General features: G+C 38.8%; 5 protein-coding genes and 1 long non-coding RNA gene across 7 annotated transcripts in view; 2 read left to right on the forward strand and 4 right to left on the reverse strand.

Annotated features, from left to right (window-relative positions):
- Positions 1–4,323: 4,323 nt before the first annotated feature.
- LOC107665865 (E3 ubiquitin-protein ligase TRIM39-like) lies at positions 4,324–9,710 on the reverse strand. Of its 2 annotated transcripts, XM_016456921.1 has the most exons (11): positions 9,414–9,710; positions 8,967–9,008; positions 8,659–8,786; positions 8,454–8,552; positions 7,113–7,244; positions 6,872–7,009; positions 6,503–6,631; positions 5,697–5,748; positions 5,559–5,585; positions 5,078–5,104; positions 4,324–4,982 (listed from the first exon to the last, which is right to left on the reverse strand). In XM_016456921.1, the coding sequence occupies exons 1-11, from the start codon at positions 9,415–9,417 to the stop codon at positions 4,450–4,452; spliced, it is 1,311 nt and encodes a 436-aa protein (XP_016312407.1). In that variant the 5' UTR covers positions 9,418–9,710; the 3' UTR covers positions 4,324–4,449. The 2 variants fall into 2 exon arrangements, with proteins under 2 accessions (XP_016312407.1, XP_016312408.1); XM_016456922.1 differs by lacking the exon at positions 7,113–7,244.
- A 1,162-nt stretch (positions 9,711–10,872) lies between these two features.
- On the reverse strand, positions 10,873–21,986 carry LOC107665882 (macrophage-capping protein-like). Its single transcript, XM_016456945.1, has 9 exons — positions 21,893–21,986; positions 17,414–17,607; positions 15,070–15,224; positions 14,552–14,713; positions 13,910–14,059; positions 13,093–13,179; positions 12,501–12,633; positions 11,740–11,831; positions 10,873–11,397 (listed from the first exon to the last, which is right to left on the reverse strand). The coding sequence occupies exons 2-9, from the start codon at positions 17,604–17,606 to the stop codon at positions 11,332–11,334; spliced, it is 1,038 nt and encodes a 345-aa protein (XP_016312431.1). The 5' UTR covers position 17,607; positions 21,893–21,986; the 3' UTR covers positions 10,873–11,331.
- Positions 21,987–22,990: 1,004 nt separating this feature from the next.
- Positions 22,991–34,990, reverse strand: LOC107665858 (DNA-directed RNA polymerase II subunit RPB1-like). The gene is given in 27 exon segments (XM_016456915.1): positions 22,991–25,372; positions 25,374–25,795; positions 25,913–26,062; positions 26,177–26,290; positions 26,394–26,580; positions 26,668–26,871; positions 26,958–27,140; positions 27,367–27,471; positions 27,553–27,653; positions 27,771–28,242; positions 28,349–28,554; positions 29,038–29,143; positions 29,429–29,600; positions 29,840–30,023; positions 30,204–30,426; positions 30,608–30,811; positions 31,163–31,257; positions 31,339–31,507; positions 31,597–31,806; positions 31,900–32,110; positions 32,337–32,461; positions 32,552–32,661; positions 32,715–33,000; positions 33,112–33,285; positions 33,425–33,561; positions 33,657–33,789; positions 34,671–34,990. Coding segments are annotated over 27 exon segments (5,202 nt in total). The 5' UTR covers positions 34,758–34,990; the 3' UTR covers positions 22,991–24,940.
- A 5,720-nt stretch (positions 34,991–40,710) lies between these two features.
- LOC107665868 (uncharacterized) lies at positions 40,711–45,877 on the reverse strand. Its single transcript, XR_001631606.1, has 3 exons — positions 45,712–45,877; positions 45,516–45,642; positions 40,711–41,378 (listed from the first exon to the last, which is right to left on the reverse strand). It is a non-coding gene; the product is annotated as an uncharacterized LOC107665868 (long non-coding RNA).
- A 2,789-nt stretch (positions 45,878–48,666) lies between these two features.
- LOC107665872 (zinc finger and BTB domain-containing protein 38-like) lies at positions 48,667–61,100 on the forward strand. The gene is made up of 2 exons (XM_016456925.1): positions 48,667–49,008; positions 52,341–61,100. The coding sequence occupies exon 2, from the start codon at positions 52,735–52,737 to the stop codon at positions 57,448–57,450; it is 4,716 nt and encodes a 1,571-aa protein (XP_016312411.1). The 5' UTR covers positions 48,667–49,008; positions 52,341–52,734; the 3' UTR covers positions 57,451–61,100.
- A 1,415-nt stretch (positions 61,101–62,515) lies between these two features.
- Positions 62,516–63,766, forward strand: part of LOC107665891 (sex hormone-binding globulin-like) — a 5,800-nt gene continuing 4,549 nt past the window's right edge. The window contains exon 1 of the mRNA XM_016456954.1: positions 62,516–62,734. Coding sequence (XP_016312440.1) covers positions 62,654–62,734 — 81 coding nt within the window. The 5' untranslated portion in view covers positions 62,516–62,653. The remainder of the gene's footprint in view (positions 62,735–63,766) is intronic.

Consider the following 63,766-nt stretch of genomic DNA (forward strand, 5'->3'; position numbering starts at 1 on the left):
AAGTCTTAAAAAGTGAAAGGTGTGTAGATGTATGTAAGCACAACAGTAAATTATCTTTTCTTGTAAAACTTGACAACAAGATTGCAAATTCGAAAGTGAAAGCACGGCTTATAACATAGCAAAAGAGGAACTCCCGTTCACAAAACCCGTTCACAAAATTCAAATCACAAATAATACTACTGATGAAAATGAACGGGTTGATTAACCACTTTCGTTTCCATGTAACTATAAACTATGATAAAAGTTCATTAGCATGCATTGATTAATCCCATGCAAAAAACTAAAAATAAAATAAAAATAAAAATGCGTCCAACTGAGAAAGTTACTCGCAAAAGAGCGACCAGTGGGAAGAATGAGTCTACAGCCCTGGTAATGCTAAATTTCTCCAAATCTGTTCCAATGAGAAAAAAACTTCTTGGAAACAGCCAGTGCAAAATTCTGTTTGAAGAGTCCAAACAGGCGAAAGGAATGTGCTCTTTCCTTAGTGTTCTCAAAATTGCATGTCAAAAGCGGGTGCTCAATTTTTAGGGCTTGAGTTTGTCATGTTTTTGTCCTCTATATGCTCTATATGTTTTTACGGTGAGGCATTGCTGCCACATACATAATATTTTTTCCACTCAATTATGTCGTAATAATATATGTTGTAATGTTATGTCATTTATACAACATATTTTGTCGTAATAACAACATATGTCATAAAATCGTGTTTTCCATTATAGAAGATATTATATTGTTACATTATGTGAGCGAGGTGATTGTCCGTGCTGCTGGTTTCACCACAGTCTTGAGGAGGATCTGCACGCTGCTTAAGTTACTGCAGGAGGGATTATAGAAATACATTGTTTTAAATGTTTTTTAATGTTATTGTTTTTATTGTAGCAGCATGTTTATTATGATTAATCTCCAATCAGTCTACATTCGACGCCCATTTTTGTTATGATAAACGCACTTAAAAAATGTGAGTTTTCTGTGATTCCAAAGTACGCTTCAAGAACGTGCGTTTTTATAGCACATCACACATCAAGGACGTGCGTTAGGATACATAAAAACGCACGTTTCCAACACGCATTTTCCGTGACCCCAAAGTGCACATTAAGAACCCGCATTATGGCAAATCACATGTCGAGGACACACGTTTGCTGTCAAATCACACACTTTTGACGGGTCATTGTGCAATCAGATGCACGACCAGGCGTATATGAATCACTAGCGTAGCCAGGAAACACAATGTGGGTGGGCCCAGATAAAATCAGGTGGGCCTAGCCTAAAATACATCTGTTATCAAAATTAGCTAACACAACTACACCTGCTTCAATACACCACCATTTAATCAGAGCATAAGTCTGTAATTATGTCATCATAAGCAGTGTTAAGAACATAACGATAAGAAGAGCATCAGCACGGCGGCCACACCACACACACATGCATCTGACAGACGCCACACAACACCATCATCAATAGTCATAGTCTAGCTCAGCGGCCACATAAACCACATGAAATAAACAACAGTTACTAGGCGTAGTAGAAAAATGTATATTGGCTTACTTTTGACAGTAAACCAATGTTTCTGCTTTTTATTCAGCTCAGCTACCGCAAATACTGGATGCCTTTGTCCATATTAGGGTTTTCCTAACAAGTTACTTCTATGAGTCCGTTTTGTACTTTCTGTAGGACAGCGCCCTCTGGCTTTGAGTATGAATGAAACATATACTGCATGAGAGTGCTTAGCTCTCTGTAATGTTCACATCCCCTCATTTTGGATACGGATAAGTTTAAGTTTTATAAAAATTACGGGGGACACATCCCCCTCATATTCTATGCCCATGGGCACGCACTACTCACAAAACTAACTTATCTTCATCATTATATTGCAAACAAGCATCAAGAAACAATACAATTTATTTATAGGATAAGTGTTGTGATAATTGCAACAAAACTCACTCATTAGGCTACCTTGTGAGGCAACTGACTGGGTGGGCCTGACTGACAGCTACGCATCCCATAGCTACATGACTGATATGAATACTTTGGCTTGCCATATGCACACAAGGAAGCCGTCTCTCAGACAGCAAGCAAATACCAAATTGAGTTCTCTTTCGTGTCTTTGGCAAATAGGGACAAACAGTGACGTGCACACACACCTCCGGAGGGGCAGGGGAGAAGTGGTGTGATGAGGGCACAGTCGGAGCAGTGTAGACAGCTTCAGTGATAACTTTTTTTGAGAGTGCTTAAACTCACACTAAACTATAGTCAGTGATAATGTGATGTAAATGTTCTTTACTCACTTTCTCTATATAATTTACTCGCTGTTTGAATAACAGTGGAAATTAAATAAAATAATGAAATAATTAGTAGCTTACAATGTTTTTTTTATTAAACTGTGATCACGTTAAACACAATTTCAGTCGTATTAAAATATTTTATGACATCACCCCCATATCTGGTACTTGCCTAAAAAGACGGGATTATGATGCGCCTAGTTAATAGATTACACTCAGTGTTGGGAAGGTTACTTTGGAATCGTAATAGGTTACAGATTACAAGTTACCCTATTTAAAATGTAATAGTAGTGTAACTTTTTCAATTACTTTATAAAAGTAATGTAACTGATTACATTTGATTACTTTTTGGTTACTTTTATACATTTCGAATGAATGTTTATTTGCAACTGTTAATCATTTTCAAACATTTACACCATGCAGGGTTAACCTTACAGTAGTCATAAGGAATTCGCGTTAGGCTATAGGAATTCCGTTTTTATGATGTGTTTTCCGCATCGCGGATATTATATAGGGCCGTATGTCGTAGAGTAATTAGTGCAATTTGGGAAATAAATCAATTAAATCTGTATGTGGATGTGTGTAAATATTCAAATGTAATCCCCTTTGTAATCGTTAACATTTTCATAAGTAACTGTAATTTAATTACACATTTTTTATTAGTAATTGTAACTGATTACAGTTACATTTATTTTGTAATTAAATTACGTAACGCCGTTACATGTAACTAGTTACTCCCCAACACTGATTACACTAACATTAGGCTAACAGCCTTACCCTGGAGTTGGTTCACCCTCCACCTATGCTGAATCATCTGAAGCGGTTTCTCAGCCAGCAAAACAAACAAGAACACAGACCAAACTGTGCTGAATGAAGTGGGCAATCAACTACAAACAACTGAAACAAAAGACTACATTTTGAAAGTTACAAACTAAAAAAAATTCAGCTGAGTCCTGTGAATAAGCGACCATTCACACCGAAACGGTGTTTTTGTGTCCACCCGCGCTGTTTTTCAGTTGTTTTATAGCCTATGTGAACATGCGCTAGATGGATGACTTTTGACCATTCCGTTGCTTTTGCCGTTTAAAGGGTTAAAAGCGTTTTTAACGTGTCTAGAGACGCCTTCATTAAATAAATAATAAAAAAAATATATCTGCGTGTCTCTGTGCGTACCCTCAGATGAAATCCTGCAGGCGCCCCTGGTTTAAATGAGCACAGCTGCAACAAATTGGAAACGGTTCACGTTCGACTAAATGTCCCGCCCCCCGGCTGAAAGAGAGGATCTGATTGGTTACACCACTAGTCTGAATTTTTTAACAAATCAAACAAGCATTGCCTCAGTTTTTAAAAAAGTAAACCTGAAGCATAGCAAAAAGGATTATATATGGCTATATTTTAATCAACAGATTCCTCACAGCATTTTTACTCTGTCCAGCAGCCTTCTGTGGATAGATGTATATATATATATATATATATATATATACTGTATATATATATATATATAAAAAGGAGGCTTGCCCCGTTGCTCTTTAGTCTGAGGACAGGGCCACATAAAATTATTTTAAGAAAGACTACTTTTTAATAAAAGGTTATAATAAATTACAGGTGTGTTCTCTGTACAGTAGAACAATATGCAATACGACATATGGCGACCTGTATTTTGTTTTATTAACACACATGTATAATCATTCAGAGCTTATAAAAATAAAATGATTAACAATTGCATAGACATTACCTACACATAAACACTGATATAGCCTAATACATATCTTGTTGTAGTTATCTTATTTATGGTTACAGGATTAACAGACAACACTCAGATAAATAATTTGTGTCAAAACACATACTGCTACTTGCATACATGAAAGTAGACAAGCTTAGATACATTTTTATAATCATTGAGCCACATAAAATATGCATAGATAAATTATATAATTGAATAAAGAGAGACATAAGTGTAGCAATCATTTTGAGGGACTAATAGGAATCACTTAGTAGTTTTAATAGCTCTCACTAAGGGGTTCCAGCCCACAAAGGTGTTGATTCGTCTGAATGGAAAGGTCGCTATTAGAAGTAGCTTTTTATTGGGTTCCAATTAATCATTTGTTAAGGCATAAATGTTCAAACAGAAGCGCAAAATGAAAGATCATCTTTTAAACCTGCTCTGTTGTTAAAAGCGGCTATGCTGTTTAGGAGACCATATGGTTATAACTCCCCTGCCATCCAGCAGGGCAAAGAAAGGGTACAGCTTCTCACGAAAGTGTCCTGTGAAGGTGTAGATGTGTGATTTGTTCTCTGCATTGTAAAACGAAATCTGTCCCTCCTCGTAATCAGTGTATATTCCCATCTTTTGGGGCACCAGCAGCAGTGGCAGTGTTGTTTCGGGATTGGTGCATGCGAAAAACTGTCGTGTGCTGCGCCACAGGACCCAATAACCAGTAGAGGGATTCATTGGAAAGCGGCCATGCCTCTTTGACGAAGCAGTTGTCACTCCAACTTTCCAATAACCATTGTTTGCAAATTCCACTTCCCAGTAATGACGGCCACTCATGTATCCCTCCCAGCCTAGGACACAGGGCAAGCTATCAAATCGCTGAGGGCTGAAGGGCAGATTGGCCTCTGTTTGGCCCTCCTGGACTTTCTTGTGGTCATCAGAGAGCTGCAGCCAAGTTTGGTTGGTCATGGGATCAAGAGTTACATCAGCTATTTGAGAGAAAGATGTGAAGGCATTAGGACTAATGCATTTAACACTTTGTTAATGTTTTTGTGCATGTCATTTAAATATGATATAACCTTACCTTCTGCACTCACAATCCAGTTCCATACTGAAAAATAAGAGAAAAATATTGTAGTCTTGAGTTTAGACACCACATTTTAATACTCAACTGACTAGCTAAGAAACTAAATCATCATGACAGCTAGACCAATACACTCCCATGGCAAATTGTACCTATGGACCATTTTTACAGACTGATAACACATTCCCACAGTTATTAACATCGTAAATCTAGCAAAGTTTTTCATATTTAAATTTTTTTTTTTTAATTAATGTACATTTATAACACTGTACTTTGTTTTATTTTACCTTGCATTAAATTTCAACTATTCAACTCTTCATCTATTCAACTATTAAACTCTTCAAAAAATTTGACATCTTTCTTTCTTTCGAGCGTAATGAATCTCTCAATATTTTTTTCCTCCTTTGGCAAGTCATAGAAATGCTATCATTTTTTAATATCTCAAATGTGCTCCATGGGGTCTGATAAAAGTTATAGTTACCTGAATTAGGGATGTATCGTGGCATGCCTGTTTGAAAACAAAAAAGAACCAAGAAAAAAAAGTTACAAAATGAATATTAATATTCATTGGTGTACTTTTCAGCTTTATTCATTTAAGGTTAGATTTCAGATCCCTCACCAGCTTTCCAGGTGCGTTGCTTAGCTGCAAGCCATAGATGAGGAACCATGCCCTAAAATAAATATAAAACACATGAATTAGCAGCAAGCAATTTTAATAAAGGGATCCTAAGAGACACTCTACATCTCTTATCCTGTACATTAGGATTAAAATGACATGATATATGATGTATTTACAGACTTTGTTGTTTGAAGTTGCAAATCAAATAAGTGGACCTGTTGCCAAACGTTTATCACACAGATAACACACTGATCAAACCGTAATTCAGCTAATTTATGATTTTAAAATCATCATTCAATTTTTCATCACTTTTAAACAAACAATTTGATATGTTTTTCTGTCACTGTTTGTACAGTACATAATAAATTCTCTCAAATGCAAATGCTTAAACATCAAAGATGGTAATAACTGGTCAACCTGCTGTAAACCAATGCTGCTCACTTGCACTTTGCTCGTTAAACAACAAGAATTAATTCATTTTTTCAATTCCATACATTTATCAGCACAATCTCTAAAGCAATTTATTTTTATAGCCTCACACTTGCCCCTGATAAGAAAATATAACATATATTACATATTCTATCACAGGAACGGAACTATTGTTTATTTGTGAATCAGTGTTATTGTTTGTTTCCCTAATAAGATAAAGTGCTGCAATATTGACAAAATATTAGTCTCCAGTTTTTCATTTATATAATCGGCATTTCCTCATTAAAATGGCAGCACTTTCCAAAACAATCCCAATATTACACTACACCATGTCCCAAGCACAAATAGTGACAGAAGTGCATTCATAGCCATCCAACCTTGCTGTCTTCTTTCAGCAAACTCCAAGTGATGAACTCCAGCAGTGGCATGAGGGAAACCAGCTTCTTCTTCTTCAGTCCCAGGAGACGCAATAGCCGTGCCAGTTCATCTCCCAACATTCCAGAGCTCTGCATTTCGACAGAAAGAACAAATATAACATACTTTTGATAATCACTTCTGATTATCTTATCCATTAGGCTAGTTAAATGTACATGCACAGTATATTAAAGTGCCATTTTACAAGTGGACACTTTGAAAGATAAACTAATTCCACGAAAGCAGAAAACCATGACTGGACTTAGGACAACTTAATGTGTTTGTGACAATGGATAAGAGACCTGATAATATAGATATGCATGCTGTCCCACCTCTGACACACTCTGTATCTCTTTGGCCCACTGCGTGATCCTCTTCTGTACCACCTCACTCTGATCTTTATCCTTCTTTGTGTCCTCTTCCTCCTCTTGATCAATCCTCTCCTTTATCCACGGATGCTTTTCAGACAGCTGGGTTTCACACAGGCACAAAGAAAGCTTAGTTTGAGCAAGCCATGATTAACAGAACAGTATGATTGAGACGTTTGTCGTTTTTTAGTATAGTAAATTTCACCTTGTCTACACTTTGAAGTTCACTGGCCCACTGCACAATAAGCTTGCGACTCTCTTCAAGACTGCGCTCAGTTCTGGGGTCTGTCTGACGCTCTGCCTGCCTGCTGCACCCTTCACCAGGATCATCCTCATTCTGTAAATCACAGACACACATTTATGAATGTGTCATATATATAGATAGCAAATACGGTTATCAGATGATTTTAGATGTTTGTTATCAGTTGATTTTCATTTCCCGTATTTTTACATTTGCCGTCATCTAATGCTCACTTAATCTTTAAAAACACTGAAAATTTAATTACACTGTCAAATGTAATTTTTTAGCAAATTTTAAAATGAATATCCATTTTTCATACTGTACATTATAATGTTGTGATACCTAAATTTACTTGTAGCATTTAAAATGATTTTAGTTCTTAGTGATTTATCATTTGTTTATTTAAACAAAATAGTAAAGATATTGTTTTCATATTGTCTGTTTATCGGTTATTGACCATAACATGACTACAAACTTTGGCTTATCACTATCGGTCTAAAATCAGTGTAGCCCTAAAATCTTTCTTCCTTTACCATCTCCCTGATGCAATTTTTGTTCTTGATGTCAGAGACAAAATGTTTATCGAATTCTTCCAGTGCTCGTATCCAGCAATGCCCCTCTCTCTGATACTTAAAAACAGCCATATTCATGTAGACCCATTGAGACTGTATTTGAAAAAAATTAATAAATAAGTATGATATTACAGATGATATTAAATAACTTACTTTGATGTTGTTATATAAAATGGAAATAAATAACTGAAATATTATCTGAAAACTGTTCACCACATACATAGTGTGAGACAAGGCCCAGAATATCACATGCAGAATTGCTAGGTTATTGATATAGGTGTTATCGGTTACCCTGGGAAAACATAAACTAATCATCTAGCATCATAAATTTCTCACATGGCAACACTTATCATATCATAGCATGGATAATAAAAAGTCATTGATTGCCACTGAGTTTGCACGCGAAGAGGAGTTTCCAAGAAACTATTACTTAAGCTGTTAAACACATCTGTCTGTATATATACTGTATATATATATATATATATATATATATATATATACACACACACACACATACACACACAAACACAGTTTTTTAATATTATTTTAATGCTATTACAATTTTAAAATAATTATTTTAATACTATTTTATTGTTATTTGTTATTGTTATATTTCATTACTCTTTTTCTTGTCATTACTTGTTTTCTGTCATTTTTGGCAATAATGGACTTTTTATTTTTATTTTTGTAAGAATAGTATACTGGTAAAATAGTAAAATAATCCATGGTCTACCTTGCAGACTTGTGCCACCTGTTGCTTCCAGTGGTTTATGAATCTGATGCACTCATCCAAGCTCCGGAGATCTTTCAGACCTTGCTGACGTTGCCTTTGCTGGAAACAAACACAAAATAATAACCAAGAGTGTGGTGTACAAGTTATTGTGATCATAGCTGAACATTGATCTACCACATAACATCAGTGAGTGATTTAGTATTACCTGTGAACGGGTAGAAAATCCACTAATGTTCTTGAAGGGGCTGGTGGGGGCAGAACTGTGGACCTGAATATCTTTCTCTGATAGTGTCCAGCGCACGACCCCAACAGAGTTACTCTGCTTCTGGAGCACTGCGGGCAGAGGAAAAGAAAGATGGAAGGATTCAGACTTAATTAGTTTCGTATGACTGTGGTTCCAGTTTGAAATGAATGTAATGTGGTACAGTTAAACAGAAACACAAGCATGCACTACAGACAGCTCTACTTGTGTAATATTAAGAAATAGAAAGAGAACATGTATAAGAGCCATACTGTTGTCCTTCAGGATGCTCTTCACAGTCTTTGCCTGTTCACCTATAAAAGAGATATTTTAAAAAAGTTATAACTTTTTTTAGAGGGATGTATTTATATTATCAATGCAAATTAACTTAATAATAGTGTTATTATGTTTTACTAAAAATCAGTAAATCTGGATGATGATGAAAAGCATAATAATAATAATAATACAATAACAATAATCATTATTATAATTACTCCTGTTGATAACATAATGGGCTTGATTCCCAAGGAATGCATGAACTCATAAATAGCTTGAATGCAAAATAAGTTGCTTTGGATGAAAGTGTCCGCCAAATGCATAAATGTAATAATAATCACAATATTTCTATCAAAGCAGTTAATAATATTAATTTCTTAGTAATGGCACCTTGTAATTGACATCATGATAAAAGCCATGCATGACACTCAAATGAGACTTACCCATGATGAAGTGTTGGGGAGGCAAGTGAACGCTGAGGGTGTCTGGTCAAACTGAACGTTGGCGCTCTCTCATCCCTGGTTTTAGTTCATTGCCTGCATAGTCTGGACTTTGGACCTGAATTATTACTGTCATGACTGTATGAGGTGGAGAGCAAGAAAAGCTACGTGATGAGATAAAGTCTTTCCTGGCAACGATTCAGAGAGTAGTCAAAGTGCCATGATGCCAACAAAGGAGAGTGAATACACTCACACACTGCATATCATGCATGAACTATCATGCTACATGTGCATTTACTGATTCACTGAACACTCACTAACAGATTGTATGTGGAGTTGTTCATCAGATGAACCTTTTGCATAATACTCAAAAGACCTCACATTTGTGTGAGCATCCTTCCTCTGCATGGCTTTAGTAGCCAGTATAAAACATGGATGGTTATATGACTGTAAACAGGTTGTATAACTATCAAAAAATGAATGCTATCCACATGTGAGAGAGTTAAACGTATGATCGTTTGATCCCGGATCAAATTCCCGGAAAGCCAATAAAGTAAGTTCCTGCATGATATGCATTTCATGACAGTTTCTTTAAATCTCATTGGTGTTTGTTCATACGCAAGTATCTATATTATCACAGCCAAACATGTAATGATGCTTGACCTTTTTGGCGGGAATGTTGATTATTGCAACTGCTGAAGATACAGCTACAGCTAATGGCATGAACTTTTCACACCCTAAAATTCCATAAGGGTGAGATGGAAAAATTTGGAAATTATTTTGTGGTGGTAATGGACATTTTCCAACTTTTAATTCATGAATCTTTCAAACTGTCCATATGTTCCCCATGTTTAGTTTATTTTTTCGCGTTAACCAGAAATGATTTGGGGAAATATACTTTATTGCTCCAGTTAAACTGAATTTGATTTGAGGTAGCAAACAGGACGCGGAATTGTAATTTGTATTTTAATTTAAATAGAATTAAAATATAACTACTAAAAAAAAATCACATAACGATTATAAGCACTTTCAACTTGACTCATTTAAATAAACACAATTAGACTTGCACACAACATGCGTTTTATACAGAAACATTTAATGTCTATAAAGCCACGAGGAGACATTTCTACTTATTTGTCATTTCAATGGCATTATATTTAATCAATTAATTTCATTTCTAGACTGTGGGGAGTTAAAAAGTGTTTGACTTCTATTATATTGTTTGATGTCAATACATATTTTATAAAGTTAGCTAAAAATGCAATTTTGATGTCTAGAATAAAAATCAAGCTACATAGTTCACATAATAAAAAGACGTCATAACAGAGCAGGCTATAATTCACATGAACTTTAACTGCTGTAACTTCTGTGTCATCTTATCTTTTTTGTTTCAGAGTTAATGCTATTCCAGAGCATTAGCACAATTGCACGTCTGAGAAATAATCCCAGAAATCTCTCCTGTTTTTGCATATGCTTTTTTATTGCCATGCTCCAATTACATACACAAAATGAGTAAAAAAAAATCAGCCTGAGAAATTGTGCATTGGCTTGAAAAATGGTTAGTAGCATTATTCTGATTTTAAGTAGAAGTGGTATCTACGTCGGGGTTTGTGGTTAGGAAGGTTGCAAAATAGATTTTACTTAATCAAAATAGAGGAAAATAATTAAAAGCTCTTTAAAATAAATTTGTATTAATCAATATAAACACCTTTTAAAAGCCTTAAAAAAAATATGGTAACAGACAAATAGTAAAGCCTCTCTCACTCATATGCATTTTTACTGTAACCCTCAATGAATAAAAGCTGATCTTATTTAATAAAGCTGTACATTTGTTTATAATGTAGTATCTCTGTGATCTTATTTAAGTAAATTACAGCTGGTTGAGTACAGTTTATTCTCCGATCATGCAATGAAGTGCGGGTTAATTCCAGTTTTGGAAAAACTGTTTAAAGATAACAGTCTCTCTGCCCTGTGGTAAAATCTCCACCTGTAAGACAAAAAACATTTATTGATTACAGAGGGTCTGGTATCTATTTATGAGGTGAGGGATGGTGTTATAAAATCAAGATTTTTAATTCTTTTGCATAATGCCTCAAAAAACTAAACAAAGACAATGAGCATAGAATAGTAAACCATAGAATACTTTTGTAGACCACTGGCAAGATCGTATGCTGCATGAAGTTAGAAGACCGATATTGTACATATCTAATAGTAAATCACTCACCCTCATTATAATCAGAATTTTATGTGCACATAACTTGCAGCACCAAACGGAAGTTCAATCTGTTTAAGCAGTCAAACTAAGCCAGGCACAACAGCATTAGCTGACCTGTGTTTTCATCTTGGGGTAATTCATTTGCTGAATGAAGTCATCTGCCATTTTCAGAGCTGCCCTCTTCTCTTCTGCATTGGCTCCACTTCCTGCCAATGAACGACAAAAACATTTTACAACCTTTTTACAACAACTTATTTTCAGTGAAATACTTCCTTGAAATTGCGCATATGCATGTATGTACACTACATTCAAAAGTTTGGGGGGTTTTTTTGTTGTTTTTTTGTGCTCACCAAGGCTGCATTTATTTGATCAAAATACAGTAAAAGCAGTAATACTGTGAAATATTACTACAATTTAAAATAATAATTTTCTGCTGTAATATTTAAAATGCAATTTATCCCTGTGATTGCATAGCTACATTTTCAGTAGCCATTACTCCAGTCTTCAGTGTCACATGAGCCTTCAGAAATCAATTCAATGTGATGATTTGGTACTCAAGAAACATTTATTGTTGAAAACAGTTGTGCAGCTTTATTTATTTCTTTATTCATTTTTGTGAAAACTGTGAGACTTTTTTGAGAATTCTTTGATGAATAGAAAGTTCAAACAAACAGAATTTATTTGAAATAGATTTTTTTTGTAACAATGTAGAAGTATTTTTTACTGTCACTCTTGATCAATTGAAAGCATCTGTGCGGAATAAAAGGTATTCATTTCTTTAAAAAAAAGGTTCATTTACCAGACAAATACAGGCCAAACTAAACTATTTTAGCTGCATTCTAAGTTATTAGGATAAACATACACAATTTTCTTACCTTTCCAAACAAAGATTTTTCCATTGGCCCCATTGTCCAGGATAAAGCAGTCATCACGTACCAGCAAGTCCTTGGCAAATGGACTTTTCTCTGACACCTTGGTCAACTTCATCGACCCTGTTGCATCTGAAACCTATGAAGAATTTCTTACTTGATGCACATGAAATGGAATGACAAGGTATGTTTTTTAGACCTTTAAAGGGGTCATATGATGCTGCTAAAAAGAACATTATTTTGTGTATTTGGTGTAATGAAATGTGTTTATGTGGTTTAAAGTAAAAAAAAACACATTATTTTCCACATACTGTACATTATTGTTTCTCCTCTATGCCCCGCCTTCTGAAACGTGTCGATTTTTACAAAGCTCATCGGTCTGAAAAAGCAAGGTGTGCTGTGATTGGCCAGCTATCCAGTGCGTTGTGATTAGGAAAAAATGAAATTGCATCATATGACCCCTTTAAGGAAATTTCATCCATAATAGGTATGGATGAGATACCTAATGGCTAGGATTCATTCTAACACACACATACAGTCCTATGGACTTTCCACAATTTAGATGAATAAATACAAGGTTAATTGTGGGTTGTGGTACCTTGTAGAGGGAGGCAATATTGGATGCATCTGCTTGGCTGTCCTCCTCTGGAGTGCTTTCTTTCAGCTCTGGCACTGGACCAAGAACCTTTTTTTTTTTTTGTAACAGAAGACAGAAAAGATCTTTTGCTTTAATTTGAGTGCAAATAAATAAAAAATAAATAAACAAATCAACACCCACAAACTTAACCTTCTTAACCTGACACTGCTTCTGGGTCCAAACCTCTTAATTTCAACAGCCTTTATGAGCATTATATATTTATAGCACACTTTTAAGCTAAGCTTTTAAAAACTCAGTGTACACTAGTCTCCGTCCACCAATATTTAAATAATTCAGAAACGATTAATCACTGTCTGGCCTGGTTAGAATCGTGACATTTTAGGTAGCATTACAGCACCCGGTGAATGTACTTTAGCACAATTTGTTGTTTCCTTATGGGTACTGAGGGAGATTTTAGACAAGCAAACTGTGACAGGTGATTTCAGAAAACCGGGGACTGAACTGCACTGTAAAAAAAAAAATCTGTGACATTTACGGTAAAATACCGGCAGCTGTGGGTAAAAAATATGGTAGCAACATTTTAGGTTTTACAGACTTAACTTAAATTCACAATAAAATACCGTATTTTATTAACTGATGTAATGTTAATAAACCAACATATTGAAGTGTTAATATCTGTTTTGAACGTCTTTTACTGTTAAAATCACAATAATTTTTTACAGTGTGGGATTCTAGAGAAGTGTAAAGCTAAAGAATCACAGAAGGGCAGAGTTCAACAATGTTTTTTTTTTGCCAAAATACACTGGCATGTTGTTACCTGTAGCATTTCCTGTGTCTCCTCTCCCTCACTGATGTTAGTGATCTGGGCTTTGCCGTGTCTCTCTGTGTCTCTGATCAGAGCGGCGATCTCCCTCACCTTCTGCTTCTCAAAGATGTTTGCCTGAGATCCTATCCATGACACAATCGTCTGCAGAATAAAAAGATTTAGATATTCATTTCAAATAAAAGCTACATGGTTTGGAATATTAATTAAATTGAACGGTTTTATAAGTTAATATTTTTTAAATGTCATTTATTCCAGTAAATGTCAGCCATTACTCCAGTCTTCAGTGTCACATGATCCCTCAGAAATCATTCTAATATGCTCATTTGGTGATCAAGGAACATTAACTAATTATCATCAGTGTTGAAAACAGTTGTGGTGCTTAATATTTTTGTGAAAACTGCATACATTTTTTTCCAGGACATTTTGATGAATGGGAAATTCAAAAGATCAGTATTTATTTGAAACATTTTATAGCATTATAAATGTCTTTACTGTCACTTTTGATCAATTTAATGCATTCTTGCCTAATAAAAGTATTAATTTCTTAAAAAAAAATAAAATGTTACTGACCCCAAACTTTTGAATGGAAGTGTACGACATATATAGTCAATAGACATACACAAATACACACACCTCGCCCAGGTCGAGTATGAAGCAGTCCCCTTTGTTAAAGCTCTGCCAGCTCAAACCCACTTCTTTGGCTCTGATGTTACGCTTCCCTTTGATTTGGTATAACCTCTGAACGGGTCCAGATCCAGACTGTGTTCTTCTGAAGCCAGACTCCACACCTCCCTCCTGTAGAAACAAAAGAGTGTGACTTTGCAAAGAACATAAACGCTTTTAATTTAATTATGCATACAGTATAACTGTTACAATCAGTTAATTTTTATTTCATGTCTGTTTGTATATATGTGCTCTCTCAGAAAAAAAAGTTATAAAACTGTCATTGGAGCAGTACCCTTTCAAATGGTACGCAGGCTATTATGAACACTTTAGGTACTAATATGTACATTTAAGTTAGTATTTTGTACCTTTTAAGGGTAAATAAGGTAGAAAGATGTAGCTTTTTTACTTTAGGGTACCACTCCAGTGGCAGCTTCGTACCTTTTTTCCTGTGTGGTTGTGTGTGTTAACATTATCTCATGTCTCACCTTATAGCTGACACCTCGGGGGAAGAGGTTCATGAACTCTGGGGACTCGTAGCCTTGAACCTGCCTGTGCTGGACCGGATCTCCACCCAGGAAGTTATCCAGCTGTGTAGCCAACATGGCACAAGCTACCTGTTCATCACGAGACGATTTTTCTCCTAAAAAGGAGAAAGAAGAAGAGAGAACATGAATATATATTCAACCTTTTCAACATAATATGGAATTCACATAAATAATTCAGTTTACAAACGTCCTCTTTTACATGCCAGTAAAAAAGTCAGCGAAAACAGATAAGAGAAAGCAATGAGGCATAACAGCTAAATCATTCTGTCAGCATGGTTGCCCCTGGAAACGATGTGTGTGTTAACACTCATGCAATATTGCACAGTTCAGCCCTGTGTGAGATGCCTCCAACGCAACCACTTCCTCTATCTGCACAATTAGACTTTGAGCAACAGTGTTTCGGTCTGATAAACCAAACGCTGTGCTGTTTGACCTAAAAGAAAAGCAGTTTGTGGTAGTTCTGGGCGATTAACCAAATTTTATTTTCAATCACGGTGAATATTTATTTATTAATTTATTTAACATTGTTTGTATTTGTTTTTCAACACAAGTATACTTTAGGTTCAAGTGTTCTTTAATTCAATAAAAGCATGATGTGTCCAAATTTTACAAAGTAACTGTAAAACAACCATGATCTCAATAATAATTATTAAATAATCAAGATTTTGGTTTTTACCTTAAATAGATAGTTCACCCCAAAATTAAAATTCTGTCATAATTTACTCACACTCAAGTTGTTCCAAGTTTCTTCTGTTGAGCACAAAAGATATTTTGAAAAATATAGGTATAATGTAACCAAACAGTTGATGGTAGCCATTGACTTCCGTAGTATTTTTTTCCATATTATGGAAGTCAATGGCTACCGTCAACTGTTTGGTTACCAACATTCTTCAGAATATCTTCTTTTGTGCTTAACAAAAGAAAGAAACTCATACAAGCTTGGAACAACTTGAGGGTGAGTAAATGACAGAATTTGTATTTTTGGATGAACTATCCCTTTAATTAAGCAGCCCTGGTTTGTGGCAGAGCCAAAAAATAACGCATGGCACTAGGTACACATCATACTTGAAGAGGTCTGTGGATGTTCAGAACATGGTGGTACATGTAGAAGGTTCATGAGTGAATGATATGGTGGGGTTAGGAACTGAGACCAGGTATTCTGAGTAAAGAAGAGATGAGGGTGTTTATGGATGAGGCATGGCTAACAAGAAGGCATGGGAGAAGATGGCTCATCATGCTGACATCCAGCTTTGTGTTACCTAAAGCACCGGATACACCATAAGACAATAGACCTAACTGAGGTCCTGTCACGGGCCTGCTGAAACATTAATGGGCTATGAAAATACCCGCCCATGCCTTTTTCCCTTGGGAAAAATCCCTCTCTCATGTGCATCAGCCGTTCAATCCCATCTTTCTGTGGGCTCACTCTGACTGGGTCAGGCCCACTCGACTGTCTGATCAAGCGTATCATTTAACTCAGTGGCTATTGTCTCTCTGTTGTCTTTCAGACCCCATACCCTGCTACATGATGAGAATGAATCGTGACTGACTAATCCTGACAGGTCAGGAGTCTCAGGACTTCATTTCTTTCTTTTAACTTGCTGTGTATTTTACAATTATGATACCATGATACATCGGTACTAGTGTTTGTGTAGTCTTCTTGTTAGTTTTGATAAAATGTCCAATACTGAATATTAAATATGGATATTTCTACAAAAAAAATGTAAATTCTTTCTGCAAAACATAAAAGATGTTAAAGAATCTTCATAAAACAACATTCATAATGACCATGTCTTTCAAGCTTCAAATGTAACAAAAATATTTATTTATTTAAATAAAAGAGTCTGAAGACGAACGTATTCTGAAGACTCTTTGTGCATAATTTTTTTCCATAAAACAACAGTGTAGTGACCATGTCTGTCCATAGTGATAGTCAAACTTTAAAAGTAACAAACAAACATAAATAAATAAATAAAATAATGAATGAATAAATACTCTTGAAGTCATCGGCATGTTAAATAAATGTTGAGGTGCTCATGTGTTTTTAAGCCACATCTTCTGTCCCTTTAAAACCATCAACATAATCATAAAAAAAAAATCATAATCATAATAACATTTTTAAAAAATAAATAAATTCATATTTAGTTACTGTACATATGACATTATTATTAAAAGTATTAAATAATGTTACCCTAAATACTGAGTGTCTATCCTGTGTCTTTCAGACAGCACAGATGAAAGTAACAAAATAATGAATAGAGAAAATCAGCAGCTATCATCTCACCAATCCACATGTGGAGGTCTGCTCCCTGGTCACCCCGGTTATCCAGCACAAGGTAGGAGTCACCGTTGAAGAAAGCCCCCACCTCACCTTGGGCCAGGGGAACAGCCTTCATCTTCTCCACTCGCCAACATCTCAGTCCCGGCTGCCTGACCTCATCCCCAAACTGTCCTGGAGCGGCCTGAAATGGGAGCATTCTGCAGAGAAACACAAAGTGGCGAGGAGGGAGAATCAAAAAAGAATAACAGATAAATTAAGACCCCAAAAAGACTAGTCAGCAGACATCTGATTTCAGATTGTTTTATATATTTATTTGGCATGGTACAAATAAATCAATCAGTCTAATTAGGATGCTCTTGTGATGTTCTGACACTGACAGGAGCTCTAGAACAGAGATGCATTACTTCACTCTCATGTAAAGAAGACTTTAAGACATGCCATAGAGAGAGCCAGACACGTCCAGTTTCACAATGCCAAGGAATTTGCTCACATAGTCACTGTTGTGAACACACATAAATTAAACAGCTATGACAGAGTTGAATGACACTGCTCCTCCCTCTTTATCTGTTCATTTGGTGCCACATTTTCTGTTTAGTCACCATTTGGGCATGGCACCTCATAAACTACAAGGAAGCACTAGCAGGGAACTACCCCCTCATAAATATTGTGTTTCGGTTTTGGCTTCTCCTAGTTCTTCATCACTTTATGACACAAATTTTATGTTCGGTTTAAAGAATTTACAAGATATGCTATATTAAAATCTAGTCAGTTAGCAACTGTCATTTCTAGAGAAGATAGAGGATGTAATGAGTTGTGAGCTAGACGGTTTCAGTCATAAAACATCATCAAAACCTTTTCAAAATGATCATATGATGAAGTGTGGTAGAGCACGAAGAGAGTTTGGTTAACCTGCTCTTGTGAGAGCCATACATTAAGCAATTAATCTGATTAGACAGAAGTTACATGTGCCCTCCATGTCATGAACAAACAAAGACATGTTGTCTTGACTTCAGTGTTCTAACAGCTCTACTTCATTGAGCGCTTTAACACACCACCCTCACACTACAGCAAGGTGTAAAGCAGGAACTAATACTGGCTTCTCATGTAAGCAGATGTGAAAGTGTCTCAGTTTAAGCAAAGTGGTCAAAAGTGTGTATGACAGGCACAACTACAGTGAGTCATGCAAACCCACAGGGCAAAGAACATGCAAGCTGGCACACACCGACACAAAATCTTCAAAAATAATAATAACTGAGGATTACAAGGGCCAGATCCACGTTACTGTCTGATTTGAAACAGGATGCAACACCTATTCATGAACAAAATTGCAGACATGGAGCTAATGATCCCTTTCCGTGGTCATTACCATTCAGAATCCGCGTAATTAACTCAAATCATAACCGTTATAATATGAAAATAAGATGTAATATAAAATAATTAGTGCTGTCAAACGATTAATCGCATTCAAAATAAAGTTTTTATTTACATAATATGTGTGTACTGTGTATATTTATTATGTATATATAAATACACAAACATACATGTATATATTTTAAAAATATTTACATGTGTGTATATATACAGTATATACATATATAATTTATGTTATATATAAATATAAATATTTTATATAAAAACAAAACATTTTTCTTAAATATATACATGCATGTGTGTGTATTTATATATACATAGAACTAATAAATATACACAGTACACACACACACACATATATTATGTAAATAAAAACTTTATTTTGAATGAGATTAATCGCCATTAATCGTTTGACAGCACTAAAATAATATAAGAAAGGGAAATATTCATTAACGATGACGTGTAATTTCAAGAATAACGTTGTGTTCGAAATCGCATACTGTCACCTTGTCCGAATATTCCCTACTATTTAGTAGGCGAAAAACAGTACTCGAAAAGAGTAGTGTGTCTAAATTAATAGTATTTATAAAACAGCAGGCGAAAAGTACCCGGATGATTTACTACTTCCAGTGAGATTCTGAAGTGCGCATCCAATGGAGACTTTACAATCCCATGAGGCCACATTAGAAGATTTGTGAATAGCAGTGAAGCAACGCAACTGACATCCATAAGTAACATGGCAATGACAACATGGTGGATGTAGTATGTCCGGATTTCATTCATACTACACACAAACATAGAACTACTTTTTAGCAATCGCGAAGTTCTTAACAAGTGTAATAGGCCTACCTATTCAGACAGCATGCAAATTCGGACGCAGCTTCAGGGTAGGTACTACGATTTAAGTATAACTAATTTGTGACTGTTAAAAATGTTATATAATGTATGTATGTGTTTAGTATGAATGTAATCCAGATGTACTACATCCACCAAGCTGCCAGTGCAAAGTTGTCTATTAAATGCGCACTTCAGCCTAGTGTTGTATGAATACTACTAATTCGGGCATAGTAATTTAACGCACTGCTTTTCATTTACTATAGAGAGGTATGCATGTTGTTGGTTTTCAGACATGTTTCCTAAACACTCCTCCCGTTTTCCATTGGTCAACAAACAAATAATGCTGCCCCCTCTGCCACACCATTGGTTGACCGAGTGTCACTATTGTGAGCTGGGAGTGAAGCAAACAGCTTCAGTGTTACACTTCTACTGTAAATCAACCTACAAATGGTTTACTTGTAGTTGTCTCTATGTATACAAAGATTTTAGCATTTTAGCACTGAAAAGAATACACACTTTCACTTTAAATTTTAAACAGTGGTCACCAATGTTGGGACACAAGATTTTTGCTGCACTGAAAATAGTAGTATGCCATCTACTACAGAACAATATGAAATATGACAAACATACAGGTACAGCGCAGGATAGTGGAATGGGGGCCCATGCGCATAATGTGAAGACAGTGATGACAACAGAAGCTTGTAGTCTCCCATGATAAGTAAAGAGTGCACGCAAAGCTACGAAACACACTTGTCCACTTAACTGTAAAACCCCTTCGGCCTGCTCCGGCATGCTTTCTGAGTCCAGCTCCATTCTGCCTGTTCCAGTGTGTGTGAGTTTACCTGGCCTGGTTAGCTTATATGTGTCCAGTAACTGGACACGGGGGAATAATCCGAGCGGCCCTGCCGAGTATGGCCCACAGCGAGGAGAGTCGGGTTGCCTGACAAACGCTAAACACTAGCTTGATAATTACGGCAAGGCACCATCCATCTTTCCTCCACTCGTCAGAGGGAGTCGATGGAGGAAACACTTTAAAACATGGCTTTTGTTTCTAAAACAAAAAGTTCACATTTTCAGAGGCTATGAACCAGTGGTAGAACCGTACGCAAAACTTTAAGTCAAGACAGTTATTAATTGAATTATCATTTATTAGTTTTGACACCATTTTTGTGGCTCATCCAATGAATTAGCTGAAATTCTATACGTTTCTTTGTATTAACAGCTCTCTAATGATTTTTGATGAATTGTAGGCTGACAATAGGAGCTTGGCCTAGTGGCTCATAAATTACAAAACAAATGCAAATGACCAGTTAATGTAGACCAAAAATTATAGTTTCCAGAAACTATGAACCAATGGTAGAACCATATGCAAAACCATTACCAAGTCAAGACAGTTATTAACTTACAATTTAAATTTTTAACTATTGTTTACGAATTTTGAAAACATATATTTTGTGGCTCATCCAACACATTTGTTTTTTTCAATTTTAACACAAATCTCTAATAATTCTTAATAAAATGTTGGTTAACAATATGAGCTTGGCCGAGTGGCACATAAATAAAATAAAAAAAACACGCCAATGACCGGTCAGCGTAATTAAATTTTAAATTACCACAGCATTATTACATAACAGAGAAAACAAATGATGATAAAGCAGTTAAATAAGCAAAGTGAGATGAAAAAACAGATAAAGAAATTGTTAAGGCAAACTGATAAATAATCTGTTATAGCCTATATCTTTCATTGGAGACATGCAAGTAGATCGTGAACAGATAAATTGCAAGAGACAAGGGTGGAGCCATAAAAATATTTTTTTCTTAAAAAGAACTGCAATCAAAGTGTTATCATATAACAATCACTCAATGGAGGGTTTGTTTAGTGTACAAGAAAACACAAGCTATTTCTGTAAATGCATTTCATTTTAGATACTCACAAAGCTCCTTATTTTAAAAATTCAAAGACAAGATCAAGATGTACAAAATATTTGACTAACCTTTATGTTTAAAACGTTAATGAGCAGCATTTCTAAACAACCACATTTTCAAATGCAACCCCTTGAGTGGACATTTACTTTAAGAAATAAGCTAGATGTGAGCCTAAGGACTAAGGTGTGGAGCTTTGGGAGTGTCGCTCTTGCTTAAAGTTCTCTCTGCTTTAAGTTACTTTGCTCTAGAATGAACTTGGCAGAACAGTTTTGGCACAGCCTAGTCTTGAGGGTTATGCATGTATAATCTGTGAGTTTCTGTGCAGTTTTACAGATTTACAGTGCTTACCTTGCTGCTGTTGAAGTTGGAGAACCCTGCAGTTTCGAGAAAGAAAGGAAGAGAATTTGAGAGAAGAGAAAATGTGAACAAAATCACTTCCTGCATTAGTTCTGGACCAGCCCCCTTGAATACACCCCCGCCTAAACAAACAGATGTCAAAAAATGAGGGAAAAAGGCAAAGACACAGAGAGTGACATTCACAGATTTGTTAATAGTTCCAACAAATGCATGGCCTGTTTTGACTAAATTTGACTGCAGGAAGACCTGGACTGTGTGGACTGAAAGAGTAGAAAATATCTAAAAATCACATTTAGCCAGAGAGGTTTCTCCGTTTCTCTTGTTATATATATATGAGTCACACCCAGTCAGTCACAAAGCATTCATGATAATGTCAGGGCTTGCCCGTGGACACAAGAAATGAATGTAATAAGCCATAGTCATAGCTAAAAATTGTTAACTAAAAAAATGCAGCTAGGCATGCACACTCAGTGGCTGTGACTGACTGCATTCACTCAGACATTTATAAGAGCACAGGAAACCCAGGGGTTGGACTGTGGTTTCAGTGGTTTATCGAAAACAAGAACCTGTAAGGCATAAAATGTCTGTAATATTGGCTCAGGTACCTTGGAACAAGAGGCATGTCTATGTAAAGAAATACACAAATTGCACATCTTCATTTAGAAATTCAAAATGGGAAATTTGATAACAGAGCATACAAAATTAAATGGTGCTCTTACGGAAATCGCTCTTCCTAGGTTTAACAGGCTGTAAAACAGAAGTTCATCCCAAACACAGACTGTTGTCACAAGTTATGTGACACCAAATTGAAGTGAACAATGACATGCAGTTCACCAATTCATTTCAATATGACATTGTGCTACAAGTTACTTCTGCAAAACTTATCTTGGAGCACAATGTCGTATTGAATGAAGGATTCTTTAATGAATGTTTTATGAAAGAAAATTAGGTCTAAGCCTTAATTTTGTCACTTCAAACCATTATATAGACAAAAAACTTTTCAGGTGACCTGTTCTTTTAAGGTTAATCATAACACAGCCAACAGCCATGTTAAAAAAATACAAATGAACAATTTAGTCAAACTTTTTATTTTTCCAAGTCAAAAAAACAAACAAAACAGATACAGAGAATGAAGTATCAGATTGACGTCTATACAGTGACAATTTCTCTTAATTTAAATTCTCCTTTCCTCATAAACCCAACCTAGTTATTACTCAAACTCAAGAAAACCCCGTCTTTTCCATTTATGCTTTCATGCACACACACTCGCACACTCACACACACTTATTGGGAGCCTGGGTATAGAGTATTAACTGGACTTGTTTGAAATATCCATGAAACTGAAGGCAAACAAGGGCATTAAAGAGACTGTCATGTGAGATCTAAGGCCTTAAATCTAAAGCTGAAATATGCAAGAGCATTGAAGTCTTTTACAAGTCAACGAAACCTCCTGCAACTACCACTGTCCAGTTGGAAGAGTAAGTTGAGGGAACCACAGTAGCCACTTGCGTTCAGGTTTTAAAAAGGTAACACTCAAAAAGATCTAAATGGCTCCAACGAGTCAAATCAGTCACTGTCACCCTCTACTGTTCAAGCATAAGACGATTCAGAATCAGCTGACGAAATTTAGGTTAACAAATGACCACATGGTCTAGGGGCATAATGACGCCAGATATGAAACAGTGCATATTCGAAAGCCCACCCCCAGCACTTAATCCAAAAAGCAAAGCTGACCCAATGACAATGAAGCCAGCACAAGAAAAATAGTGTAAAATAACTGCTTTTCCTCAGAAATTCACACAAGAGATTATCAGTTATAATTACGCAAATATCAGAAAAAAGCAATTATACACTTATTATATTAAAGGGTTAAGTGCTGAGGACAAGGAAGGACTCATTAGATTTGAACCAAGGTGGTTTAAAAAAAAACAAAAATTAACGGTGCATCTTACGTAAAGCCGTGCTCCAACCTCACTCAGAAAAAAAAAAAAATACCAAAAAGGTAGCAACTTCCCACTCCACTGTGCACTCAGAGGTACAAGACTGCTGGTTACCACTTTTTTGTGCAGTTTTTTTAAATTGTAAATTACTGGGCAGATGCTGGTGAAAGATAAGGCTTGCATCTTTTGGGGACAATTGACTAGAAAGTTGATGCCTCAAATCAAGCATCTGTTCTCTCTCTCCGATTCTTAAAGAGGGCAAACACTACACAACACTTTTAACCATGCCATTGGCTGGCATACATTAGATTACAGTATTACAAGACATTTTTAATCTGCACAAAGTGTCAGCCATCTTTAACCTGTTTTTTAATAAACAGCCATTTTGAACCTCCTGCTGCTTTAGAAATAACATAAGTGAACTCAAATTAGACAGAAAATCAACATTAATATTTAAACAGTTCTCAGTTCTGACCTGGAATAATGAATCAAAACTGCGAGCAAGCGCTTATTTACACTAAGAAACAAAAAGCTGTAAAATGTGAGAAAGGTTAGTTTCTCCCCCTTTCTATTTACGTTATAGATATTTTTCAAGGTTTCATTTGAAACTTTTCTGATACAATCCACTGTTTTCTGTGTGAAGGCTTTTGGCAATACTTAGATTTAATTTACATCCAACACTGAATTTTTGAGAGAAAGTAAGGGAGACTGAAATTACTGGATGGAAAGAGGAGGACAACAAATGATCTTTCTCCTCCAAAAGCAGTCAATCTCCTGCATCTTTCCACCAATTTTGAGCAATGGTTCTCCCTCTAAACTTAGAGCGAACAAAATGGTCAATACAAAGGCAGCCTTGTTTGGCTTGTAGTTCAAACCTCTGACAGATGCAACCATTGAAGCCTGTTTAGTGAGGCTATTTAAGAACTGTTCAATAAGTCCAAAAGAGAAAAATCAAAAAGGATGTCACATGTGGGATCCCAGTTTCCTCAGCCTTCCCTGTAAACCACAACAACCCCAGCTGAGTGGCTTTCCTTCAGTCTTTATCCCAGGGTCGGAGTGCCAATCAGGGAAGTAGGACAAACCCAGACGCCAGCCACCTTTAATTATTTTCTTCATCGCTGTCGTCAGGGCTGATGGCTGGGCTGTAGGTTGGAGAGGTGGGGCTGTAGCCAGGAGAAGTGGGGCTGTAGGTCGAGCCCTTTGGACTAGTTGGAGAATAGGTAGGGGAAGTGGGTGAGTATTTGGGAGAAGTTGGAGAGTAAGTCGGAGAGGTGGGGGAATATTTGGGGCTGGTTGGGGTGTAGGTAGGAGAAGTTGGAGAATAAGTAGGGGAAGTGGGGCTGTACTTGGGCGTAGTTGGGGAGTAGGTTGGAGAAGTGGGACTGTATTTGGGCGAAGTGGGCGAGTACTTCGGGGAAGTGGGGGAATATTTGGGGGATGTTGGGGTATATTCGGGAGAGCTGGGACTGTAGGAGGGGGAGGTGGGAGTGGATTTTGGAGAGGCGGGGGAGAAGGATGGAGAGCTTGGGCTGGTAAGACGGGGGGGTCGGGGAATAAGATGGAGAAGTTGGGGAATAAGATGGAGACGTGGGGCTGTAACTCGGTGAGGTTGGGCTGTAGCTGGGGGACGTTGGGCTATAGCTGGGGGATGTTGGCGAGTAAGACGGTGAAGTCGGGGAGTAAGACGGTGAAGTCGGAGAGTAAGACGGTGAAGTCGGAGAGTAGCTTGGAGATGTTGGAGAATAAGATGGCGAAGTTGGAGAGTAGGAGGGTGATGTGGGCGAGTAGGACGGAGATGTGGGGCTGTAGTTTGGACTGGTGGGAGAATAAGATGGCGAAGTTGGAGAGTATGATGGAGAAGTCGGAGAGTAACCAGGGCTCTGCGGGGTGTATCCACCAGGAGAACGAGGCTCGTAGGCAGGAGAAGTTGGGGAGTAATTTGGAGACAAGGCTCCTGAAGAGAAAAACAGAAAGGATTGCATTAGCGGCCTGTTTGGTTTGCAACCTACTAATACAACCAAGCAAACAATGACCGTTATTATTAAAAACAGAACACCACCAAAATAGTAACCTGGTGAGGGGATATAAGGGCTAGCTGGTCCAGGGGATCCAGGAGAACCAGGAGTAGGAGACCAGGCAGGAGAATAGCCAGGCGAGAAGCCGCTGGCATCAGATGCAGCGCTGGGAGAGAAGCCTGCAGCACCTGGTGTCATTCCACTTCCTGTATAGGAAAAAGAACAGGGCATGAAATGAAATATGTAGACATAGACGAGATAATGCACTGTAAATAAGGGTGGCAGTAAAACAAAACCGTATGTAGCATTTCTTCACTCACCAACACTGGGAGACCAGGCACCATATGCAGGAGTGGCTCCTGTGTTCCAGGGAGTCATGGCAGGAGACATTCCACTCATGGGGCTGGGGGCAGAGCCAAAGAACATACCCGTGGCTGTGGTGGAAAAAGCAATGATTAACTTAAAGGCTTAAACCTTGTACTTTGTCCCCAAATTTAAACCTTAAGCATTCAAAAAGAGGAAATAAGTATGACTTACGTCCTGCGACACTGATACCAGGGATATTAGTGGGAATCTCCATGCCATACTTGCACTTCTCAGCATCCAACAGCAGGTCAAAGCAACCAGTGCCTGCAGGAGCCAGCTGTCCCAGCATGATATTCTCAGACACTCCTTTCATTGGGTCACATTCACCATGAGATGAGGCTTCCATCAACACATCCACCTACAGAAGAGGGAGGAATAACATTTTTAAACATTTCTTTACAAGATCAACCTTAATAACATTCTAAATCAGTAAATAGAGCCTCACCGTCTCTTCAAAAGAGCACTTCATCAGCGGTCCAGTGTCCTGCCTGTTGATACCATGACGAGTGATGGCCATCAAGTGACCCCTGCAGGTCATTGTGTCACACAGCAAGGCAAGATGGCGGTAGTTAACGTAAGAACCGTCGAAAGAGATGACGTGGTACAACTCTCTTTCCAGAGCCTTACGCACAGCCTCAATACCAAGAACCTGCAATTGAAGAGACGACATTTCTGAATTTGATCTAAGGACTTAATAGGTCACACACTTTACACAAGCTATTAAACAATTCTTACAGTGAAAATCTCCACAATGTCATTGGAGGTGGTTCTGACAGGGTCCACGTCCTTCTCACTGAGGACCCTCATAAGACTGACTCCATCAGTTTCCAGGATCCACTCTTGCAAGGCTTTAAACTCTCCCTCTTCTGTAATGATGATTTTCTTCTTGTTGTCAGTCTGTGGTAGATGCATGTACACCTACAAGGGCAGAGAGTAGGATAAATTAAACTCCAATCTCATGGCCATCGGTGAAGTCCACAAAACTTTAAACAGGTGTCCTGTGTGTCATTTTGTATTTCAAGTGGATGCCAATTTGCAATCCCCATTACTCAGGAGCATGTAAGTGCCATGTGCCTTTTTTGATGAACCTGCACTGCCAGATGGGCTGTCAGGTTTACTTAAAGTGAAGTTGGAAGAAAAATACCTTGCTGATCTGTTCAATGCCTTGCAGTGTCATGTCTGTCAGCATGTTGGATTCAATGCAGCGAAGGAAGACATCGTCATCCATCTTATCCACTACCTCCTCATCCTGGGCACAAGATTCAACATTTACAATTCAACACAGAGAGAAGAGGCCAGTTACGTGCTCACCAGTAAAAATTCTAATTACCTCTTGAAACTTGTTCTCGTCACTGTTCATAATGCGGATTCGCAAAACCAGTTTCTCAGCATTGTCATCATTGAAGATGCAGTTAAGGTCATCACCAAATCCTAGAAGACAGACAAAGATTTGAGTAAGAAAATTACCTATCACCTCAGCGTCCAAGCTGTTTGCCATTTAAAGTGTTGTATTAACATGCATTTATTCAGTGATAATCTCAAGCCCACCTGCATTGATCTTCTCTGCAATCTGCTCCATAGTCAGCTTACGGTCAGTCATGTGTTTGCGGTCAAGTTCGATACGCAGCAGCCAGGGTGAAATGCGGGTCACGTCGAAGTCAGGCATCTCATAGTACACATTGACCCACTCCTGATCCTCAGTCACCACAGTGTTCTGTGGGTTGGGGTCGTAATAAATGGCTGTGTTGGCAGTGACCTTGCGCAGGGTTGTGTGCTCCAACCGACACAGGATATCTTTGGCCCTCTCTGCATCACGGGCCGCTTGGCCCAGGAGAAAGACGGTCAAGGAGGGGGTCTTGGGTCGCTTGGAGATGTTGATAAGCTCTTTGAGTCGAGGCACACCGAGAGTGACATTTTTGGCGGACACACCGGCGTAGTGGAATGTATTCAGGGTCATCTGAGTAGCAGGCTCTCCCAGAGACTGGGCAGCCAGAGCACCTACCATCTCACCAGGGTGAGCCTGAGGAAAACAATAAGAAAATGTCCAGCTTCAGGCAATGAGACAACTTGATAAATGGATAAAAGATGATATTACTTCCTTTTTTTTTTTCAGGTGCATTACTTACAATGGACTGGTTAAATTTGGTCTCTATCTCTCCCAGCAGCCATTCAAAAGCCTCTGTGCTAAGACGGAACTCCTCAGTCATTCGCTTTGAGCACAGGGTGGAGCGCAGGTGGATGTTGAAGAGCAGGGTGGCATTCTCCTGGGCTTGCCTGCTTAACTGGTCTTCACCATTTACAATCACCAGCTTCTTACTCAAGTCACAAACTCCTGCATAAAACCAGAGCACATATTCATGTGCAACACGCTTGCAGCTCAATCCAATAATACGACAATAAAAGGGTGGTGCCATGACCATAATGACAAGTAAAAACAGCCATATTGGTCAGGGCTACATAAAATTACTGACACCTCTAAAAGGTGCAGATTTGTCAAGTGCATGAGTTTGGCATAATGTCTTTAGTCAACACGTATACAAAGATGTAAAAGTGGCCTTTATAATCAGCTTGCACAGGTCTGCCACAAGACAGTTGTAAGCTACAGGGATCAGTCATCAGCAGGCTTTATTTAGCTGCCACAAGCAGGGGTCTTTATTTTGCTGGGAGACCCGCTCAAACGCAGAAAGTCTTAAGATGGTTAAAGCAGTATATAGTGTTCATGTCAAAATAAGTTTATAAAATAAAATTTAGTTAAAAGATACCTAAATAAAATCCCTTTACAGGCTCAAAGTACAAACCAATGTGTTTAACCCACCTTCCACAACTCGTACTGGGTTGAGGTCAGTTGGTGTTCGAGGATTGATGCGGAAAATCTTCTGAGCATTCCAGATCATTCTGGCCAAATTGCACGGTAGTACCACCTATGGAAAACAGTGTTCACTTATGTTATTTCTAAAGAAGCAGGAGGTTCAAAATGGCTGTTTATTAAAAAATGTGTTAAAGATAGCTGACACATTTTGTGCAGATTAAAAATGTCTTGTAATACTGTAATCTAATGTATGCCAGCCCATGGCATGGTTAAAAGTGTGCAAATACAGTGTTATTCACATTCACGGTGTTATATCACATCTGATACAGATGTAACAGAATGAGGATAATCCCATCCAAAGAGCATATGGATATTGATGGAGCTTAAAGGGTCAGACCTTGCTGTCTCCTGTGGGGAAAATAGCCCTCAAGATCTCTCGGTCTTCCTTCATCTTCTCAAACTCTCTCTCTAGGGAACTCTGGACGTGGGCATTGGTCATCACATCTTTCACCACATCTTCCTGTAGAGTGCGGCGGAGAGCTCGTTCATTGGTGTAGTCAAACTTGAACCTGTGCAATTAAAGAAAGAGGCAGAAAGTTGAAATCAATGACGTTAGTCAGTAGTCTGGATATTGGCTCTGAGCTGATGACCAACAATGACCTGTGATGACTTGAAAACAGACTCCTAAATAGCTTACTATTCATGTCCCTGTTGATTTGGGTTAATACAGCTAATATTTATTACTTAGTTTAAACTACTGGCAATATTGCATTCCTGTAAATACTTAAATTAACACAAGAGCACTAACTTCTTATCAAAGGCTTTGTTGGATGGCTTGAGGGTAGCCATGTTTTGGAACTCGACAGCCTCTCCTGCCAGACCATCCTCTCCATACCTCAGCTGGACAACTTGGTTAATGGAGTTTCTGACTGTAGCATCATACTTTACCATAACAGACTCCATAGACTTGATCAGACGACGCTGAATATAACCTGAAGAAACGAGAAGAAATTCATTAAAACTCATGAAGACAATTTCAGCCTTTAACCAATACAAATCTGATGACAATTTTACATCTCACTTAGAGACTAGAAATAAGTATTATGATTTGAAGTTCAGATTACATTTAGTATTAGCCATCAATAGCTGCTCAGTCCATGTGTGTTCATTACCTGTCTCAGCAGTTTTGACAGCTGTGTCGATCAGACCCTCTCTGCCTCCCATGGCGTGAAAGAAAAACTCAGTTGGTGTGAGACCGGCCAGATAAGAGTTTTCCACGAAGCCTCTACTCTCTGGACCATAGTCATCCTTAATGAAGTGAGGGAGAGTGCGGTGCTTGAAACCGAAGGGGATTCGCTTACCCTCAACGTTCTGCTGCCCCACCACAGCAATAACCTAAATGGGTGAAGAGGAAGAACAAATACAGAGATTGTGAAAAAACCTGACACGGACCACATTTACATGCACATTGAGATTAATGCCACTTGGGATTATATTAAGCCTTTAGTCTGAAAAAGGCAGCAACTTGCTTTTGAACTATTTTAAGATTTAAACACCATCTACTGTCTCCTCTCACCTGAGAAATGTTAATTTTAGAGCCTTTTGAACCAGCCACCACCATGGATTTGAAATTGTTGTACTCAGACAATGACTTCTGGGCAGAGGATCCAGTCTTGTCTCGAGCATCATTCAGGATGCGGTTGACCTGGTTCTCAAAGGTCTGTCTCAGAGTGTTACCTGGGGTGGGCTCCAACTCATTGTTGTGGGCTTTCTCAATGACCTGCGAGAAAGAAATCATCAAGCACAACTGCATTCATGTACGAAAGCACTGATCTTATACTTATTTATCACCCTAAATCCTAGTACATTCCTACAACTTTATTTTATTCTATTCCTATTCTATCTATAGCACACCTGTACATACAATTTATTCTTTTTTTGTGGTTTATATTTATGCATGTGTATTTTATTCACATCTTATTTTTATTATCTGTGTTGTTGTTGTTGTCTCCGTGCACTGGAAGCTTGTGACACTATAACAAATTCCTTGTATGTGCAAACATACTTGGCAATAAAGCTCTTTCTGATTCTGATCTGTTATATTTATAAATCCCTAATGATGTCAACTTACCTCTATCACATCTTGTTTGGCTTTCTTAATCGTGTTCTGAATGTCCTGATATGTCGCCTTATCGGCAATGGAGTCACCAATACCAATAGAGTGACCTGAAGCAGACAAGATACTTGTAAGACAGACAGACTTGAATTTACTCAATATTTGCACATATTTCAATCCTTATTTTTTACCCTCAATGAGCAGCCAGTTGTTGACAACAGTCTGGATATTGGAATAGAAGAGTCGTGTGATGTCATGGCCCATCTCAAGGTATGAGATGTGGACAAGAGAGCCAGCTGAGGTTCCCAATGACTTCTTACACAGGATCCCCATGATCAACTCACCGTTCTCCACAATCACCTGCAAAACGAATTGAAATGAGAACAAAATTGCATAAACACTTTGTTTTGCACAAAAACTATGTCCATATTTGGGCTGCACTACTGCACCTTAGTGTCTCCAGGGGAGATGTGTTTATAAGGGCCGCTGTCCTCTTCATCAGGGTGAGTGCTGTGTGTGCGGATGGCATTGATGTGCCCAGGGATGATCAGGCTGAAGATCTGTTTGCCAGTCCAGAGAGGTCGAGGCTTCAAGATAGCCGGTTGGGGCACTTTGCCATCCCATGTGGAGAGAAACATGAGGAGGTTCATCACCTCACCCTAAAACAAAGCACACAAAATGATTTATTAGAACCTGCACAACTTAACAGCTCATCACATTCAATTTTGTCCCACAGCTTTGAATATATGTACCCTCTCTAAGAAGACGTCTCTCTTGGTAAACTTGCGCACAGCTGTCAGGGTGTCCTGCACAATACCCATGACGGGTCTGTTGGACTGTGGTGTGACGATCATACGAGGCACCATGGCCAGCTCCTGGATCTCAGCACGGGTCTCCAGAGACTGTGGCAAGTGCAGGTTCATCTCATCGCCGTCAAAGTCAGCATTGTATGGGGTTGTCACACTAAAGTGAAAGGAATTTCTTCTTAAAATGCGTTTGTAATCTTCATGAAGTCAAAAACCATTATATTAGAATGAAGGTGCTAAATATGACCATTAACTTTCTATACCGATTAGTTACAATTTCAGCAATTATAACTGATGATACAGTACACCAATTTAATAAAGTGCCTATCCACGTATCAATCCATAAATAATGTGGTGGATCAAGTCTTAGAAATCCAGTGTACCTAAGGTTGAGTCGAAATGTTGACCATGGCAAGATTCGCACTCTGTGGCCCATCATAGACATTTTGTGCAGTGTAGGCTGTCTGTTGAACACAATAATGTCTCCATCACACATGTGTCTTTCAACCTAGAAAAAAAAAATCAGGTTTTAAATTCAAATATTACATTACATTCTTACATTAAACAAACAAACAAAAAAAAGACTGTCAAAACTGACTTTGTATCCAATCTGAAGGTGAAGGTCACTTGGCTTAGGGTGGAATCGCAGGTCAATTCTGTCCCCGTTGTCTCGGATGATATATTTGGCTCCAGGGTACTGACTGTTACCTCTCAACCATGCAATACATCAGACTCCTTTCCCACGGTTTAATAAGAAATGCTAACCTGGTTTCTTGCAGAGCCCTGCATGATCACAGCCGGTCTCACAGCAAGAGGGGGCACAGGCAACACTGTGACAATCATCCACTCAGGACGGGCGTATTTGGGGTCCATGCCCAAGATCATGTCCTCTTCATCTGAAATGCGTTTGAAGATCTCATGCACACGTTCAGGACTGAGAAGAATCTTCTTCTCCTGCGAGTCTTCATTCACATGCTTCCACTCAGCATACAGCTCCAGGCCAGAGCGACGGATACGTGGCTGGTACCTGCCACAGCCTCCATGACCCTTGAGATGTGAAAGTAAAAAAATCAGTTTTAAAACTTCCAGAGCAAGCTTTAAATACAGCGGAGAACATGTAAAATTGCCCTGTGCACTTAGAGAACTTTAGGTCTGTACCTTCTCTTTGGTGAGGTCTTCTTCCGTCTCCTGCTGCTCCACACCAAATTTGTTGTCCATCTCCTCTCCACCCTCACAAATGTTTTTGCCTTTACAGAGGTCATAGACGTGGGTCAGACGCTTACGTGGCTGCCCCTTCGACTTGACCAAGATGTCTTTGATTTTTGGATTGTTCTGGGTAAAACATATTTAGAAATTAAAATACACTACAAAACAATTTGACCAAAGGATCTAAATCAGAGGAACCATGGGGGAAGGAATATTTTGACAAAGAAATAAATCACAAACAAAAGGCAAATTGAAAACAGCATACCGCGTCCACAAGCAGTTTCGAACAGAAGAAACAGACACAGCGGAGGACCTTCATGATCTTTGTGATGAAGCCAACATGAAAGACTGGCTTTGCCAGCTCAATGTGACCGAAATGACCAGGGCACTCAGTCATGTTACCTAAACGACGACAAGCAAAACAAGCAGAGGTTTGACATTATTGTGTAACACATAAATACCAACCAAGACGGATAAAAATCAGTTTATGAACATACCTGCACACGTCTGGCATCTGCCCGATCTCTCAATTACCCCTTGCCGGGGGTCCATAAGTCCCCCCAGTTTAGGGCGCCCTCCTTCTGTGGTCTCAGGGTACTTGATGCCCCCTTCAGTAACGGACATCCGTTTCTGAAAATAGCGTAAATGCCATTCAAATGTCTTACATTTTCACAACAGCAGGAAAACATTGGTACACTGAATACATTCTCAAGTAATTTTTAAAACTACATGGACAGCAAAAATAACAGTAAGTTTGCAATAAGCAATTACTTAGACGTCATCTGGCAAATTATGCATTTAACATTTTAATTGGAAATATAAACAATGTTCTATTTATAATGGGTTTCTTCATCCATGTTGCACCCATAAAACATACAATAACCACCGAAAGAGGTGTCAGAGATTAAGTCTGCATTCGTAAAAAAAAATAAAAAACAGAAAGGTTCGAAAGCCCTTAAAAATGACATTACTGAATAAAAATCAGTTATTTTTTTATCGCTCTCTAAAAAAGCATCACATCTCAACTCAAATGTGTTATTTGCTCATTTATTTCAAAACAAAGTGTACTTTATGAACTGCTCGTATTTGAGCTTTAAATAAATGAAAGCATGCATATAGAAGTTCAAATTTTATTGCCAGAAAGGTAGACATAGGGAACAATGTGGAAACTTGGGAGAAACTCTGGGTCTGCCATGTGACTCCAAAATGGTCAAATAAAATAAACAAAAAGATTACAACAAGTTAAAGTTATATAACTTCAAACAATGCTTTCCGTGTCTTGTTGCTAATTGTTAAAGCAGGACTCTTGTGTAGTGTTTCTTCAACTTTCTAAACACATGCTCTTACTGAGGAAGAAGTGGCTAGCCGGCTAAGTTAGCAAAACACATGTTCACAAAAGACACTGTATGTTAATAACCATATGTAATATGATTTTAACACGATGATGATTTGAGTAATACAACAATACTCAAAGAATTAAGAGAATACCCCCTCCCAAGAGCAAAACCTACAAGTTCATCAGGGCTGAGGACGCCGAATTGCACTCTCTTGATGAGGCGCAATGGGCATGCGCTGTCGCTGGAAGGCGGTCCGTGCATCCTGTCTATTCAAAGAGACGCGTCCTCCCCCGGCACGCCGCTTTGTAAGAAGGAACACCTCTGAAACGCCACCAAGACTCTCCTGGCACCCAATGGTGACCGGAACTTGTCCGATGGCGGTTTCCCGGTGACCACCGTGTCTTGCTACTCAATGTGCTTTTTAAATTTGTGTTTATATACTAGCTATTGTAGCTACCAGCAGTCCCCTTCCCTTTCCCCGATCTACACTCCAGTGCGCTCTACGCGCATCTGAGAGAAAACTGCTCTCACACGTCTTTATATAGACTGTATGCTTTGCTACAGGTTTACACAGTCTGCTCGGCAGGGGCTGAACAGTCAGAGGGCGGGTTATGGATCGATATTTCTGTGCGCTTATTGGCCGCGAGACTGCAGCATATGAATAATTCATTCAAATTGACGCAGAACCAATGGAGTTGTGCGCTTTTGATTCCCGCGAATCCTATGTAGGTGGAGGCGGGACAAAACGTATGAAGGGATCCCATAGGACCGTATAAACCAAGGGAGGCTCCGTAGACACTTTAATCATGAATATTAAATAACTTTCGTCTATATGAAACATTATTCGCCAAACATGTTCTTAATATTCATGAGCAGAGAGCATTTGACCAATTGCAACCAACGCTTGACGGCGGTAAAATAACTTTCTTTCTGCCCGCCTTCTTTACGAGCATTGCCGATTTTACCCGACTGATATTTTTTTCACCCTCTGAGCAAAAATAAAAAAAACCTGTGCTGTTCCGTCCGTCTCGCTCTGGATCAGCTAAGAGTGTTGGAAAAGAAGCTCGTGTGAGAGGCCTACAACTACCGTCGAGGATTAACACATTATTTTTGTTTTGAATACGATTTCTATGTAATTCTAATTATTAACTTGCTTTTATTTTGTAAGCTTATTAACGTTCATCGAACTATTTATTATGATTTTCCTTATTTTATTTGTGTTCTACGGGAAAATGCAAGAATCCACGAGGTCGAGTAGAAACAATGGCTGGACGGCACGCGCTTTTTTCGGTATGATCAGCTGGAAACTCCGCTGAAAGCCTGGGGCTGAGGACAGTGCATTTTCAATTAAAAAAACATTCGAGAGACGTTGTTGTTAAACGTTTGATGTTTTTGGAACTATTTTGAGAATTATTACGTTATTTTAACTCTCTGTAAAATACAAAAAAAAAATAGAATTGTACATACAGGCCATTGTGCTCTACAAAAAGGCGCTAGCTTATGTTTTCTTGTTACCGATTTTCTTAAATAATCGCAAATCCATGGTTCGTAAATTATTTCATTTGATTATCTCGTATAGTTTATTGTTCTCGCAAGTGTTGAGTGTAATCAAGAATTTGTAGTAATGTAACCTGACGTTACCTAGCTACTGTTGTGAGCTTTTGCTTGTTTGTTAGCCGCCATTCTTTGTGGAATGGGGACATTAAACAGCACCCGTTTAAAGTTATTTTCTTTCACATGTTCGTTTACATTTTCAAAATGTTAGTGCGTATATTTTTGTTATGGAGTATGTAGATTTATGTCGGTAAATAACCAACATTATTCAGATACATAGTTATGGATTGAGTACATTATAGGTTACAGTGTAAAGAGATGGTTGTAAAAACAAAAAAAAAAAAAATCAAAACCTTTAAGTTGTTTTTATAGGTTCAGTTACATTTTATACTTGATTTGGTCTCTGTTACATATTAATATAGACACCAGGAATGTACCAGACGGTCATTTACATTAACAATCATGACTTTTATCAATTTTGGATAAAAAAAAAAAGAAGCAGCTATTTTCGTTGATCTTGGTCTTGTCTTTGTATGGTTTCAGACGTAGATGTGGCTTTTTAACCGATCATGTTAGTTATATCACGTTCACGTTAGCCTGTTAGCATTGAGCTTGGATGGCTGTGCATCCATTTAACTTGCATGAAAAATACGGAGGTTCTCTAACTTTTAAATCGGTTTCCGAGTATACAATAACACCGATTCCTTAACACAAAAATATTATTTATAACCGAAAAGACTTAGTTCATAACGGGTATGTTTATAAGGCTAATCGGATAATGGAGCAAGAGCTTGGTTGTAGCTCATGGATCAAACCCAAATCAACTTGTTTGAAACCACATGTATCGAGAAAATTGGCTTTACAGTCGTTTGTTGTGGATACATATGAGTTATTGTTTCTGGAACGTGCTTTAACCCGGTTTTAGTCCCAATACGTTTACAGTCAAAACGTCATTCTTGAATGTGAATATATGTTGTGTCAAAGTATATCTCAATCGGTCTCCTCACTTGAACAAGATCCTCGTGTAGAAGTAACACCAAATGGATGTGGATTTTTTTAAGGGATCATGTCGTATATGGCGGGTACAGTGGCGGAGAGATGAACAAACATGGAGTCGGGTGCTTATGTACTTGGGCGGGTTTACAGGGCAGAAGGGAAGCGGAGTTGCGTAACTCCAGCCTGAAGTAAAACTGTTTTCTACACACTGCGTTTCAGTACCAATGTTGAAAAAATGTATTTACATTTGTCTTTAACTAAGTTAAGCTGAAAGACTCCTACAGTCTTAATTGTTGAGGGGATAGTTCAATCAAAAACAAAACTTCTATCATTTGTTGTTTTAAACCTGCATGACTTTCTTCTATGGAGCACAAAAGATGTTATAATGTTAGGGATTGAAATGAATGAAAAGACGGGATAACATTAATTCTGCCTTACGACTCACATAAATCACATATTTGAAATCGCGTGAGAGTGAATAAATGGGTAAGCTGTCACTTTAAAGGGGTCATATGATGCGATTTCAAGTTTTCCTTTCTCTTTGGAGTGTTACAAGCTGTTCGTGAATAGATAAGATCCCTGAAGTTGCAAAGACTAAAGTCTCAAAACCAAAGAGATATTCTTTATCAAAGTTAAGACTCTGCCACGCCCCCCTAAAACGGCTCGTTCTAACACGCCCCCACATATCTAGGTCACTATGTGGGAATATTTGCATAATGCGCCCAAATGTGCACGCAAAGAAAGGCGGCGTGGTTTCAGTACCGCAGTTAGTGTTGAAGCAGCCATGTCAGGGAGACGCTGTGTTTCTAGGCGAGAGCAAAATCTCGTTATTTGGCCTCCCAAAAGTAGATGCATTTAGGAATCTTTAAGATTACTTACAACAGAACAGCAATGCATTTTATGGACGACCGTTTCATGAACCTAGGAGAGGAGGTAATTCTGACTTTGCTTTGACAATCTGGCGCTTCTGAATCAGCTACTGTAAGTATGTTTTGTTACTAGTTTAAGTATTTGCTATTGACTGTTCAAATGCGGAGTTTTGCGCATCGTGTGTGTGCGCGCGCGTGTGTATGTGTGTGAGAGAGAGAGACAGCGTCACATCACCGTAGAGTCAGCTGTCTTAACTGCGGCTTGTGTACTGTCTGCATCATTACTGTCTGTTCCCCTTTCGGGCTTGAACTGATGGTAAAACTAATGACATTATTTACTGTATTTACATTTATTTTGAAAGATGAAGCTCGCGATTATGGTAAGGGGCATTACATTTCTGACAGTGCTTGCGGTGTTCGGCCAATCACAATGCACTGGGTCAGCTGGCCAATCAGAGCAGACTGCGCTTGTCGGAAGGAGGGACTTCGTAGAAAACAAAGCGTTTGAGAGAGGCGGGGCATAGAGGACCTACAATAATGTACAGTATTTGAAAAATGTGTTTTTTGAACATTAAAGCATGTCAACATATTCTGTTACACCAAATACACAAAATAATGATCTTTAAAAAAGCATCATATGACCCCTTTAAATGCGTTGTATTTTACGTTAATATGCGAGATAGGGAAGGTTTCACTTTAAGTGGCCTAATGTGTTTTAATGAAAGAAAGTAGGTTTTCATCAACAGGCAGTCATTTGGACAAATTTGTCACATAGCTTAACTCTGAATGGTTTGAAAAATTCTCGTATGACATTCATGTATAAGTATTATGTGTGTAAATAAAATACATTTGCATTGCATTCAAATTCTTGGTTTCAGTTTTTTAAAGCCTACCTACTTGAAAAATTCTGTCTAAATTAGGTTTATGTGCCTGTATTAAGTGAATCAAACTCTGAAATAACAGGGATGCATTACTTTACCTGTTTCAAGTACAGTCATGGCCAGAAGTTTAGGCAGTGACATAAATTTTGTGTTTTGCAAAGTTTGCTGCTTAAGCTGTTGTGGAATGAGTACTAGTCAGGTAAAATCACTATCATACTAATTAGACCGTAAGAGCAGACTGATTGCTATAAAAGGAGGGAAGAAGCGCTTCCAATCATTGCGTTCTTGTTAGCAATGGATACCTCCAAAGAAACACATGCAGCCATCATCGCTTTGCATTAAAATGGCCGTACATGCAAGGAAATTGCTACAAAGAATATTACACCTAAAAGAACCATTTACCGGATCATCAAGAACTTCAAGGAGAGAGGTTCGGCTGCAGTGAAGAAGTCTTCAGGACGTCCCAGAGTGTCCAGCAAGCACCAGGACCGTTAAAAGTGGTGCAAAGCTATTTTCTCTGATGAAGCTCCCTTCCGACTGTTTGGGACATCTGGAGAATTGATTGTTCAGAGAAGAAAAGGTGAACGCTACCATGAGTCCTGTGACGTGCCAACAGTGAAGCATCCCGAGACCATCCACGTGTGGGGTTGCTTTTCAACCAAGGGAGTGGGCACTCTCATAATTCTGCCCAAAAACACTGCCATGAATAAAGAATGGTATCAAAACCTCCTGCAAGAGCGACTTCTTCCAACAATCCATGAGCAATTTGGTGATGATCCGTGCATTTTCCAGCATGATGGAGCACCATGTCACAAAGCAAGAGTGATAAAGAAGTGGCTCGAAGAGCATTGGAATTTTGGATCCGTGGCCAGGCAACTCCCTGGAGCTCAATCCCATAGAGAACCTGTGGTCAGTCCTCAAAAGACGAGTGGACAAGCAGAAGCCCACAAATTGTGATCAACTCCGAGAACTAATAAGTCTGGAAAATCGATTGTTCGGAGAAGAAAAGGTGAACGCTACCATGAGTCCTGTGTTGTGCCAACAGTGAAACATCCTGAGACCATCCATGTGTGGGGTTCAACCAAGGGAGTGGGCTCTCATAATTCTGCCCAAAAACACTGGCATGAATAAAGAATGGTATCAAAACGTCCTGCAAATGATGGAGCACCATGTCACAAAGCAAGAGTGATAAAGAAGTGGCTCAAAGATCATTACATTGAAATTTTGGATCCGTGGCCAGGCAACGCCCCGGATCTCAATCCCATAGAGAGCCTGTGGTCAGTTTTCAAAAGGCGAGTGGACAAGCAGAAGCCCACAAATTGTGATCAACTCCGAGAACTAATAAGGCAAGAATGGATCGCCATCAGTCAGGATTTGGCCCAGAAGCTAATATCCAGCATGCCAGAGCGAATTGTGGAGGTTATGAAAAACAAGGGTCAACACTGTAAACATTGAGTCATTATATTTTTTTGCCAATAAAAGTCTTTAAAACGTATGATATGCTTATTGTTTTTCAGTATACCATAGAAACATGTGGAAAAATAATCCACAAATACTGAAGCAGCAAACTTTGCAAAACACAAAATTTATGTCACTGCCAAAACTTTTGACCATGACTGTACACATTGCTTAATATTTTGTCTCTTTACGTGAGTAGTGCTGTGCAGGTGGTCTTAAATGTATTTCAAACCGAGCTGCAGCACCACCTTGTGGCAGACACACACGCACACGCACACGCACACGCACACGCACACACAAAAATCAGTTACGTTTACTTCACTTATTTAGACTCCCTCTCTGGAATACTTCAACTACAGCCTGCGTTGAAAAAACGTTGGTCTATGCGTTTTAGCATAAGACATTTTAAAACTTTTATAAAAGTTCTGTGGAATTTAACACGGTAAACCAAAATAAAATCTTTGTCAAGCTGGAACCTAAAAGGCAAGACATTAACAAATAACTGTCTCAAAGGACGGGGTGCCATTTTTACATATTGCAAAGCAATTTAGAAATATGGTTCCTTCAGGAAAACATTCAGACATTTCACAGCACATGATGTTTTTTTTAAATTAATAAACAATTAGCAAGATTGTATTAAACAACAATGGGCCACACATAATAAATACTGCAGTGCTATTCCATAAATTGGAGCCAAAATATAATCTCACTTTGTTACCAAACAAAAAATTAATAACACGGGCTTACCAAATATTACCTAAAATTTCATGACACTTTTAACACATATGGTGTTATTGGATTATCTCCTGAACAGTTTTTCTTGATGTAGCTATTAAAGGTATATGTTCAAATGTTATATTAAGATATTTTTACAGTCAGGTGTAAATGCAAAAAAAGATGCTGAGAAACTCGTCAAGCTACAAATCAGAGGAGAGTCATGACCACTAGATGGAAGCTTTGAGCGCAATACAGACACAGCTGAACGCTCCTGTTACTTCAGTGTCTGGATCTTCCTCTTTCAAGCGGAAGCCACAGTCAAGCAGAAAATGGGCTGTGCTTTGATCAGGAGCTCTCAGGAAAGCCCTGTTGTTCCAGTTTAGTAATCACAAGGCTCCATAAGTAATCTTGTTTGGCGAAAAAAGAAAGAAAGAAAAAGAAAGAAGAAAAAAAGCACATTTACCAAGGGAATCTAATGATACGTTTTTAAGATGGTAATGACTGTGAATGGTAAAGGAAGTTTTACAAAATTAAGCCCACCAAGCAGAAATGTTTCTAAGCCTATATTTTAATAATCAAAATGTTCTATTATATAAGACCAGTGAGAATTAACACAACGTATCATTATGATGACTATGAAAGAGAAAATGCTAAATGTCAAATATTGGGACACAAAAAATGTAAATAAAATGGAGTGCTAAAGTAATTACACTAAATGGCACTTCTCACATAAATTATAGTTGGTCTCTGATTATCCCAAACACTGATCATCCCAAGCTTGGATCGCAGAAATTTAATCTACGTTCATCTACGGGAATGGTTGTAACATGGGGTGAGTTGTAACACTGTGAGTTGCAAGTTCACCACTTAGAAACTGAAATTACTATCATACATGAACACAGTAGAGGATACACTCTTAAAGGTTCCATATGGAAGTTTTCGCAGTGATGCCATAGAAGTACCATTTTTGGTTCCCCAAAGAACCAAAAAATGCTTAACATTTTCAGTTTCCACAAAAATATTAATAACCAAGTCAGCATATAAAAACTGGAGTAATGGCTACTGAAAATTAAACTTTGCCATCACAAAAATAAATTACATTTTAAAGTATGTTAAAATAGAAAACAGTTATTTGAAATTGTAATAATTACACAATATTTTTTTTATTAAATAAATGCAAAAAATCAGCCTGCACGCATACACACAATGCATCATCAACACCCTTTCTCTAATTTAACCTTCTTAAAGGGACAATTCATCAAAAAGGAAAATTTTGTCATGTTGTTCCAAATCTGTATGACTTGGTGGAACACAAAAATAGATATTTTAAAAATATCTCAGTGGTTTTCTTGTCCATTTGATAAAAGGCAATGTTATTTTGGACCCCTTTTAACTTTCACTGTACAGACAATAAATAACCAGATGAAACATTTCTCAAAATATTTTATTTTAAGTTCTACAGAATGTAGGCTATGCATTGTATGAATTTCTTTCTTCTGCTGAACACAAAATAATTTTATATATGTTGAATAATGTGGGTATCCAGTTTCTGGTACCCACTGATTCCATAGTATTTTTTTTTCCATACTATGGAAGTCAATGGGGACCAACAACTCTTTGATTAGCCTACTCAAGTTATTCCAAAACGTTTTTAGGGGTTCAAGCACATAGTGCTGAATCCCTATTGTTTTTGTAGGGATTTGTATTATAATTATAATTATTATTATTCCGTTCTAAAACTGATCGGGCAGACCAAACCGTAAGGCCTAGAGACCTGAAACTTGGTCAGATGGACGCTTGCTACTCAGACACATTGTCTTGAACTAGAGTACCCAAAAGCCTATAAATCCTAACAGAAAACTCTATACTTCTCAAAACTGTGTAAACTCACGCACAGTATGATTCTAAACAAGCATGCACAATTTTATGGAGATCAAGCAAAAAATGGCACTAAAATAGTTATAAAAGTTAAAAACACTATATGTCTATCATAAAGTCCCTGAAATTGCCATTTTAACCACTAGATGGCATCATTCAACTCCCTAATATAGTACTTTTCACAGGTTTTGTTTTGGATTCATATTTAGACATTATAAAATCACTATTATAACATTACACATCACATTTCATCAAAGTTTACCACTTAATTTCTACTGAGGAATTAATTTTTGCAATTATGCCACATTATGATTACAGTGAATTCTCCAGTGTTATAAAGAGGAGACATTAGGTAAGCATTTTGTTACCTCATTTATTTCAAATCTCTGTATCTACAACAAAATGTGTTTGCATGTGTGTGTGTGTGTGTGTGTGTGTGTGTGTGTAAGTATGCTTAGTGTGTATTAAGTATTATACTTTAACCCTTTCATTTCTGTGTGTGTATGTGTGTATTAAAATATTCTTCATCATGGATGTGTTGTGATGTCAGCCCAAAATTTCAGGTTGGCCTAAACCCTAACAGCATAGATGCGATAAAGGCCTTAAAGCGCTTGAACCCCAGTAATCGCTGCTTGCAGCTTTATTTAAGGCTTATATTTCTGCCGTAAAACTGATCGTGCAGACCAAACTGTAAGTCCTAGAGACTTGAAACTTGGCCAGATGGTAGAGTTCAATTTGGGCAGAGACTGGCAAAGACTCACCCCAATCAGCCAATGGGGGTGCTACAACGATCAAAACCACGAAATTGCTCATAAATCCTAGACCGTTTGTGTCTTATATCAGTGTAATCTTTAGCTCAAGCCAAACAAAATGTCTATCTCCGATTTCATTTCCGGTAGGAACGTTTTTCTGCTATTTTGAATTTTGTTCAAAACCTACTTTTGTGAACTAGTCCTAGGTTTTTCACCCGATCGGAACCAAACCAGTGCAGAAAGATTCTCTGAAGAGTGAATATCGATAATTATCAACAAAAAAAAAAGGTTGAAATTTCGACTCACTGTTGCAAAGGGACACCAAAACATTTGAGGTGGGCGGAGCCACTTTTACTAAAATGCCTATAACTCTTGAACGGAATGAGATATCTTCACCAAAATCAGAACACTTATGTAAGATCTCAATCTGAGGTCATAGTAAAAAAAATCGTGGAGTTTGGCCACTTGGTGGCGCTATAACTTGGAAAAAGTATAAAATGGCTATAACTGTTGCAACCGTTAGTCCGATTGACTTGAAAATTGGTATACAGTGTTTTTGTCCAAAGTGCCATGACTGTATATGAGGACATTCGCATATCTCAAAAATCATGGCTGCCATCAGCCATTGAAGTTTGAGCACCTATTAGACAAGGTTAACGGAGGCTGATCGGAACGAAATTCGGTGGGCACACATGCACACTGGCATATTGCATTTTTCAAGTGTGTAAACGATTGTATATTTCACAAATTTTCACACATACACACAATATTCATATCATATGATGGATACAACTTTGCCTCAAGAACCACTGTTGTCAATCACTTCATACTTTAAATATTTGAGATTATGTGAAAAAAACTACTTTTGTGAACTAGTCCTAGGTTTTTCGCTCAACCTCGAAAAAACCACTGCAATACAACTCTCTGGAGTCTCTAGGTCAATAATTATATATATAAAAAAAGTAGAACTTTCCCCTTTGGGTAGCTATAACAGGGTCATTTAGAAAATGGCCATGTCCAAATATGCCCAAATGCCTATAAATCCTAAACGAAAACTCAAAACTTTATGAAACTAGGCGAACACATACAACAGTTGATTCTCAATAAGCATGCAATGCTTCATGGAGATCGGACCATAGGTGGCGCGATAACAGTTAAAAAGGCTTCAAAAACACAATATTTCTATGGTAAATGAACTCAACTTGCTAAAAAATATTCATATATTCACACATACACTAGATTTTCATATCATACGATAGATCTTCTCATTCTGAACAACTTTGCCATCAATCTGCTGTCAATCAAATTGTTCTTTAAATAATTTAGATTATTTAAAAAACCTACATTTGTGAACTAGTCATAGGTTTTTCACTCAACCTCAATAAATAAATGTGTGAGTTCTTTGGCTTTCAACATGATGATTTTCAATGATTAAAGGGTAAACAAGCTAAAGTAAGAGTGATAGCTAATGGAAATATTTTGGAAGCATAAATATTGAGAGAAACAAGACAAGGGGATCCATTATCACTATAAGTATCTGCTTTATCTATAGAACTTTAATACAAATAAAATGTCTTAAAGTCGAGGGAGACATACATAAAATTAAAACCGTGACTGAGATATTATTAAGTTTAAGCTCATAGCATAGAAGCTTATCCCTATATAAATACATTTAAATAAGACAGGAGTAATGCAAATTGGGGTCTATTTAGAAAAAGAATGAATTCAAGAGGGTGTCACTGTCACACCAGGCTCTCGCTCCTCACTGACTCAGCCCTCATGTTCTCCAGAGTTCTAGTCGCACACATGCCCCTTGTCAGCACTCATCAATACCACTACAAAGCACACATGCACACTGGCATTTACTGTTTGGCCTTGTCAAGAGAACACAGACACTCTTACCTGGAAACTTACCTTGGGAAACCGACCATAAGCTCCTTGGATTATCTCTGATGCTGTCTCCTTTTTCCAAGTCGAATCTAAGTCATCTCCTGGTCCCCTCATTTCGACTGCTCCTTTGTGTGTGTGTTCCCAGATCATACTGTAAGACACATTCAACAGTTACATTCAAGTCAATATCCAGCCTACCATACTACCAGTCATTACTCACCTGCACTGTTGATTCCTTCTGCCTTTGATGAACTTACCATTGGTTGTTCCTAATCCTGTGTATCGTGACAGAGGTTATTATTTTATCGTGTAAAATAATACAGCAATGGATCGTTGAGCAATTCCCAATAATTAAGAGACAAGGAATGGAAACAGGGTGTTAAAGAAGCATTCAGCGATTCACAATCTCTGGAATTAAATGTGCTTGGAAGATGAATATGAGAATATGACACCGGAAATCATCCAAGTATACAAAGTAACTCCATGGTGCTCAGAGAGAGTGTGGTGAGACTAAGGGCTTCCAATCATATATAGCCTACATATATATATATATATATATATATATATATATATATATAGGGTACGGAAAGTATTCAGACCCCCTTAAATTTTTCACTCTTTGTTATATTGCAGCCATTTGCTAAAATCAATATATATATATATATATTCATGTAAGCAGTTATATATATTTTGTCTACACAAATAGAGCAGATCTTTTATGAAAAGATAGGAACAACAGAAAATGCAGTTTTCAGTATATGTCTTGTAAATTTCAAACAGGGATGAACTGAGAATCACAGCATTTTCAGTAGCATCAATAAATTGCAGGAAACAGGAACTATACAGTATAATTAAAATCATATAATGTGGAAAAACGATCTAAATAAAAACTAAATATTTAATAATTAAATTTTAAATTAAAGGAAAATTACAACAAAAAATGGATAATAAAAGAAAAATGTTAAAATAAAATTTTAAATTAGAACAATTACAGTGCAATAGTCATAACAGCAGGAAGTATTTAAGTAAATGTAATCTGTACAATGTTTGATAAATATGAATAAAAGAAAAGATTCTTTGTGCTCTGGGTAGTCATGCTATTCTTGATGATTGAATCATTAAACATTGATTATTTGTACTCTGATAACAAAACTATCAAACGTCAGAGGGTTAACTTGACATTTCATTCATCTGCCCACTGCCATATTTGTTATCCAGTCCTCCCATTGCAGGCGGACATTTGACAGCCCCCTCTTCCCCAAAACGCACCAGGAGTCTGTGTGTGGCTGACTCCAGATGTCCCAGCCTCTTTTGTTACCGTGGAGATTCAGCTGGCCACTGCCTTCTCATTAGTGTCTGCTGAACCATATGTCATGTTAAAGACGGCCTTTGATCAGCAGTGAGCAGGGGAACATTTGAGCCACCTATTTTCACAGCAGACAAAGATTAGAGGCAATCAAATGACAAATACAATAATTTGGAATATGACAAAGCTTGTTTACGAAGTTGAATGGCTTATTCAAGAGGACCACCTCTGTCTGGCATACTTCTGATTTTTTTTAAACAAGAAATGAAAAGTTACAATACAATTTAAATAATATAATATAAATTATCTAAATATATTATTACTGAATGCATAATCCTTGAACATTTGCTATCACACTGACTTTGATTTTAACTGAGATCTTATCCCAAAGGTATACCTTAAATCAGCTAGACATACTTCCATAGAACTTCCTTATCAACAACTCAATTTCCTTATTCATACTTAGTGATAAAACATCCATTGTCTACATATCTTGACATGTTTTCTGGGCACCATGCTCTTAATATTGACTGTGGTGAAATATCTTGCATTTTGAACTCTACTTTTGAGTTTCTTATATCCATGTTCCAATTCCCAAACAGCTCATAGTGTAAAAATACAAACACTTTGGGGTAATCCTTACTGAAGACGTTACCCAAACTATTATAAATTCCAAAAATAAACATAGCAAGAAACAAATAGTTTAAAACGACAAAATACAAGCATGTGTACTGAAAGTTCTATAATCAAGCTCACAGTAAGAACCACGTAGAAGTGTGAGAAAAGTGACAAAGTTCCAACAAGTCGGAGAGATCATAAGAACAACACCCCTTCCAAACCAAGTTCCCATGGAGACAAGTTGGCTGGCATACAATAGAAAAGAAAAAGAAGGAGTGCGTAAGAGAAAGGAAAAATAGAGAGAAGGACCGAGAGGCACAAGGGAAAGGAACATAGGATGGGGGTATAATGAGCTGTTCAGCAGAAATTTGGGCATGAAAAAAGTGGACAGAAGAGGAAGAGTGAAGCGAGAGAAAAAAATTCAGTATGAACCCTCATTTTCCTTATCCTGTTGCCCTGCTCTCTCCGCAGGTCCGTTTGGGCTGGAAAATTATTTCGGAATGTCAAGACAGACCGTTTTAAATAGTTTTCCACACACAATGCTGTTTTAAAACAGGTGGTTCCTGAACTTTTCAGTAGCTATAGATAGATTAGGGATTGAGAGTAAGTTGGATCGATCGATCCAGCAAATGCCAGACAGATTAATTCAGCAAACGAAGGCAGGACAAAAAGTATGCAGAGGTGTTATTTCTTTGCTCCACGTAATGGCGAGAAGGCCAAATCTGTCATAGAAGGCCGTCTCGGCCAAAAACTTCAATGTTTACTCCTCTGTTTCATCGCTTCTGGCCATAAACGTCATCCTCTTTAGTCAGGGAAGTAGAGAGAGGATAAAATGGAAACCAAAGTGCATGTCCATGCCCTTCTCTTTGATCTCTCTTTTGGCTACCTCACTTCTTTAAAGAGTTTTACCCAAGTATTGTCTGGCGTCTCTCTCTTTCTCCCCGCTCCTACTCTTTATCTCTTTCCCTTCATGTCTCTATGGCCAAGCTTTTTTTCTGTTGGCATGGCTCCTGTTTGTTTTCAGCCATTTTGGGGACTGGCAGTGCTCGTAACAAACTGCTTAAATGGCGTCCTCTCACTCGCTCATTCTCTCCCTCGCTCCCGCTCTCCCTCCCTTCCTTGCTATCATCAGGCTTGGTGTATGTAGAGCAGAGAGTGTGCATGGTGAAAGTGTGTGTCTAATGAACAAAAAAATTTAGAATAAAAAGAGAATTGGAATTAAAATGAGGCTGGGGGGTGGGTGTGAGTGAGTAAGGGGTACGAGGCTGGGGGAGAAAAAAAAGCAAAAACAGCCCAGAATCATGTGTCAGTGGCAAACTGAAGTGTGAGAGAGCGAGTGAGCGGGTGAGGGAAGGAGAGATAGAGCGGCAGAAGGAGGGGGAGAGTCAGAGTGCGAGAGAGTGGTTTCTGCCCTCTACATAGCGCTGCCTGTGTGCACTCGCTCGTCTTTCCCTGTGTTCTCTCTCTCTCTCTCTCTCACTCATACACGCACACGGGAACACGCAGACCACGACACACAGACCAAGGGAGGGAGAGTGAGAGAGTGAGAGAGAGAACACATCGCAGCCGAGATGCAGCAGAAGGTTTTTCGAGGTACGTTGTCTTGTTGTGTGCTTGCCTAGCGGAGAATGGGAGTGAGAAGGAGAGACTTTTTCCTCTGATCTATCTCTCTGTCTTCACCTCTTCCTGCTTCTTGCATTTCTATGCCACTCTCATATCATATCGATGTTGTTTTGGTTCTGTGTAGACACCAGAAATGAGTGTGCGTGTGGGTTTGTGTGCGCGCTAATCAAGGCCTGTCTCCCTTATCCTCGGCTGTTGTGGCCGAACCACGCAGTTCTTTTTCAGGGCTGGTGAGTCGCTCAATTATTAAAGTAAAATCAGAATAACGCTTCATACTTTTTTGCGTTCTCTTATCATAATTTCTGTTCTGCTGGATTTGGATACTTTATCTTGTGGCAAGTTCATATCTGATGAAATTATCTCAGTAGCGAAGGACACGTTTTTAGAATTAACGATCAAGCGGCATCTTGGAATATGGAGCCAGTCATTTTCCTAAAAACAGCATCTACCCGTGTTTACGTAAGGTGGATGTTATTAGATTTTATTACATGCACATGCACATGCAGAGTTTAGATTTGCACTCTTTTCCTGTACTGCATAGTTGGAAGTACACTATTAACATCCCCTGCAAGGCCATAGGGTCAGAGGTCATTAGAAGCCAATCAGCCAAGTTGTATGGTCTTGTTGAAGTGAGTTGCATATACGCCAGCATCAAATTGAATTTCCTGTCGCTGCTTAAGGGTTCATATCAGCTAGCATGGGATATTTGCTATTCAAACTCTGGCACATGTTAGCATAAAGTTTCTGGCATATTGTAGCGACAGAGGCATCAAGTTAGAATGGAAACATGGCACTGCTGCTCGCCTTCCTATCCAAACTGAAGCATTATAGAAGCAGGTTCAGGCATGATCTAAAGGAAGTAGCTTCAGCCAGGTCACTAGCGGGGTTTTTCACTGTCTGTGAAGGCAATTTTCTTCCAGTTTTGCTCTACTTAGAATATTGTCCTTGATCATATTACAACAACAGATTTATGGGAATCACTTGATGAGTTTAAAATCAGTGGACCATGTCAAACACAGCATGTAACACGGGCAGACTCGCTAGAGCATGGCCCGTCATGCCAAATCACCAAGATACCATAAATTGCTCAGAGGGGAAAGCAAGGAGCGAGGAAATCTTACCGTGGACACAACCTCGGACCATCCGTATCCATCTCCCAACTGCTTCCCTCTTGTTTCTCCAAAACAGCCCACTCCTCCTTTTTGCTCTTTTCCCTACCCCTCATCTCTCCTCTGGCTGGCTCCACCATGTTTTTGGCAGGGGGTTGTGCAGAGTTCAGTATCTTGCGACAGTCCCCTTTTCACAGTCCGCCTCACCCTGGTGGGCCCTGTCACGGCCACACGGAAACAGGCGGCCTTCACTCATTACCCTTTTCCACTGCCATTCAGTCCATGGTCTCTTTCAGTGGCACAGCTAAATGCGAGACCTTTAGCCCATTACCCATCTTCTTCCGAGACTCTTCTCAGTTTCTAACCCTCCGGTGACCGCATTATAAAACAAGTCATCTCATGTGCTTAAATTAAAAATCTTTACCTGCATGACAAGCATGCACTTCATGTTCCAGCTGATGACATGGTTCTGACACTCGTTTTCAATTACCTACATTTGGGAGAAAGTCAACTTGTTAACCTTTATTTAAATAGACTCGACATAATATTTTATTGTGCAAGATGCAACACCTTAATACTTCAGCTCTAACTCTTTCAGTCGATCGTGCTTCGGTTCAAAAGGCCATCTATATTTTGGTACATTTTCAGTCTAGGCATATTTGGAGCACTTTGACTATAAATAACACTCTGTTGGGGAAATCTTAATTAAATTTTAGCAGTGTTCAATTAGGTGAAGGGAATGCAGTGACTCAGTGGGGTTGATTGCTGAGATTCTTTCCACATTTTCAGATTTTGCCATGCCAAATTTGGAAACTAAGATGACTGCAACCAACCTTGTCTGGGGCAGTCAGAGAGGGGAGGAAAAGGCCCTGTCACGCTTGGCCAGCCTCTTGCGCCAGGGACTGTTTGTTGAGAGGCAGTGTGTGCGTCATATGTGAAGAGAAAAAGACGGTGAGAGGGAGAGATAAATAGGGACAGACGTACAGAGAAAATGAAGGGGTGGCAGATGTGTTTGTCCATTCCCTATGTGAGCGCCATGTAAAACTGTGTCATTCTTAGGCCTTGTTTCATGCCATAGCAGCCACAGCCACAACAAGTGTTGGACAGGTTTGAATAATATTCAGCTCTTCCTGTCTAATTGTACTCGTACGTAACATCTATTATTATACAGGTCTTCTGGTATACATCCTTTGCACACTCTCAGCAGCTGCATTTGTGGTATGATGGGTAACGTTAGCTGTCAAGCCACTTGTTTACAGACCGACCGGTTCATATGTGCCTGCACGCCTGCAAATGTGTTTGCGTGTTGAGAGGAGAGTGTATGTGCGTGTGCAGCTTGTTGACTGCCTGTGTGTGTGTGTGTTTATGTGCATGTTTAAGTGTGTGTTTGTGGCTGTTCCTGTCTCCAGGCCTGGATCTTGCTTTCTTCCCTACCTCTCTCTGTCTCTCTCTCTCTCTCTCTCCATTGCTCTCCCTCCTCCTCTCTTTCTCTCTCTGCAATAACAGTGCTGACCTAGTTTCAGTGCATTCAGGGCTGCTTGTGGAATTTTACAGAGGCCTGCCTGCCTGCCTGCCTGGCTAAAACGCAGGCAGAAAACCATGACTGGGGATTTTCTCTGGTGTCGCATCATTAGTGATAACTAAGAATGCTCACCAAAATCTATGGTTGATTTTGGTAAAAAAAGGTTACGCAAACAAGATGGTCATTAAATAAGCAACTAAAGAGGGTTTATGAACACAACAACACTGTGGACTATTCATTCTCAGACTGCTAAAGAAAAACTCCATGACAGTACTCATCACATGGTCTTTTGCTCAATTAGGTGAAGGGAATGCAGTGACTCAGTGGGGTTGATTGCTGAGATTCTTTCCACATTTTCAGATTTTGCCATGCCAAATTTGGAAACTAAGATGACTGCAACCAACCTTGTCTGACTAAGTTGCCTGTGTATAATAATCATAATGGATTGCTTATTTTGTGCTAGCTTGTATTTTATTGGCAGTAAATCTGTTTTAAATTCTAGCATGCTAATTTTCCACCACACAATGCACACTTTTTGTCATGTGCTTTTCTTGTCAGTATAATACTACTACATTCTCTGGTTTGTGGTTGTCTAAAATCTACAATGTTTCCTGTAATTAAACAGAATATTTGAACTATTTTTTTATTATTTATTCATTTATTTTTTGCAGGATTAAGAGCGGGATCATGGTGTCGGGAGAGGATAGCTGGGACCCTCTCCACACCTGCACTGCATTCTTGGAGCTGAATGTGCAATGCATGGCAATCCTCATCTTGTTTTATACAAAGATAATCAAAGGTGCACAATGTTACCTACATCTAGGAGTCGTTGTCTCTGGGCTTAACCTCCAGGAACTGCCGTCTTCTTGATCTGACACTTCTGTTTTTCACCATCCTTCAACAATCCTTCAACTTCTGCACTGAAGACATATCTAGAACAGACACTCTTTAAAGCATTTTCCTGGACCTTGCTGGACTACAGATACATCCTTTGACTGTCTAGTGCTCTGTTTTAGGCCAACTATAGCTTTGGAGAGCATCTCAGAGGACTTGTACAAGGATCCAATGAAACACAGAAATAAACACATGAGAGGAGACAGGAAGGGTGAGGGCACGGAGGAGGCGGACAGTGCCAAAACTACAAGGATATCGCTCAGTTTTCCCCTCAGTGCTGGACTGCCTAGCTTTTCTGCACAGAAGCACTGCTCCTCATCCCATCCCGCTTCCTCCACTGACGTCCATGGCAGAGATGGCTCAGATAGCACAGCATGGATGGGGGAAGCATTTAGAGACAAACAATTATCGAAAACGTCATCAAAAACTGACCGCCTGCCATGCGCTTCCTCTTCCTTCCCTGTTGATCTAACTGCTCCAGTCAGTAAGAACTGCAAGTCATCCCTGTCCTTTTCTGTTGATGGGAGTGGTTCCAGATACCCAACATCTCCCTTACAACACTCTAACAAAATTGACTATTCAAAAGAGACAGCTGGGGTTAGTCTCAATAATGGATACAAAGAACATTCAACAACAGAAACAGCACACATCCTTTTCAACCTCAGCGCAAGAGCCTACCAGGACCAAGGTGTGAAGGATCCAGAGAGTTCAAAAGGCAAAAAACGCAAGGCAAACAGCCTCCATGTTGAACTGAGCCTTCCTCTCCCTAGCATCAACCCTCACTCGTCCTCATCAACCCCTCCTCCTCCTCCTTCACCCTCGTCTGTCTCTCTAACTTCCTCCCCCTTGACTATCCCCACGCCATCTTTCCATAACTCCTTTAGGACAGTGCCGAAGCCAGAACTACTGTGTGGGGTGTGCCACCGTCTGTTCAGCACTGCCTCGTCCCTCACTGTCCACATGCGTCTCCATCGGGGGGGACGAGTACTCAGCTGCCGCCACTGTGGCAAAGCCTTCATCCATAATAAAAGACTGCAATCCCATGAGGCCACCTGCAGGCAAGGGCTGCCAGCTTTTCCAGTGCCACCCAAAGAAGAGCCCCTGGAGGAGGGTGAAGTGGAGGGGGAGAGAGCAGATGAGGCTGCAGAGCCAGAACAGCTTGGACAAGAAACAAGACCTGGCCGACCCATAAAGAAAGTGCGACACCTTCACGCTCATCATGCTGGAACACTGACTTGCAGTGATGCCCTGGAGGAAGAGGATCACTTTGTAAAAGTGGTGGATGGACATATCATTTACTTTTGCTCTGTGTGTGAACGCTCTTACATGACTTTGTCCAGTCTGAAGCGACACTCCAATGTGCATTCATGGCGCCGGAAGTACCCTTGTCACTACTGTGATAAGGTTTTTGCTCTGGCTGAGTACCGCACCAAACATGAGGTGTGGCACACAGGTGAAAGGCGCTACCAGTGCATCTTTTGCTGGGAGGCATTTCCTACTTACTACAACCTTAAAACACACCAAAAGGCGTTCCACGGTATCAATCCTGGCTTGATCTCAAGTGAAAAAACAGCCAACGGTGGCTACAAGCAGAAGATCAATGCCCTTAAACTGTACCGCCTGCTGCCCATGCGATCTCTAAAGCGACCTTACAAAACATACAGTCAGCCTATGGCTGATGGACTACTCACTTCTGATTCATCAGTTACCCTGCCTTTATCTATAGACAGCAGCCTCCCACAACCTCTGGACACTAAGAAATTGGAGTCTTTCCTGAAAGATCTTCAAACCCCAGACATCAAGACTGAGCCAGAGGGATTGGGTGTTGAGCAGGGTAAAAAACTAGCTTCTCCTCAAAAAGACATGGCAGTAGAAGCAAGAGAGACAGAGGGCTCAGATTTATGGATGTCAGGTAGTAACAGTGGCAAAAGCAAAACTCCAAAGTGCCCAGAAGGAGCTGTCTCTTCAGTCATTGCATTTGCACACAGCAAACCCTCGGTCATCATGCACAGTGCTGCAGTTTCTTCCTCTGTCATTGTTCACAGAAACAAGACGGACCCTGAGGAGAGAAAAAGAAGTCCAGAAAATCATCTAATGACAAAAACAGGTCAAAAACAGATAAAAAGAAATAGCCAGAGAGAGCACACAGAGGCATACAGGGAGTGGGATGCTGTCAGTGTAGACTCAGAGGCCTCGAAAATGAGACAGCCAACAGAGAAACATCACAAGGGACGAAAAGTTCACAATAAAACAGAGTCAAGTAAGACAATACCTTTAGCGATGGGATCAGAAGTCAAAGGCAGCGGTCCACTTTGTCAGATTACTGTGCGCATAGGGGAGGAGGCCATTGTCAAACGGAGCATCTCTGAAACAGATCTAAGGAGGGACAAAAGCCCTACACGCAGCAAACCCAAAAAGAGTAACTTTTCACAGAAGGACCACAGAGAGCAGCGGCACACCAGTCATCACCAACGTAAACACCGTAACTCCAGTCAGGAAAGAAAGGAGGTGGAGTCCAAATGGGAAACCCCTAAACTAAAAGGCAAGGTGAGGAAATACTTCTTCCGGCAGGAGGTCAGGGAAGACAGAAATGACCATGATGTGGAGGACAACCTATGGAGGCCTTACTACTCTTACAAACCCAAGCGAAAGGCCCTTCATATGCAAGGGGCTAAAGCTTGGAAGCGCAAATTGCACTACAAACGATCCCTGAGGCCTATGAAGAGAGCTGAAAAACTCATGAAAAATCTGAATAAAGAAATTGAGGTTAAAGATGCAGATGAGGGAGAGGAGAGGAGACAGAAAGTAAAGAAAGAGCGGAGAGAAGTTTGTGAATCACAGAAAACTGAAGTCAAAGAAATGTCACACTCTTGTCCTGTCTTTTCAAGAACAGAACAGAAGGAAAAAGAAAAGGGAACTCATGGAAAGCCTGATCTTCCTCTCCCTTCGTCTGTCCCACAGGCTCCAAACAATACTCAAAACACAGCGTCCTCTATCATCAAACAACGATGGTCAGAAGATCAGGCTTCTGAGTGCGGAACATGTGGGCGTTGGTTCTCCAGCCCAAGGAAACGAGACAAACATGAATTGACACATCTATTTGAGTTTGTGTGCATGCTTTGCAGAGCTCCATTCCCCTCACAGTTCAAACTAGAGGAACATCAGAGAACTCAGCATCCCAAAAACAAGCCCCTGTCTGCTCCTACTTTCTTCAACTCCCAGTCATCAAGAAATGAGGTAGAAATGAAAGCAGATGATAATGGAGTGGATGGACGTTCCATAGAGAAAGGCAGCACAGTTCGCTTGGGAAGGAGGCCTTTGATCAGATATACATGCTCACAATGTGACAAGGTCTGCAAAACCTCTGCTGCACTTAACTGCCACCTCAAGCGACATGAGTTAGGCAGTTCAACCAAGGTTGAAGACACACAGGAAAAGCAAGATATGCCAGATAGTTGCGCACCTTCTGCAGTGGAGACTACACCAAGCAAAGGTTTAGACACCAATTGTGAGCAAGTACAGCCTGTGTCTGTCATATATTACTCCAAATCAGACTGTAAAATCACTGACAACCAACTGGGTGAGAAGATGGAAGAACACCAAAGAGTCAGAAATTGTGAAAACCCCAAAGTGGCAACCAATGACAAAGTCCACAGTCCACTGTGTTCACAGTTTTCCCAAGTTATGCACAGACCCACTTTAGAAAGGTTTAACGTCATCTCTCCTAACCTCCCTAGTGTACTAGTAATGAATGGTGCAGAGTGCCTAGACTACAGGACACCAGAGAAACGGAATTTAGACACACTAGATCAGCAGAAAAGAAGCCCAATGCCAAGCGATAGGCAAATCCAAGTTTCTCAAATGCTGACAGAGCCTCAGATTAGAAGAGAAACAATTCCATCTGGACTCATATCACTAAAAGCAGGCAGAAGTTATGTGTTTAGAGAAGGTGACAATATTCCAAATGAAGATTTCAGTGATTTACAAGATGCTCAGGATTTAAGACTCTTTCCTCAATCCAGCAGCCAAGCCCAAGACTTATCTATGCCAACAATATGGGCAAAAAATAAGGAGCTTGTTCAACAGATTAAACATCCATCCAACATCTCAAAGGAACAGTCTTGTAATGAGGAGGTGTCGTTGCTAGTACCCAAAGAGGAACCACTCAGTCCTATACCATCTCCTACATGCTCTGTCATTCAAACCACTCCAAAAGGATCTTCTCAAAGGTATTCAAAGTCACCTTGTCACTCTCCAGGACCACTGGACCTACAGTTGCGGCCACAGGTGGAGCAAAGCCAATCACACAGAGGAAGGCACAACACAGAAAAACAGGGTCTTATGTTGCCAGCAAATTCTGCTGGGATGAGCGATACTCCTTCATCCCACAATCTGCTACATCCTCAAGTGCCCAGAGCAGAGCCTGAATCAAAGGACAACACCTCTATCACACCTACAGAACACCACAGAGGTTTGGGCTACCCTGTCCAGGAGCTTACTCTTCCCTTGGTCATACCTGGAGGGTACTGCTCTGGTAAGAAACAGGAGGAGCAAATCCTGATGTCTTACCCTGCTGGACCCTTACCCTTTCCGCCACTTGGGAAGATGGTACCACACTCTGACGCCACTAAACTGCCATTGTACCCTGACCCCTATCACCTACTGTATGGCCCACAGCTACTGCCATACCCCTATAACCTTGCTGCCCTTCCAATGGCTCTAAATATGATGGCATCAGGGGACAAAGAGCCCTTACCCTTCTTGCCTTTTTTCAATTACGCCGCTGCTGCTGCCCCTTTAACAGGCACAGTGCCCCATCCTTTAGTGGTGAATCCCAGTCTATACAACAGTGGCGGCAGCAGTAGCACAAAGCAGGACAACCCATAAGTGAGTACACAATGGCAGCAAGGGAATATCTGTAAAAGAGCAGCGGAGGCCGTTATGGATGGAAATTGTGTTTTTCTGTTTGTTAACTGAACACTCTTGCACAGCTCTTACTTCTCTTTTGTAAAGCAGTAAATGCATAGGCATACATAGGAATCAAATGTGGTGGAAAGATGGAGAGGTGTCTTGATGACAAGAGGAAAGGATATAAGGGGGTGAAGAACAATATATATAACGCCCCCTTCAGGCACTGCCAAGATACACCCCCAACACACCACTACTTTGCCTCTTCTGTAGTGTTGTTAGAGCTTGGATATCCGTCCTCTCAAAATCAATATGATATTAGGGATAACACATGAACAATAACAGCTAACAGGATATGTGTTTTGCTAAATGAATTCTGTCTGCTTCCCATAATAGGGACAGTATAACAACAATAATGATAATAATAGTTGTGTTAATGATACTGCTTATAGTAATACAAGGGTGGCTTATTATTGAAAGCAAAATGCTATGCCTGAAGATGCTCAACATACTCAACACACAGGGAAGATGCAGCAGCAGTTTTGTGTGTGCGTGTGTGTGTGTGTGTGTGTGTGGGTGTGTGTGTGCATGCATGAGTGTGTATAGTGTGCGATTTTGTATAGAGGTAATGCATGGAGACTTTGGGGTAGCTCATAGTGTCATATCTTACAACATCGGTACTCCAGTCATGTGTTTTTCAGTATTTCGGCTTTATGTGTGCCTGCAGGTTTGTGTAAGTGTATTTGAGGGGTGTGTTGGGGGTGTAGGCATGCACACTTAAAATCATTTGTGCTGCATCAGCCTTGGTCAGTTTCATGGAAGTTCACATAAAAGCATAATTCCTGGAAAACTGTTATAATCTTAATAGGTCAGTAAATAGAAATCATAGATGAAGTTCTTCTTTCGTAAGTCATAGCATAGCAACTTGATGGTGTAGCTACATGTCATATGGATTAAACATATTATTACGTGAACCAGGATCATCATGACAAAATCAAATGTATGGTGATATAGAATCCACTCTACATTTGATCGTGTTATGTCTAGAGACAGATTGCGTTTCGCATAGTTTGGTTTGTAGGATGTTGGTATTAATCCTTGATCATTTATGAAATAAGTCTGTGTACTTCCAGTACTCCTGCCAACTCTGTTTTATCTCTTCCAACAACATACGTTCCAGTCGACTTCATGTCTGTGGCCTTCTCCTCCCCACTGCCCCCTGGTGTCCACCAAAGACACTCCATTCACTTGACTGAATTTGAGACTCAACAGAGAGGGAGAAACCAAGTGAGACAAACAGACAACGATACAGAGTGAGAGCATGAGCAAAAATGGGAGAAAAGTAGAGAAAAGCGCAGCTGGGCAGTGCGTTACAACATAAATGGAGCTTCCTTTATAAAGAACGCTTGTAAGAGGCAGTAGTTGGTGAATGTTAGTTTTAGGAAAACATAATCTACTACAAGCGAGCCACCGGTTTTTTGGTTAGCAGATTCTCTCTCCGCAGCAGAGAAAAGAGAGGGAGAGGACATCAGTCAGTCTTGACGCCCCTGCAGGATCTGCACTATGGGACTTATAGCACTGGAGTATAAGCTCTCCCTTGTACTTTCTTTTGTTTTTCACTATATTATTTGTTTGATTTACATAATTTTCCCTTTTTGGCAGTGAGAAAAGGCTTGTACTTGAAGCTCATTCAAGTACACAAGAATATGAATGTAATTTAGTCATGAGGTTAAAAATAAAGACAATATGGTAGATCATTTCTGTACGCTGACTTGAAAAATAACAAGTAATATTGAACCGTTATGAGGTATTCATATATAAATATATATATACAGTAGTCTTAGGGACATGCCAAGGAAGTTGGATTAAATATAACCACAACGCATGAGCAACAATTGCTTCTTCAGTATCTTCAGGTGTTGTCACACAACTCCATTTTCCTCCATACGTGGTTCTTCATTTTCTCCTGCTTTTTTTCTCTTGAGGCATGTCCTCACAAAACTTTTTGGTCCTTCTTTGTTTAACCCTTCAGTATCAAAATTTCAAGTCTAAAACCAAAAAGAGAAATTCCTATGTTGCCTTATTTCTTTTTCCCAAGCATTAAGAAAGCTTTTCAAATACCATCCATCCATCTCCAACTCTTTTCATCCCAACACCCTCTCCCTGTCTATTCTCCATATTTTACCTTCTCCCTTTGAAGTAAGTGTGAAACTGTGCAATGTAGCCGCAGCACTGTTCATTTCCTGAGGGTAAAACACAATGCAATGAACGGTTGTGGATCATGTAGCTTCACTCTGGTATGAGTACAAGCCTTTTGTTTGCATTGTAAAAGTGTGCGTGTGTGAGAGAGAAAGGGTGTGTGGTGGTAAAGGAAAAGGAAACCAAAACAAGGTCTATCTCCCTAGATAGCTACCAACAAACGTGTGTTTGATTTTGGACCTCTTATTTTTGCTCTATTTCCTCCACCATGACAACATTTTTACATGAATTCTAGAAATGTATAAATGATTGAATTGCGTCAACCACTTGTACCAGTGATTGGTAAAAAAGTAAATGTTCAATTTGTGTAAATGAATGTAAAAAAAAAAAGTAACAATCATATGTTGTTGAGAGGTTCACATAAAAAAACGGACAATTATTTTCAGAGAACTAATAACATTGGCTTTGTAATTTGTTTTTCTGTTTCCATTGACTATTTAAGCCTGATTGGGTTTAAATATTGGCCCGAATATCAATTGCTGAATTCTGAATCAGTAACTGGTTTAAAATGACTAAATCTAAAATTCTGATGTTTACATACAAGATGCCTTTGCATTTTTTATTTAAATAAGCTAATAAGAATATGCACATAATCTGAACGCACCTTACAAAGAAAAAAATGTCATACCATTTTCTATAAAACATTCTATTTAAGTACTGCTTTGAGGAACAACATAATGAGTTACAGTTATGTTCTCATGTTTTCTGTTTCATCCATCAGCAGACATTCAATGAAGTTAAGTGGATAGTATGCTTGAAAGAGGTCACTTGTGACTGTGTGGGCTACTACTACTACTACTAGTCCTACTTTGGGAAAAAATATAGGCTATTTATCAGTCAGCATCTGGAAAGACTACTGAATATTTGCACAGACTTAAAAAAAAAGACTTAAAAATATTTTAGAAATTAAGCTTTTTGGGGATATATGTGGTGAAATAATCCCAGATCTGTCCAGTACATTTGGTTTTGAAAAAATACATGAACTACAACAAAATTAGCATCATTTTGGTCCACCCAGAACAAGGACCCTTTGGAGGTTTCAATTGTCAATCAAAGTGACTAAAATCTACCAGCTGCATATGTTCTGCACTTGGTCATAGCTGTAGGCATGTGACTAAATTGTCTGGTATTTTGTGACAATGTTATATTGTGCCATTGTTTTAGAGGTCCACATTATATTTGGGCAGTTTCAAAGAAGTGAAATGTTTAAAACTTTATTTGTGTCTTGTTGACTTTGTGACCATTTAATACAAAGGTTTGTTGGCACACATTGACGATTCAAGTCTACAATCAACAGTTAATTTCTTTGCTCCTGTTCTCTTTACTCCCTCTGTCCACGCTACAACCATACAAATAAAGTATTAACCTGATGACGTGCAAAATATCTTTGAATTCATCATTAATATGCAGTGTTGGCACAGTTTTGACAACATTCAAAACAGAATTTGTTTAAATGTTTAAAGCAAAATAACTAGATTTTTTACACTGACTGTCAGAAAAAATGCTACCCTTTGAGGTGCAACAGCTTGTCACTGAAGCAGTATCCTCAAGGTACACTTTCGTATCTTATCTACCTCTCTGATAGTGCATATTAGTATGTTTTAGTAAGGGTGCACATTAGTACCCTTGAGCTACTAATATGTGCCATTTATGGGTAGGCACTGCCCCACTGACAAGCTAAAGGTATCATTTTAGTACATGATCTCTGACACTGGGATCATTTACAGATTGTTGTATGTTGTATGTTGTATGATGTATGGCCAGGTTTTCCAGCTCTTTGGCACTGGCCATGGAATTTGGAAAGTCAACCAAGGGTCACATAAACAATGATGTGCACCTATCAAATAATTAAAAAAATGGTGGAACTTTTCAGAAACTAATTTGACCACTGTTCATAGCAATTGTTAGCTATAGTCTGAAATATACCAAACAACACTGGTACTTCTATTTCAGTACAAAAAAACAATAAAAAATCACCTACGACGCACTAGTCATACATCAAGGTTTCAAACATTGGACGAATGGACGAACAAACATCAGTTACCTTTCAAAGTTCATTTGTTATGTAACCGGACTGGCTGCCAGTTCGAAGATGGGAACAGGTGAAGTCTTCAAAAAAATAAAAAATAAATCAGAACAATTTGCATATAAATTTTGTTAAAAATTATATATTTTCCTATGATTTTTATTTAAATTTTACACTAAAAGAGAGAGTGCAGCCACAAGGACTACTCTAAAACTCATATTGCATTAAGCTATGCCTTTAAGAAGGTTCCACATTTGCCACTCAAAATCATTTTTACTAATCTAAGAAATTACAGTATCCATTTAATCAAGAGTCAATACATTTACAGAAGGTAGTTTATGCCAGAAAATGATAGTGTTTAGCTTTTGATTGTTCTAACCATTCTGATGACAAAAGTCAGAAATGTAACATAAGTCAGAAATGTATATTTATCTTATCCATCCCTGAAGGCTAACCTATATTAGTATTTTGTTGTACTAAACGTACACATGGTGTCCCTAAAGGTACAATTTTGGCACTTTTTTTCCTAACAGTGTACTCTACAACCATTCATTCATTTTTTTCAGTTTGTTCCCAACTTTCACCACTTCATGTTTTGTATTTGCATTAAACACCATAGCACAAACATATAATTGAATGCCAATTATGCTAGTGTGATAGTACACTGGTAAAAAGAATCACCATGTTATCAGCATACAAAAGACTTGTGCACTCAAACAAACAAGATCAATATTTTCCGGTGCTGTGATGTGTGCTAGACTGGAGTTTACTCACTTCTCAGAGAAAGAGAGAGAGGTAGTCTGATGGCAGTAGGCTAAACTAAAGTCCTCTAGCTTATGTTCTGATTCCATTCCCTCTTGTTTCTACTCATGTTCTAAGCTCTGGAGTTAAAACAGAATGAACTATCTAAAGGAAGTGGTCATACTACTGTTAGGCCCGTACCTGATTCTGCTGTGCAGGAGAGTGTCAGGTGAACAGGTGAGTATGAGATCTCGAAATGAAAAGAAAAATGAGTTTCACAAGTCATAAGAGATAGATACTCACAAAGGCCTTTTGTTTTTTACTAGGCAATTATGTTGAGAAACTAGTGCTTGTTAAATATAATATGCAAGCGTAAAACTGCAGAAGCAATTGTTACCATGCAACTGAATCAACAGAAATTAAAAGGTAAAGGCTAAAGTTGACAGCACAGATATGAATGAAGATTCTGTGTACTGAGGCTTACTTGCTTGATCCACTTCACCTACTTTACACTTAAAAATGACTTATTGTAATATTAGCAAAAAACTGATTTATTTGAATAAGCGTAATTTCGAAGTATGAAATGAGTTCATATAATGCCAAAGAAGATTGACTTGCTTTGCCTTTTAAAAGACTGTATTGCCCCCTCTTTTTAATATCTTGTGAAACTCCAGCTGCAAAAAGACTTTTCTTTAAATTAAATTCAACATTTGTAAGGTAATTTGGATAAAATGTAAGGTAATAAATTATGTAATAGAAATATTAAAGCTAAAATTCTTCAAGCCAATTTCATTGGTTAGATATTTAAAGGGGTCATATGATGTTGCTAAAAAGAACATTATTTTGTGTATTTGGTGTAATGATATGTGTTTATGCGGTTTAAGGTTAAAAAAACACATTATTTTCCACATACTGTACATTATTGTTTCTCCTCTATGCCCCGCCTTTCTGAAACGTGTCGATTTTTACAAAGCTCATCGGTCTGAAAAGCGAGGTGTGCTCTGATTGGCCAGCTATCTAGTGCGTTGTGATTGGCCGAATACCTCAAGCGTGTGACGGAAATATTACGCCCCTTACCATACTGTGATGATGCCCTCTCAGGCCGGAGCGACGAGACAAAAACATTAAAACCGATTATAAACGAGGCATTTGTTGCATCCAGTGGGGACATAATTACGGATTATAATGACTTATACTGTCTTTTTACGCGTTGCGTTGCATCGCGCCGCGTAAACATAAAACCATGTCTGCATTTGTGATCGGAGAAAT

This window comes from Sinocyclocheilus anshuiensis, unplaced genomic scaffold, assembly GCF_001515605.1.
Source record: "Sinocyclocheilus anshuiensis isolate Anshui unplaced genomic scaffold, SAMN03320099.WGS_v1.1 scaffold647, whole genome shotgun sequence".
NCBI classification, from domain to species: Eukaryota; Metazoa; Chordata; class Actinopteri; order Cypriniformes; family Cyprinidae; genus Sinocyclocheilus; species Sinocyclocheilus anshuiensis.

Bases quoted from the DNA above. Each gene is read 5' to 3' on its own strand.
- LOC107665865 (XM_016456921.1), bottom strand. The intron at 8,553-8,658 runs GTAATACTAAAT...GTTTGTTTCCAG, and splicing joins GATTTTCTACCCGTTCACAG to CAAAGGCAACGTCAGCAAGG. The intron at 7,245-8,453 runs GTAGACCATGGA...TGTGATTTACAG, and splicing joins AGGTGGCACAAGTCTGCAAG to AATGAGGATGATCCTGGTGA.
- LOC107665882 (XM_016456945.1), bottom strand. From the start codon at position 17,606: ATGCTCCCATTTCAGGCCGCTCCAGGACAGTTTGGGGATGAGGTCAGG. The intron at 14,060-14,551 runs GTGTGTGTATTT...TTTATTCTGCAG, and splicing joins TCATACTCGACCTGGGCGAG to ACGATTGTGTCATGGATAGG. The intron at 13,180-13,909 runs GTAACAACATGC...AAAAAAAAAAAG, and splicing joins AGACACAGGAAATGCTACAG to GTTCTTGGTCCAGTGCCAGA.
- LOC107665872 (XM_016456925.1), top strand. From the start codon at position 52,735: ATGAAACACAGAAATAAACACATGAGAGGAGACAGGAAGGGTGAGGGC.